Source organism: Helianthus annuus, chromosome 5, assembly GCF_002127325.2.
Source record: "Helianthus annuus cultivar XRQ/B chromosome 5, HanXRQr2.0-SUNRISE, whole genome shotgun sequence".
Taxonomy (NCBI): Eukaryota; Viridiplantae; Streptophyta; class Magnoliopsida; order Asterales; family Asteraceae; genus Helianthus; species Helianthus annuus.
The window spans coordinates 73,368,543-73,440,631 of NC_035437.2; the positions used below are offsets into that span (position 1 = coordinate 73,368,543).

Consider the following 72,089-nt stretch of genomic DNA (forward strand, 5'->3'; position numbering starts at 1 on the left):
GATCCCAATTTTTGTTTCATTGTGTTTTACATTTTTCGTGTTTTGACTTTTGTTCAATTTCAAACTCTACATCGCTTTCTAGAGAGTTATACGTTAAGTAGTGCGTAAACGTACTCAGTTTAATGCGACAAATACTCCGGAACATCAACATATACTCAACGTACCTTAAATAACCTTTACATAACTTAGAAATAAGTTTTGAAGGCTTTGGTATAGCAAAAACAAGTTAATTCGCTTACAGGGACTAAACTTGACAAACTGCGAAAGTATGCCAATTTGAACTGTAACGGACATTCCGGAACATGTCCATAAGTTAAACATACCATAAATATCCTTTACATAGCTTAGAAATAGGCTTTGAGGGGTTTGGTATGCTAAAACAAACTTTTGGATCATTCAGGGACTAAAAGTGTCAAAAAGTGCATAAGTTTGCACTTTCGCGCATAACTTACGTTCTGAATACATCCGGACATCCAAAAATTTATGTAAGCATCCTTATATTATGCCTTAGTGTTTGGCATGAGAAAAATCCATTCGTCGCGTCATTTGGATCGTCTTTCACGCTTATGCGCATTCCGTCGTAATTAAGCGAACATCGCGATCGTACGGCCAAACGAACCGACATCCGACATATTTTTGGGCATGTTTCATGTCCACAATGTTTAGGCATCATTTTGGGGCCTTAAAGATGGCTTTACAGGTCTTAGAAGGGCTGGAAATAGCTTAAACACGCAACAGGGACCAAATGTGTAAATTCTGCAAGTGGTGCAGATCAGAGAGGGCCAGGCGGCCCGCGTGAGTTTTGCCCAAATATGAGGCGGGCCGCGTGGGGATGTCTGACAGAAAGATTTTGCATTTAATGCAGAATCTGGCCTTTCATTCGATCAAAGGGCGATGCCTTTTCACCCAATGAAGAGCCAAGAGTCAAGTTCACTGAACTTATCCACTGGACACATGTACGCACGTGATCAAGGCTCGATATTCGATAAAACGATCCTAACGGTTCCACTTTTCCTATAAATACCCCCCCCCTTTAGTGTAAAAATCACAAAATCAGATCCTAAAGCTCTAAGTTGAAACCATTGTTTCATACTTGAGCTGTTTGGTCTTGATTTGCACTCGGGGACCCTCCGTAAGTCTTCTTTCGCTCTTTTATTCGCTTTTCGAGTCCGAAAGTCAACGTTTAGTTGACTTTCTGCATTGACCAGCTTATGGTCGATGCGAAGTTCATGGAACTTCATAACGTGAGCGTGATCACGATGGTCATGGTCCGTAGTGACCATACCTACTGATTACCCCGTTATCTAGGCTTAGTGACGAGTCGTAGTTTCGGCCAAAATGCGCATTCTTGCGTGTTTTATAACCAAACTATTCGTGGGCATCAAATCCGTTTGTTTTGATGCCAAACCTGTTTTCTAAACTAAGTTAAGCATGTTCTAACATGCTTAGCTCGTCACGTTTAGTATAGTGCTTATATAGGGTCGTAAGGTAAGCGATCTAAACCATCGCTTATGCTTTCGAACCCGACCCATTTTGTTGGTCATTAGGACCTGACCAAACACATTAGGTGACCATAGCTATAACCTTCCGAGGTTATACCTTGTGGTCACGATGTTAGGCGTTCCAGACGCGTTCTACGCGAACGACGCGTAAGGTGGCATAAGCTACCTAAACGGGTCGTGATGGACCATAAGCACTTAGGTTAAGTTTCATTTTAGTATGTAGGCTTTGTTAAACCATATTACACGAGTCTCCATACTCGTTTGGTTTTCGAACCCGCGTACTGTCCGATCCTTCCGATTTGGTCCGGTATATTAACATAAGCTACCTATTAGGTGCCGTTGATATTCCGTAATCTTTAGCATTATCTGGTTATTATACAAGGAACTCAAAGCAATCTCAGGTGAGTACATAGAACCCCTCTTTTACTGTTTTCCAAACTGTTTTGGGGTGAAACACATGTGCCTATCTGTTACTTTCATGCTTTCCATGTTTTCACATCGTATATCTGCTATGCTCATTAGTACATAATAGTACATGATTTCGTTACATTTCATGCTATGTATGCCCATTGTATGCATACTTAGTACATTGATTTACATTACATTTTCTGTTGCATATGTTTACTCAGCATATGGACACATTGATTTACATGAACATTTCTGTTGCATATGTTTACTCAGCATATGGACACATTGATTTACATGAACATTTCTGTTGCATATGTTTACTCAGCATATGGACACATTGATTTACATGAACATTTCTGTTGCATATGTTTACTCAGCGTATGGGCACATGCCTTCATTTTGTTATGACATTTGGTTTGTTTAACATGGGACAATACATTCATTAACATTAGCTACGCCGTTCGTTAGTAGGTAGTGGTACCATAGGAATTGACAACTCCCATTCCTGAAGTCCTGGGTTTGATAGGACTGGAAGGAATGACCGAATTCGATATACATAACTTAGATAAACCTTTAATTTGTTTAAGGGTTTATCGCCGCAGTCTCAAGGCTTGGATGTATGCATAGTTTACAATACCACATAAATGTTAATATCAATAGAGCATGCATTTTTCCACAGAACATAACGTTGATTTAAACCACGTGTTACTTCAACGACTTGTTTTGTGCAGTTTACATATGGTTTAAGTTGATACATTTCGCTTACCTTACATGATTCATTTTGGGATACACATTACATGATTTACATTGAACACAAACACGTTGAGATTGACATACACATTGGTGGTTTACATTTGAACATAAACATTTGACATGGTTTACACAATAACACTTGACATTTGGTTTACACATGAACAATTTACATGGTGGATTGGTTTGGGTAAATGATTTAAGTAACGTGGCGTATGTAATATGATACAAACATGGTGGATACGCCGCTGGTACTTCCTATATATAAATGTTTGTATAATATTACATATCGTGGCGTTATCTAAGTCATTTTAGTTTAGACACATTACATTTTACATAAATAACATATTCTTCACACGACATTATTTTCACAAACAACTTATCTTATTCAACTCATTTTACTTGGTTATTCGTTTAACCTTGCACTTATCTATACATATCGTTTGATGTTATCGTTTTTCAAATGGTTTACAAAGCAAAACAAATTACAAGGTTCATGACTGACTGTTATTAAACATTTCTTTAAGCTCAAGTCATGAATCCCATTTTCACAAAAACTATGTATCTCACAGGCATTTTTATGCTGACGTACCTACTTTCACATGTGTTTTCAGGAGTTGTTCCATAAGACGTTGATCACAGTACTAGGGCGGACCTGTGCCTTAGAGCCTAACATTGAAGATAGGCTAGTATAAATATGTTATGAACTTGGTATTTCTTGTTTTGAAACAATGTACTACTCTTGTTTATAAATAAAATACAACATGTACGCCATGGTTATGAAACAATTTATTTCTGTCCACAACACTCCCCGGCGTTTCCGCCGCGGTTGCATGTTATACGCGGCCGGGGTGTGACATTCTTTGGCTTCAGGACCCTCCAAGCACCTTAAATACGGTCCTGCAAGAGATTTCTTGTATAAAACATTGTTTATAATAGTGAATCGTGATACCTTCATCCTAAATGCCTTAGGATTTTCATCTCCGGGGATATGTCCTTCCTTGAGATATCTCATGATTGGAGTCGTCAAGGATTTAGGATCCTTTTCAGGATACTCCGCTTCAGGATCCTGAATACCTGCTACTTCTTTTTCTTGAGGATTCGTTGCAGGATACAAGATATGTAATATTGGTATTTGGGTTCCTTTAGGTATCCTGATCGATGATCCCAAATTTGCTAAGGCATCCGCTTCAGCATTATCCTCCCTTGGTACCTGTTCAAGTATAAAAACATCGAAATATCCTGCTAATTTTTTGAGAATATCGAGATATTCGATTAATTTCTCACCCTTAACTGCATAGGATCCATTAAAATGGTTAGTAATTAACAAAGAGTCAACATATACTTGCAAATTTTTGATACTCATACTCTTAGCCAATTCTAATCCTGCAATTAAAGCTTCATATTCTGCCTCATTGTTAGTAGCAGGAAATTCACACCTAATAGCCTGGGGTAATATGTCCCCCTGTGGCGATTTTAGTAGTATTCCTAATCCTACTCCTCTTACATTAGATGCACCATCAGTATATAATGTCCAGGATCCTGAGGATTCTCCTAACTGTTGAACTTCTAGGTCTACCTCATCCTGAATGTCACTACTAAAATCAGCCACAAAGTCAGCTAAAGCCTGAGACTTTATGGCATTTCTAGGTTCATATACTAAATCATAAGCACTTAACTTTACTGACCACTTGGCCATCCTGCCCGACATTTCTGGTTTCCTAAGCACATTTTTGACAGGATAATTTGTCTTAACATGTATCCTATGTGTCTCGAAATAATGTCTAAGCTTCGTTGATGCCATGACCAATGCTAGTATTAATTTTTCTAAGTGAGAGTACCTAGTTTCAGCATCTAATAAACTTTTACTAACATAATAAACAGGATATTGCTGACCTTCATGGTCTTTTATAAGAATGGCACTTAGAGAATTCCCTGATACAACAAGGTATAGGGATAGTGGTTCACCATTTTCAGGCTTCATCAATAGAGGTGCGTTTGAGAGATATCGTTTCAAATCCTGCAGGGCTGCTTCATGCTTCTCCCCCCATTCGAATCTTTTGTTCTTCTTCAGGATATCATAAAAGTCTTTGCATTTCTCTGAGGATCTTGAGATAAACCTGTTTAAAGCTGCTACTCGGCCTGTCAATCTTTGTACGTCCTTCATATTTGAGGGTGATTTTATATCCAGGATAGCTTTGATCTGCTCTGGGCTTGCTTCTATCCCCCTTTTTGTCACCATATATCCAAGAAACTTTCCTGCCCCCACTCCGAAATGGCATTTAGCAGGATTTAGCTTCATGTTGTATTGATCCAGGATATCAAATGCTCCCTTGATATCCTGGAGGTGATCCTCAGCCTTTTTAGATTTCACCACCATATCATCGATATATACCTCCATGGTGTCCCCCAGTTTGTCTTTGAACATCATGTTTACCAATCTTTGGTATGTTGCACCTGCATTTTTCAAACCAAAAGGCATAGCTGTATAACAATAAATACATGTTGGTGTCATGAAGGCAGTATCCTCCTGGTCAGAAGGCTCCATTTGGATCTGTTGAAATCCTGAAGATGCGTCCATGAAAGTCAGCATTTCATGCCCGGCAGTGGCATATACCATTGCATCAATGTCGGGAAGAGGAAATGGGTCTTTAGGACAGGCTTTGTTCAAGTCTGTGTAGTCTACACAAACTCTCCATTTCCCATTTTTCTTTTGTACTACAACCACGTTTGCTAGCCATCTTGGGAACTTAACCTCTCTAATCATTCTGGACTTTAATAGTCTTTCAACTTCCTCCTGGATAATAGTGTTCCGCTCAGGAGCAAACTTCCTTCTTTTTTGTTGCACAGGCTTGAATGATTTATCAATTCCAAGCTTGTGAGTGATAATATCTTTGGATATGCCTGTCATATCCTCATGCTTCCATGCAAACGTTGACATCCTGCATTTCAAAAAGTTAATTAATTGTTCTTCAATATCCTGAGGGATATTGGTTCCCACGAGCACCGAAATATTGGGATTATCCTGGTCTAGGATAATTTTCTTCACATCCTGCTCCGGATCCTCCACGATATCCTGGGCCCGTGTCTTTAATTGCTATGCTGCACTAGGTTTGGTTGAGGATTTCATCGAGGATGAGTAGCATTCTTTCGCCTCCTGCTGATCACTATCAACTTTGACAACTCCCCAATGGGTAGGTATCTTGATGCATTGGTGATATGTTGATGGCACGGCCTTCATATCGTGAATCCACGGTCTTCCCAGTATGATGTTATAGCAGGATAGAGAATCCATCACACAGAAACGTTGTATCGAGTTGACTCCTTCAACGTATACTGGCAACTTTATCTCTCCCACTGTGTTTCTAGCCTCTCCACTGAACCCAACAAGCACGGTAGACTTTGAAGTGATATCCATTGGAGATACATTCATTCTCTTCAGAGTTTCTAGTTGGATTATGTTGACGGAGCTGCCATTATCAGTCAGTATCCTGCGTACAAAATGGTTAGCCACATATAACGTTATTACCAGAGCATCATGGTGAGGATCCTGGACAGTATCCCTATCATCTGCATCAAAAGTGATCACTTTGTCAGTTGTGAGGGTAGTCATCCTGACAGGTTTGCCTCCCCTTTCGGCCTTAGCTTCCTTTGCATGTCTCTTTGCTGCCAAATACGAAGTCCCACAAATGTCGGATCCTCCCGAAATGAAGTTGATTATCTTGGCATCCGCGGGGGGTGATGCTGCTCGCTCAGGATCCTTCTCAGTATCCTGACCTTTATTCTTCTTTCTTCCTAAGAGATTTTTCAGATATCCCTTGCTTAGAAGATAGCTTATTTCTTTCCTTAGGGCAATGCAATCCTCAGTTACATGTCCGAAATCTTCGTGGAAAGCACACCATTTTGACTTATCTTTCCAGTCAGCCTTTTGTTGATTCTTTCGAGGCCACCTAGCCTTGTCTCCTAGACCCTGCATGGCATACATCAATTCGGGAATGTTAACAGAAAAGCAATATTCAGACAACTCAGGATACTCTTCAGGATCCTCATCTTCGACAACATTCACTCTCTTGTTTTCATTTCTACCATATGGCTTAGGCCGATATGACTTGAATGAGGATTCTGACTTCCTGTTAGTTGACTCATAAGTGTTAGATGAGTTCATCCTTTCTTGCATCTTCTTGTCATCCTCCAGACGGATATATCTCAAAGCCCTGTTACGAGCTTCGCCGAGATTCCTGCAGGGATTCATTACAAGATCCTGATAAAACTGAGAATCCTTTTGCAATCCCATCTTGAAAGCTTGCACAGCTGTGTGCAACATCAAGATGTGGGATATCCAAGGATTCTCGACTGAATTTGTTCACATAATCCCTCAAGGATTCCTGAGGCCCTTGAGTTATCCTGTAAAGATCACTGGTTAGTTTCTCAAAACTCCGACTACAAGAAAATTGACTGTTAAATAAATTAACCAAATGAGCAAACGAAGTAATTGAGTGAGGAGGAACGTTTAACAGCCATTTTAAGGCTGATCCTGTTAGAGTAGAACCAAATCCCTTGCACAAGCACGCTTCCTTGAGCTCCGGAGGGATAGGGTTAATCTCCATTCTTTCCCTATACTGAGCAATATGCAACTCAGGATCCGTAGTTCCGTCGTAAAGCTTCATGTTGGGGGTTTGAAATCTCTTTGGGATCTCAGCATCACAGATAGGATGTGCAAAACGAGATATCTTATGGCTGTCTTGGGACACTTCCGGGATCGGCTGGACCACCCCAGGTACACTGGGTATCATGTCCTTCAACTTTTGAAGTTCCCTAGTAAGTGCTGATGTCACACCTGTATCCTGCAAAGATCCACTATTGTTAGTAGCATGAGTATTATTATTATTATTTGACACGTTACCCGTTGGAGGATTTTGCCCATATCCTGAGCTCCTCATGGTTGACATCCTGACCGAGGAGGGTATTTCAGGAGTATGATTCTGAGGAAGACTGGGCACAATATTCCCCCTGTTATCTTCAGTATACACAGCTGAACTAAAGTTCAACGCTCTGGGGTGTAATGGAGTGACATTATCCTCAGCAGATCTGCTCTAGCCAGACTTCAGGAGTTGTATTTCCCTTAAAAGCATTTGGTTTGTTTCCTGTTGCTGCCTCATTTGTTCCTGCACACTTCCAAATAAAGTAAGAATTTCATCATTAGAAGCTAGAATGGGAGCAGATTCCTGAACACTGCGGGTAGGGATAATATCCTGAGGTCGTGAAGAGGCTGGCATCCTTGGAGGAGGTGGTGGAAGCACCGAACCAGTAGTAGCAGAAGTCATAGCAGACACAGTAGAGGAACTCTGTTTGATCTTGAGGCCATTATGGACAATGTGGCAAAAAGTTTTGAAAATAGAAAACTGATTAGCGATTTGACAAAAAATTTTAGTAAAGAGAGCACTACTTGCCCCACGGTGGGCGCCAAATTGTTTTGGTCAAAAATTACCGAAGCAATTAAGTGATCAAATTAGTTAAGTGAGGTAGTGTGCTAAGAGAATGTGTTCAAAAATATGTTAATTGAGTTATTTGCAAAAACAGTTTCAGGATACGGCTCAGGATATAGAGTCGTATTTGTGATCAAACAATGAGCAAAAAAGTAAAGTAAATGACACGAGATGTACGAGGAAAGCCCTTGATCAATCTAGATCACCGGCATAAAACCTCGGGAGCTGACAATCGCAGCTGCCTTGTTCTTCTATTGCTTCAAATATCAGGATACAGTGCAGGATGTGGTGCGGATCGACTAAGTGTTACAACGAAATTTGAATACAAGTGTGTTGTTTGCAATGAGCTAGAAAGTGAAAGTATGCGAGAGTGTTAGTGGAAATTGTGTGCCTTAAACTGATCCGCCCCCATCTATTTATAGTAAAGATAAAATAACAAACTATCCTAAACTTCCGGGATCCACCGAATATTCCTTCATCGAACGTTGTAGACCTGGTCTTTCGGGCTCAACGTCTCTCCTTCAACAAACTCGTCCGAGTCCTGAGGAGAAGAAGTCCTCTTGACCGTTAGCAAGTCTCAGCCTTTAACCTGCACGTGGTTAATTAATAAACCTCAGGATATCGCCCAAGATGTTAGCAATATCCTCTTCCAGCATCCTGGTCACAAATAAATAAACAAAGGCAGGATATTGGTCAGGATATGTATGCTTAGAAAATGAGCCATAACAAGTTATATCTTGCCAATGAAACTAAAGATATATGTTCATGTATAACTATCAAGATATATTAATACAATTTGCATTGAACTATGGTACTTCAGGACCAAGGATCTTTGCTTCTTTGATAGAAGATGAAAAAATTCATATTTTTTCTGTATCAGATATTTGGACATCATTAAATGTACTTACACCATAAGCTTTGTCCATATGAAAATGTCCATCATTTTCTAGATTTATTATGATTGATGGATAATAATACAAATTTATGTTTTACATATCCAGTCATAAATCTGAAATATCATATTTCATTTGCAAATTCTTGCTTTAATTGAACTAGTTTTTTTTTCTCTTCATGAGATTCAATAACATCATCAACATATATTGTAACACTTGTAAACTTCATTTTGTTCTTTTAATGAAAACAGATGGACCAACTTCACCATATGTATTTCTTGTTTCTGAGCTCACTAGTGAGTTTATTATACCACATTCGATTCGACTATTTAAGTCCATACATATTTTGTCAACTTCATATAGTACATTCTTGAGGTATTGATATTAATGCTTTTGGCATTATTAATCCATGAGGGAATTCTTTCCGTCTTTTCCAAATATGCATGTGTGTTCACTCTTCAAGAGTTTTGCTACATAAACTTGCTCATTTAACACATAGATTTCTATATCATATGCAAAAATGGCGTCAACACTTGCTTTTATCTTCAAAGTCTATATTGTACCATGTGTATAAACTATTTATCGAGATATCACAATCACTGGGTATAAGTTTTCTATGTATGTTTATTGGTGCACAAAAATTACATCGTTAAGATGTTTCAATTCACCTTTAGGGAACTCAATTGGTTTAGGAAACTCATAAAGAGTTCAATATTATTCAAAAATGAATCTGTATACAATGATCATATTGTTCTCGAGAACTTAAGTTACATAATTTTGATCATTCACATCCTTTAGGGACCTTCATTTACACTTTTAGTATCAAGAGATACATAACATTTATAAGACGTATATTAATTCTCTCTCTCTATTACCAGACGAATAAAGTATTTGGAAAGTCATTGCACCCACCAGTAGAGAATGTGTCTCTTTATAATCAATCATGGATTTTTACGATAATCATCGTGCCACCAATTTTTTCTTATCTCATTTAATTTGATTTTCACATGATTCCCATAAAAGACCCATTTGTATCCAACATACTTTATAAATTCAATTGTATGGACTGTTGGTTCGAAAACTTTCCATTTTATTAGAGAATTCAACTCTGCCTTATTTGCTTCTTTTCACTTTTTGGCCAATCATTTATATGTATTAATCCATAGGCAGATCTTAAATTTTGATCCTCGTCATTTAACCATTTCAAGCGCTACATCACATACAAAAGTATAACGACGTCGATTTTAATTTCGATTCCATACATATCTTAGACATGATACAACTTATCGAGATCTCTTTATTTTTAGGTACCTGAGGTTCTTCTTGAACCTTCATGTCTACTGTCTCTTCAGGAGATCTTATTACTATAACCTCGACTTGACCATCTTAATTACTTGCTCCAATTTTCGAGGCATTTTATTATTGGAATCAACTAGTCTACCACGCTTTAGGCGTGCAATAGACTCATTACAAAAATATGTGGTTGTCCTCTCGTGACATAAATATAACTAGCGCATAAGCAGTTGATTATGTGACTTACTTAATCACTCTATTTAGGTCATTGAACTTGTCTGGTAATTTGTTCTTTAATATTGGTAAATGAATTATACTTTAAACTTCTAGTTCATAGTTTATAGTCCGAGGATCAAGATGACATGATAATTCATTTCACTTTTCACTTTCCAACTGCTTGTTATCTCTCCCTAATGTTGGGAACATTCATTCACTAAAGTGAAAACCAATGAGCCATAAACAAATTTTTCACTAATAGCTTTAAGTATTCAATCATATACGATTATTTATACCCAACATATTCTCAAACTTTTTAGAAGTCCCATCTTTGTGCGGTGTGAGTTTCAATATATGTCGCACAACCAAAATCTTTGATGAGACATCTTTGGTTCCTGACCAAAAACCAACTGTATGGGGAGAACTATAACTTATTGGCTTGATGTGAATTGATGGTACTATATATAAAATTACATGTACCTAAATGAACTTTTGTGTCACACCCCGGCCGCGTATAATATGCAACCGCGGCGGAAACGCCGAGGAGTGTTGAGGAAAGAATTAATTGTTTCATAACCATGGAAATTAATGTTTCATTTTATTTATGAAACACGAGTGTTACATCGTTTCAAAACAAGAAGTACAGAGTTCATAACATAATTAAACTATTCTATCTTCATTTTTAGTCTCTAAGGCACAGGTCCGCCCTAGTGTCACAATCGTCATCCTAAACGATAGCTCCTGAAAACACATGTCAAAGTAGGTACGTCAGCATAAAAATGCCTGTAAGATACATAGGTTTTGTGAAAATGGGATTCATGACTTAAGTTTTAAAAAAACATTTAATAACAGTCAGTCATGAACCTTGTAAATTGTTTTGCTTTGTAAATCTTTTGGAAAACGATAAAATCAGATGATATGTATAGATAAATGTAAGGTTAAACGAATAACCAAGTAAACTGAGTTGAATATGATAAGTTGTTTGTAAAGCAATGCCTTGTAAAAAAATATGTTATTTGTATAAAACGTAATATGTCTAAACTGAAATGATTTAAATAACGCTACGATATGCAATATTATACAAACATTTATATATAGGAAGTACCAGCGGCGTATCCACCATGATTGTATCATATTACATACGCCACGTTACTCAAACCATTTACCCAAACCTGCCACCATGTAAATTGTCCATGTATAAATCATTTGTCAAGTGTTATTGTGTAAGCCATATCGAAATGTCTATGTTCAATGTAAACCACCAAATGTGTATATCAATGTCAAAATGTTTATGTTTAATGTAGATCATGTAATGTGTACTCAAAATATATCATGTATGGTAAGTGAAGTGTATCAACTAAACCATATGTAAAATGCACAAAAACAAGGTGTTGAAGTAAAACATGGTTTAAATCAACGTTATTTTTGTGGAAAAATGCATGCTATACTGATACAAACATTTATGCGGTATTGTGAAAATGCATACATCCAAGCCTTGAGACTGTGGCGATAAACCCTTAAACAAATTAAAGGTTTATCTAAGTTATGTTTATCAAATTCGGTCATTCCTTCCAATCCAAACAAACCCAGGATTTCAGGAACGGGAGTTGTCAATTCCTATGGTACCACTACCTACTAACGAACGGCGTAGCTAATGTTAATGAATGTATTGTTCCATGTTAAACAAACCAAATGTCATACCAAAATGAAGGCATGTGATGTAAGCAATTGTACTAAGTATGCACACAATGGGCATACATAGCATGAAATGTAATATGAAACAATGTACTAAGTACGCACACAATGGGCATACATAGCATGAAATGTAATGTAAAACAATGTACTAAGTACGCACACAATGGGCATACATAGCATGAAATGTAATGTAAAACAATGTACTAAGTACGCACACAATGGGCATACATAGCATGAAATGTAATGAAATCGTGTACTATAATGTACTAACGAACATAGCAGGTATATGATGTGAAAACATGGAAAGCATGAAAGTAACAAGTAGGCACATGTGTTTCACCCCAAAACAGTTTAGAAAACAGTAAAAGATGGGGTTCAATGTACTCGCCTGAGATTGCTTTGAAGTTCTTGTATAACAACGAATAATGCTAGAGATCACGGATATCAAACGGCACCTAATAGGTAGCTATATTAATATACCGGACCAAAATCGGAAGATTGGATAGTATGCGGGTTCGTAAACCAAACGAGTATGGAGACTCGTGTAATTTGGTTTAACAAAGCCTACATACTAAAATGAAACCTAACCTAAGTGCTTACGACCCATTACGACCCGTTTAGGTAGCTTACGCTACCTTAACGCGTCGTTCCCGTAAAACGCGTTTGGAACGCCTAACATCGTGACCATAAGGTATAACCTCGGAAGGTTATTCCCTATACAACTATGGTCACCTAAAGTGTTTGGTCGGATCCTAAAGATCGACCAAATGGGTCGGGTTCGAAAGTGTAAGCGATTGTTTAGATCGCTTACCTTACGACCCTATATAAGCACTAAACTAAAAGTGACGAGCTAAGCATGTTAGAACATGCTTAACTAAGTTTAGAAAACAGGTTTGGCATCAAAACAAACGGCTTTGATGCTCACGAGTAGTTTGGTTACAAAATACGCAAGAATGCGCATTTTGGCCGAAACTACTACTCGTCACTGAGCCTAGATAACGTGGTAATCAGTAGGTATAGTCACTACGGACTATAACCATCGTGATCACGTTCACGTTATGAAGTTCCAATGAACTTCGTGTTGACCATAGGCTGGTCACGCAGAAAGTCAAACAAAACGTTGACTTTCGGACTCGAAAAGCGAATAAAAGAACGAAAGAACACTTACGAAGGGTTCCCGAAAGCTAAACTTGATCCAGGAGCTCAGGTATGAAGCAATAGCATCACCTTAGAGCTCTTTGATCAGTTTTGTGGGTTTTTAACCAAAAGGGGGGGTATTTATAGGAAAAGTAAAGCTGTTAGGATCATTTCTTGAATATCGTGCCACGATCTTATGCGTACACTTGTCAAGATGTTGTGGTGGTTCAAAATGACCCTTAACTCCTGAGATTGTGAAAGGGCATTGCCCTTTGGGGTGTTTGAAAGGCCAAGTTTTGCAAGAAACTCAAGTTTCTGCATCTGTAGGTCTAACGCGGCGCGCGTCAAGGTGTAGGCCAAACTAATGCGGGCCGCCTGGCCCTGTCTGATCTGCACAACTTGCAGAATTTACGGTTTAGTTCCCTGTTGCGTATTTAAGCCATTTTCAGCACTTCTAAGGCCCGTAAAGCCAACTTTAAGGCCCTAAAATGATGCCTAAACATTGAGGACATGAAACATGCTCAAAAATATGTCGGATGTTGGTTCGTTTGGCCGTACGATCGCGATGTTCGCTTAATTACGACGGAATGCGCATAAGCGCGAAAACGATCCAAATGACGCAACGAATGGATTTTTCTCATGCCAAACACTAAGGCATAATATAAGGATGTTTACATAAATTTTTGGATGTCCGGATGTATTCAGAACGTAAGTTATGCGTGAAAGTGCAAACTTGTGCACTTTTTGACACTTTTAGCCCCTTAATGATCCAAAAGTTTGTTTTAGCATACCAAACCCCTCAAAGCCTATTTCTAAGCTATGTAAAGGATATTTATGGTATGTTTAACTTATGGACATGTTCCGGAATGTTTGTTACAGTTCAAATTGGCATACTTTCGCAGTTTGTCAAGTTTAGTCCTTGTAAGCGAATTAACTTGTTTTTGCCATACCAAGGCCTTCAAAACTTATTTCTAAGTTATGTAAAGGTTATTTAAGGTATGTTGAGTATATCTTGATGTTCCGGAGTATTTGTTGCATTAAACTGAGTACGTTTATGCACCAGTTTGCGTATAATTCTCTAGAAGGTGATGTAGAGTTTGAAATTGAACAAAAGTCAAAACATGAAAAATGTAAAACACAACCAAACAAACATTGGGATAAAATAACATTGTTTTATTGATAATTGAACTGTTCATAATGATTTCGAGCACAAATGTTACAGTCTCCCCTACTTGTGGAAATTTCGTCCCGAAATTTATTTAGAGGAAACTCATGGAAAAAGATGCGGATATTTTGCCTTCATTTGATCTTCGCGTTCCCAAGTAAACTCGGGTCCATGTTTTGATTCCCAGCGAACCTTGACCAAAGGAATGCGCTTGCGTTTAAGCCACTTGACTTCACGTTCCATGATTTCCACCGGTTTCTCAACAAATTTCAGTGTTTTATCAACACGAATTTCGTCAAGCGGTATGTGGAGGTTCTCATCAGCTAAACACCTCTTGAGATTGGACACGTGAAACGTTGGATGAACATTTCCAAGTTCAGAAGGTAACTCAAGTCTGTAGGCTACCTTACCGATTCTTTCGACGATCTTGAATGGTCCAACGTATCTAGGTGCAAGTTTTCCTTTCTTTCCGAATCTGATCACACCCTTCCAAGGTGAGACCTTAAGTAATGCACGATCACCGACTTGAAAATCCAAGGGCTTGCGTTTTAGGTCCGCGTAACTCTTTTGACGGCTTCTAGCTGTCTGGAGGTTATCACGAACTTTCTTAACCTTATCTGTGTCTCTAAAATGAGGGCAGGTCCAGTAAGTTGAGCCTCGCCGATCTCATTCCAGCAGACTGGTGAACGACATTTTCGACCATAGAGAGCCTCGAAAGGAGCCATGTTGATGCTAGAGTGATAACTGTTGTTGTAGGAGAATTCAATCAATGGAAGATGTGAATCCCAACTACCACCAAAATCGATCACACAAGATCTAAGCATATCCTCCAGTGTCTGGATTGTTCTTTCAGATTGACCATCCGTTTGCGGATGATAAGCTGTGCTCAGATTAAGTTGGGACCCCATAGCAGATTGCATGGTTCTCCAAAAATGAGAAGTGAAACGAGCATCTCTGTCAGAAATGATGTTCAAAGGAACACCATGTCGAGCTACAATTTCATCCACGTAGATTTGAGCAAGTTTGTCAGCCGAAAAATCCTCACGGATTGGCAAGAAATGCGCTGATTTAGTAAGACGATCAACTACTACCCAGATGGCATCGTGACCTTTCTTTGTGCGCGGGAGTTTAGTAATGAGATCCATAGTAATGTTTTCCCATTTCCAAACTGGGATCTCTGGTTGTTCCATTAAACCGGAAGGACGCTGATGTTCAGCCTTAACCTTAAGACAAGTAAGGCATTTGGATACGTATAAGGCAATGTCTTTCTTCATACCAGGTCACCAATACTGTATACGAAGATCCTTATACATCTTATCTGAGCCAGGATGAATAGAATAACGAGACTTATGGGCTTCATCCGTAAGCAAGGTACGAAGATTATCTTGGCTTGGGACCCACAAACGGTCCATGAAGTAATACGATCCATTGTCCTTCAGTTCTAGAGCAGGAGTTATGTGATAAGGAAATTCCTTATCCATCAAACCTTGTGAAACACAAGCTTGCTGAGCCTGAGAAATCGGGCTTGGATATCGGATTGAGCTTGAATAACAGATTGGACACGAACACAATGAAGCTTAGTACGTTCCTTGTGACTTAAAGCATCGGCTACGACATTCGCCTTACCAGGATGGTAGCGAATTTCGCAGTCATAGTCGTTTAGAAGCTCCACCCAGCGTCGCTGCCTCATGTTGAGTTCTTTCTGATTGAAGATATGCTGAAGACTTTTGTGGTCCGTAAAAACCACACATTTTGTACCGTACAAATAGTGTCTCCAGATCGTAAGAGCGAAGATAACTGCACCCAACTCAAGATCATGAGTGGTGTAGTTCTTCTCATGTATCTTCAACTGCCTCGATGCATATGCTATGACTTTGTTTCTCTGCATTAGGACGCAGCCAAGACCTAATTTAGATGCATCGCAATAAACGACGAAATCATCATTACCCTCAGGCAAGGTTAGGACAGGCGCGTCGCAAAGTTTTTGTTTCAAAGCCAGAAACGCTTCCTCTTTCTTAAATCCCCAATCAAATGGTTTGTTCTTCTGAGTTAGAGCAGTTAGAGGAACTTCAATCTTCGAGAGGTTCTCAATGAAGCGGCGGTAATAACCCGCTAGACCAAGAAAAGAACGAACTTCAGTAGGAGTAGTAGGCGTATCCCAATCCTTAATCGCACTGATCTTGGAGGGATCTACATGAATATCTTGTTCGTTGACAATATGTCCTAAGAATTGAACCTCTTTAAGCCAGAATTCACACTTGGAGAATTTGGCGAAAAGTTGCTCTTTCTTTAGGAGTTCCAAAGTAAGACGAAGATGTTGCTCATGATCAGCTCGCGTCTTAGAATATATCAAAATGTCATCAATGAAAACGATGATGAACTTATCCAAATAAGGCTTGCAGACCCTATTCATCAAGTCCATGAAAACAGTAGGAGCATTAGTCAAACCGAATGGCATGACTGTGAACTCATAATGCCCATAACGAGTGCGGAACGCTGTCTTGGGAATATCTTCTTCATGCACACGGAGTTGATGATATCCAGATCGCAGATCAATCTTTGAAAAATAAGAAGCGCCTTGCAATTGATCAAAGATATCATCAATGCGAAGTAGGGGATATCGATTCTTGATGGTGAGCTTGTTAAGCTCACGATAATCGATATACATCCTAAAAGAACCATCCTTCTTCTTGACAAAAAGAATGGGAGCACCCCAAGGTGAAAAGCTAGGACGGATAAAGCCTTTGTCAGAGAGCTCCTGCAGCTTCTTAGACAACTCTTGCATCTCAGACGGTGCAAGACGATATGGAGCTCTGGCAATGGGATTTGCACCAGGTACGAGATTAATACGGAACTCGACTTGGCGTGCGGGAGGTAGACCAGGTAACTCTTCAGGAAAAACTTCAGAATAATCCCGAACGACAGGAATATCTGAAATAGACTTACCCTTGCCTTTATCTGCTGTAATATGTGCTAAGAAAGCCACATAGTTCTTCCGTAGATACTTCTGTGCTTTAAAACAAGACATGAGTTTGAGACCACCGGCAGGCTTCTCACCACGAACCTGTAGGATCTCGCCTGTCGACAGCGGCACACGAACAATCTTCTCAGAACAAACTATCTCTGCGCGATGCTTAAATAACCAATCCATACCCACTATAACGTCGAAGCTTCCAAGTTGCATAGGCGTGAGGTCAATAGGAAAAAGATGGTTGTTAAGGTTCAACTGGCAGTTGCGGAGAACAGAATCAAGAACAATGGGTTCACCGCTCACCACTTCTACTGTCAATGGTTTACCTAGTTTCGTTCTAGACACTCGAAGCAATGGTTCAAAAGATAATGACACAAAACTCTTATCGGCACCCGAATCAAAAAGAACAGATGCTGGCTGATTATTAATAAAGAACGTACCGTTCACCACATTATCATCTGCTTGTGCCTCTTGTGCATTCATGTTGAAGACTCGACCTCGAGCCTGAGCCTAATTCTGATTGGCATTCTGATTCTGGTTGGCTAGCCTTGGGCACCGATTTTTGTAATGGGTCAGATCCCCACAGTTATAACAAGCACCTGGTGGGTATTGTGGTCGTGCAGCTTGACCCTGTTGCTGAGCAGGAGGCTGAGCAACTTGTTGCGCCGGGTTCTGAACTGCGCGATTTTGAGCAAACCGACAAACATCGGCAAGATGACCTGACTTCCCACAGTTAGTACAGAAACGGCACTGATGTTGCGGCTCATGGTGACTGTTGCATCTATTGCACAAAGGTGCACTTCCTGAATAGGGCTTCTTTGCTAGAGGCTGTGCGGGTTGGTTGGGAGCTGCCTGGTTAGCTTGGGCAGTGACAGCATAGTTTTGGGAAGCCTTACGCTTCTTTGCCCTTTTTGATGAACCAGAATCCTTTCCATTCTTGTTTTGACCTTTCTTGCTATCTTCCTTGTCAGACGACTGTTTCTTGCCCTTGTCACCCTTCCTGTGTAATTTATTCTTTCGAATCTGTGACTCAGTTAGTGTCGCTGATAACTCGATTGCCTGACGGAGTGTGGTAGGGTTGCTACCAGTAATAATGTCTTGTACCGAGTCAGGAAGGCCGTCGATGTACCTTTCGATGGCCTTGTCGAGTGGGGCAACCATAGTCGGGCAAAGCAGACTCAACTCCTCAAACCTATCAGTATATGCCCTGTGCTCGCCACTATCTTGCTTCAAATCATCAGACTCTTTCTCCAACGCTCGTTGCTCATGACGAGGACAAAACTCCCTCATCATAAGAGCTCTAAGTTCAGCCCATGTCTGTGCTAGAGCAACGTCTGCACCACGGTCTCTCATTACCCCATTCCACCATGTAAGAGCCCTCTTTTGAAACACGCTCGAAGAAAACTCTACCTTGCGATTATCCGGACACTGAACGTGGCGAAAAGTATTCTCAATGCTCTCGAACCATTGAAGAAACCCAGTTGCTCCCTCAGAACCACTAAACTTGAGTGGTTTAGCCGGGTTAAAATTCTTGAAATTGCACGTACCATTGTTGTTGTTGTTGGCTTGGTTCCATTGAGCAAAGAGATTTGGGAATTGAACAGCCATCTGCTGTGCAATAATTTCTGCCAGCTCGGCAGTTGCTATCTGGTGTTCGCGTCGAGGAGGCATTCTAAAAGAGGAAAACATGAAAGGAAACGAGTGAGATGATTGGATGAAGAGAATGAGATGAAACAGAATCAACAAAAGCAAAGATGGTGGTGACGCATCGCAAAGCAAACAAGCGACACGAAATGTCTAGTCAAAGTAAGTGGGTCAAAAATAATGTATCGCGAAGACATGTTCGCCTATAAGTGAACACTCACCCCAAGAGTTCCCAGGTAAGAGTGACTGGTCCGATTATGTGGATTTGTACGAACACTCTAGCCTTAGACAGAAAACTCAGGGTACAGGCATTCACTCTTCCAGTTCGCACGTGTTCACACTATTAAAGCCCAAAACTTTGACGAGAGTTTTGAAAATTCAAAAGGGTTCAAAACCATATAACAGAGGGTTCAAAACCTAGTAATCAATCATCCTAGAACAGATGATTAATTTTCAAAGCGGATTCGGAATCGAAATTCTCGTTGTGGTTATCACCTAAGGATAGGTGAAGTGCATGTTTTAAAATCTAAACACAAGATAACTTGTGTTAGGGTCCTAGAAAGTTATAATCTAGGTCAAAGCATTACTAATAACCTAATTCCCTATAACCATTGGCTCTGATTCCAACTCTTCTGTCACACCCCGGCCGCGTATAACATGCAACCGCGGCGGAAACGCCGGGGAGTATTGAGGACAGAATTAATTGTTTCATAACCATGGAAATTAAAGTTTCATTTTATTTATTAAACACGAGTGTTACATCGTTTCAAAACAAGAAGTACAGAGTTCATAACATAATTAAACTATTCTATCTTCATTTTTAGTCTCTAAGGCACAGGTCCGCCCTAGTGTAACAATCGTCATCCTAAGCAATAGCTCCTGAAAACACATGTGAAAGTAGGTACGTCAACATAAAAATGCCTGTGAGATACATAGGTTTCGTGAAAATGGGATTCATGACTTAAGTTTTAAGAAAACATTTAATAACAGTCAGTCATGAACCTTGTAAATTGTTTTGCTTTGTAAATCTTTTGGAAAACGATAAAATCAGATGATATGTATAGATAAATGTAAGGTTAAACGAATAACCAAGTAAACTGAGTTGAATATGATAAGTTGTTTGTAAATCAATGCCTTGCAAAAAAATATGTTATTTGTATAAAACGTAATATGTCTAAACTGAAATGATTTAAATAACGCTACGATATGTAATATTATACAAACATTTATATATAGGAAGTACCAGCGGCATATCCACCATGATTGTATCATATTACATACGCCACGTTACTCAAACCATTTACCCAAACCAACCACCATGTAAATTGTCCATGTATAAATCATTTGTCAAGTGTTATTGTGTAAACCATATCGAAATGTCTATGTTCAATGTAAACCACCAAATGTGTATATCAATGTCAAAATGTTTATGTTTAATGTAGATCATGTAATGTGTACTCAAAATATATCATGTATGGTAAGTGAAGTGTATCAACTAAACCATATGTAAAATGCACAAAAACAAGGTGTTGAAGTAAAACATGGTTTAAATCAACGTTATGTTTTGTGGAAAAATGCATGCTATACTGATACAAACATTTATGCGGTATTGTGAAAATGCATACATCCAAGCCTTGAGACTGTGGCGATAAACCCTTAAACAAATTAAAGGTTTATCTAAGTTATGTATATCGAATTCGGTCATTCCTTCCAATCCAAACAAACCCAGGATTTCAGGAACGGGAGTTGTCAATTCCTATGGTACCACTACCTACTAACGAACGGCGTAGCTAATGTTAATGAATGTATTGTTCCATGTTAAACAAACCAAATGTCATACCAAAATGAAGGCATGTGATGTAAGCAATTGTACTAAGTATGCACACAATGGGCATACATAGCATGAAACGTAATGTGAAACAATGTACTAAGTACGCACACAATGGGCATACATAGCATGAAATGTAATGTAAAACAATGTACTAAGTACACACACAATGGGCATACATAGCATGAAATGTAATGTAAAACAATGTACTAAGTACGCACACAATGGGCATACATAGCATGAAATGTAATGAAATCGTGTACTATAATGTACTAACGAACATAGCAGGTATATGATGTGAAAACATGGAAAGCATGAAAGTAACAAGTAGGCACATGTGTTTCACCCCAAAACAGTTTAGAAAATAGTAAAAGATGGGGTTCAATGTACTCGCCTGAGATTGCTTTGAAGTTCTTGTATAACAACGAATAATGCTAGAGATCACGGATATCAAACGGCACCTAATAGGTAGCTATATTAATATACCGGACCAAAATCGGAAGATTGGATAGTATGCGGGTTCGTAAACCAAACGAGTATGGAGACTCGTGTAATTTGGTTTAACAAAGCCTACATACTAAAATGAAACCTAACCTAAGTGCTTACGACCCATTACGACCCGTTTAGGTAGCTTACGCTACCTTAACGCGTCGTTCCCGTAAAACGCGTTTGGAACGCCTAACATCGTGACCATAAGGTATAACCTCGGAAGGTTATTCCCTATACAACTATGGTCACCTAAAGTGTTTGGTCGGATCCTAAAGATCGACCAAATGGGTCGGGTTCGAAAGTGTAAGCGATTGTTTAGATCGCTTACCTTACGACCCTATATAAGCACTAAACTAAAAGTGAGGAGCTAAGCATGTTAGAACATGCTTAACTAAGTTTAGAAAACAGGTTTGGCATCAAAACAAACGGCTTTGATGCTCACGAGTAGTTTGGTTACAAAATACGCAAGAATGCGCATTTTGGCCGAAACTACGACTCGTCACTGAGCCTAGATAACGTGGTAATCAGTAGGTATAGTCACTACGGACTATAACCATCGTGATCACGCTCACGTTATGAAGTTCCAATGAACTTCGTGTTGACCATAGGCTGGTCACGCAGAAAGTCAAACAAAACGTTGACTTTCGGACTCGAAAAGCGAATAAAAGAACGAAAGAACACTTACGAAGGGTCCTAGAAAGCTAAACTTGATCCAGGAGCTCAGGTATGAAGCAATAGCATCAACTTAGAGCTCTTTGATCAGTTTTGTGGGTTTTTAACCAGGGGGGTATTTATAGGAAAAGTAAAGCCGTTAGGATCGTTTCTTGAATATCGTGCCACGATCTTATGCGTACACTTGTCAAGATGTTGTGGTGGCTCAAAATGACCCTTAACTCCTGAGATTGTGAAAGGGCATTGCCCTTTGGGGTGTTTGAAAGGCCAAGTTTTGCAAGAAACTCAAGTTTCTGCATCTGTAGGTCTGAGGCGGCCCGCGTCAAGGTGCAGGCCAAACTAATGCGGGCCGCCTGGCCCTGTCTGATCTGCACAACTTGCAGAATTTACAGTTTAGGTCCCTGTTGCGTATTTAAGCCATTTTCAGCACTTCTAAGGCCCGTAAAGCCAACTTTAAGGCCCTAAAATGATGCCTAAACATTGAGGACATGAAACATGCTCAAAAATATGTCTGATGTTGGTTCGTTTGGCCGTACGATCGCGATGTTCGCTTAATTACGACGGAATGCGCATAAGCGCGAAAAACGATCCAAATGACGCGACGAATGGATTTTTCTCATGCCAAACACTAAGGCATAATATAAGGATGCTTACAGAAATTTTTGGATTTACGGATGTATTCAGAACGTAAGTTATGCGTGAAAGTGCAAACTTGTGCACTTTTTGACACTTTTAGCCCCTGAATGATCCAAAAGTTTATTTTAGCATACCAAACCCCTCAAAGCCTATTTCTAAGCTATGTAAAGGATATTTATGGTATGTTTAACTTATGGACATGTTCCAGAATGTTTGTTACAGTTCAAATTGGCATACTTTCACAGTTTGTCAAGTTTAGTCCCTGTAAGCGAATTAACTTGTTTTTGCCATACCAAGGCCTTCAAAACTTATTTCTAAGTTATGTAAAGGTTATTTAAGGTATGTTGAGTATATCTTGATGTTCCAGAGTATTTTTCGCATTAAACTGAGTACATTTATGCACCAATTTGCGTATAATTCTCTAGAAGGCGATGTAGAGTTTGAAATTGAACAAAAGTCAAAACATGAAAAATGTAAAACACAACCAAACAAACATTGGGATCAAATAACATTGTTTTATTGATAATTGAACTGTTCATAATGATTTCGAGCACAAATGTTACATTTTGCTCCTCTCATGATCATTGGCTTTGTAACCAATAGTAGACATTTAGTGATCATCTCAACAATAACACTTATTCCAATGATCGTTAATAACTTGGGAATCAAATTCGTTATTATCAAATAAATATAATAATCTTGATTAATATGCTTGCTATCACATTAGCTAAGCCACAATCACACAAGCTTCAGGTTGTGGATTTGATAACCATTTAGACGATGCATCGATTTAAAACATTAATGGTATCATGTTGGGATATGCATATCCTTTAATCGCTTCCAGAATATTTAGGTATACACACCCTCGTTTATTTTGCAAATATATAATTTCCCTTGAGAGCAAACGTTACATGCTAATTATTATCTTGAAGAATCTTCCAGTTCCTTCCAGTTCTTCAATATGTTTCACATCATCAATGACTCGGGATGGTCTGACCGGTTATGCCATTGAATTAAATAATTATGATCCATAAACTTCTTGGTTTATGATGATATATGTTTTATACGCACTTCTACTTTATGACAAAAAAAAATGCAAGAGAATAATGTATAATCTCATTTATCCTTTTCACATACTATTCTCACATATCACTCCCTTATTCTACCACTTCTCGTGGTCAATCTCATTATGACGACCATGATGGTCGCTCTCATTATTACCATGACTCGGTTGTCAATCTCATTATGACAACCTATGATGGTCGTTCTCATTACTACTATGACCATCATAATTTTTTCTTAACTTATGTCTGTGATCATTTCCTTTATTAACGATCAATAGATGGTCGCCTTTACTTTAGGCAATGTAGTAGAACCAAACAAATTTCATGATTTCCTCAAACAGATATACGAAGGTAACTTCACTTCATACCTTACATACAATTAATAATATCGCTACTTTTTGAGCAATTTGAGGTAGGATAAATGGAAACTATTTTATTCTTATTTTATTTATAAATAATCTTCTCTTCTCGTAACCTCAATTGAGAAGTAATAACATGTCCGAGTCATGCGTGATTTATCGGTTTAAAATTGTATGAACTTTAACAAACTAATAATGAGATTTAGGAGCGCCGCATTGGGTTTCATATCAAGGAATGTTTATACACTTTCACGAAAGTGATAATAAACCATAAATTTTGGGCTATCATTTGCTTTATCCAATAATCTCTACATACAAATAACCTATAGCATATAAGATACATATATTTTCAACAAAGTTAAAATATGTAATTTACCTTTGTTAAGGAGAATTACATATTTTTCAATATTATAACATACCATTATAAAACATTATATTTATCGTAATGTCTTTAAACAAAATTGTAATAGTGATAAAAATTTTAATAAAACTATTATACACATCATATTGATATTGATATGATTGCTAATTTTTTCAAAACAACGAACTAAAGAAATTTCTGATGCTCTATATAAAAGGTGCTAACTAATAAAATTGAGCCTAACTAGACGTGATCCAAATAAAAACATTATTAAAGAGGCAGAGAACCCAATGAAAATAATCAAATTAAAATATCGTCACCCTTTCTTTAATCACATATCTAACACAAAAATAATCCTATATCTCATACATATCTAAAACCAAAAATCATATTTCTCATAAAGAAAACCAATATTCCCATAAATATATACTTAAAACCATATTGATCATTTACATTCATGATTCATATAACAAAAACATACCAATTAAACACATACCTATGTACTCCTACAAGAGGACACCATGCCTATTCAACAGTTTACAAGAAAACCCAAAATTTCATACTTAAATTCCTCTTGCTACCATAAACAAAAAGATTAATTCTCAAAAAAATCTAGTTATGTTGTATAGGTTTCTCTATAATCAAAACCCTAAAGATACATGGTTAAGAGTTCCCTTTATCCTTTTATTCAGCAATAGGGATGAATGTCATATTTAATTCTTTATTTTTACAATTATTATATTCTTTTTATTAAGGATTATAGATAACAATGATTTTGAGAAACGATATGATAATAAAAAAAATACTTCCACATAAGTAAGAAATAATTATTACGATTAAAAAACAATCCGTCGAAATATCTAGTTATGAATGCATCCATTACTAGTGACTATCCACATTTCTAACTCCCATGTCACATTTATGTTTGTATTAATGTTATAGCCTATATATAGTGGCTCATGTATTTTGTATGAGATCATCGAAGAAATCCATCTTCCATTCTCTCATTCTTCTCTATACATTGCTAGTAAGTCGTTGTTTCACAACACGTTATCAGCACGAAAGTGCTCTATGTATTTTGCCACCCATGGTCCCTTTTCCTCGCCTTTGATGTACATTATTTTCCAGCCTAAATCAATCTCGCACGCTGAGAAAGCAGCCAAATAATTATCCGAAAAGATGAAAGATGGGTTTCCTATGTGATGGAAAGTTGGAAACGATGGATGCGCAGCCACTACTGACGCTACACAGTCTTTGATTCAATTCTGTTGACTTCCATATTTTGATACAAGGTACCATACTCACCTGTTGTTTTTCTTTATCCTCGTATTTCGTCAAAATTAGAGACATGATACAGTTAATATTCTACGAATATAAAGAGGAATGATAACTGTAGAGTAAAACACAATGACATAAAAAAATCATGGCTAGTGCAATGAAATATAAAATTTTCCTATGTTTCTTTCACTAAAAATGAAACTATTATTTTATATTATCTTTTGCTTTCTGTTACATAGAATACTTCACAACATTTTTCGGATAATAATTTCATAACAATGATTTGTAATATATATCCTTCATCTAGGTTAAATAAGTAGTTAAAAAAACTATATAAGTTATTTGTATTATTTATTTATTTATTTATTTTTGAATGGCTAAATGTTTCACTCTCCAAGTATTGTTAAGTTGTAAGTAAAATTGTTGAATTATTTTGATTTGAGGAAGTTAATTTGCTATCTAGAGAGTATTATAGGGTGCTTTTAGAACTCATGAAAAACAATTAAATTCAATATCACAAAGTATGGAACTCAATATTTATGGACTAGACAGTGCAATTGTATTAGGTATATCTGCTTGTATTGGTGGTAATATATAAATTATGTATGTAATTTTCATTTTGTATAGTTTATAATTTAAATGGATTTAGTGATGCTATAGAATTAAATAATGTGTTATGTATGCATTGATCGTATTTCATAATAACGTTTGGTGGAGATGTATTTGTGTATACAATAGTTGACAGATTATTATACTATGAAAAAGGCTGTTTAGTATTTAATATGTTCATGTACATTCACTTCTGATGTATAATATTTGTATTTGACATATAAATTTTAATGTGATTGTTCGTAACAATTTAACTAGAAATACAATACAATACGATAAGTGTATGTTTATAGTGTTCTTATTTGACATATAAGAATAAGAAATTTGGTGCTTTATATGACATCACATGACATGTTATCATATACTTTAATCCGTTTGATGATAAATTATAGCTATATTTTAGTAGTAAAAAAATCATATAATTATTTACTCATTTTTCTTTATAAATGTTATCATACTATTAATCAAGATGTATGATTTTATTTTGGCTTTTATCATATATCAACTTTGTCCTTTATGGAACACCACGAATTTGAAAACTAACGCACACGATGTCGATAAATTAGAGCATGACCTATAATAATAGGCTTATCACTATTGCAATTTTATGTGTCTTTTATATGCTTTGATTTATTTAGATGCTGTATTAAATAAAAAAAATATATATTTCTTACAAGTGATGAAAAAACCTTATTTCATAAGGTTGTATCATAACCTATTTATTTGGTGACATGTTATATAGTCATGCATTGTAAAATCTAATGTATATATTATGTTACATATGTTAAAATTTGGAAGTGGACATCAAAGGGGACATCAAAGTGATCACAAGCTATAAAAACGATTGAACTGTGGTCATGGTTTATATAAAAAGACACCTGGAGTGTCTAACTTCTCAAAGCTTATTACGAGTTTATCGAAGCTTGTAAGATTTTAAACCGATAAGTATAAATGTCTCGATTATATAACTACATCTCGATTTATATCATGTGATGAGAAAAATATATATCATAATCCATTGAGCAAAACAATTTCCTTCGTCAAATATCATATAAACTATTGAAGTACCAAGACTGTTAAAGAATATATATAAAGTTTGAAACAACAAGCATGAAACTTTTATGGTTCTTATCCATTCCCTGATGTGAATGTGATGATATAATGATCAATTCAAAGGTTATGATCATATACATAACTAAGAAATTGTAATGATGCCACCATGAATGTTGTATGGGTATAATCTATTCCTTGAATAGAATGTGATGATATAATAATTGGTGTAAAGTTCCTGATGATGGTAATTGAGGAAATTGTTATGATGGTCATATGATAAGATCAATCATGTTAATAGTGCAATGACTATATAATGATCGTTATAAAGGTCATGATCATAGTAATAGTAACTGAGGAAATTGTAATAATCCTCATGTTGACAACCATTTTAATATTGAGATCGACCACCAAAAGTGGCAAACTAAGGAATGACCATATAACATGATGGTTTAAACTTTGAAGTTATAATACATTCTCTCATATCTTATATATCATCACATTCTATTCAAGGAATAGGTTATACCCATTATTATATCATCACATTCTATTCAAGGAAATTGTTATGCGATAATAATCCAAAAGTTTATGGATCATAATTATTTAGTTAGTTGGCATGACCGGTTAGACCACACCGAGTCATTAATGATAATGTGAAAAGTATTGTAGAAACAGAAGATTCGTCTTGATAATTATACATGTCTTGTTTGCTCTCAAGTGAAGTTAAGTATTGATCAACAAAAGTAGGGTGTGAATCTCTAAATATTCTGGAAATGATTAATGGAAATAAATATACAAACACGATACCATTGAGTGTTTTAAAATTGATGTATCATCTAAATGGTTATCAAATCCACAACCTGAAGCTTGTGTGATTATGGCTTAGCTAATGTGATAGCAAGCATATTAATCCAGATTACTATTGCTTACAAAGCCAATGATCATGAGGGAGTAAAAGTTCATTTAGGTACATGTAATTTTATATATAGTACCATCAATTCACATCAAGCCAATAAGTTATAGTTCTCCTCAAGATTTTGGTTGTGCGACATATATTGAAATTCATCGACCACACCGCACAAAGATGTGACTTCTAAAAAGTTTGAGAGTATGTTGGGTATAAATAATCGTCTATGATTAAATACTTAAAGCCATTAGTGAGAAATTCGTTTATGGCTCATTGGTTTTCACTTTAGTGAATGAATGTTCCCAACATTAGGGGGGAGATAACAAGTAGTTGGAAAGTGAAAAGTGAAATGAATTATCATGTCATATTGATCCTCAGATTATAAACTATAACTAGAAGTTTATATTATAATTCATTTACCAATATTAAAGAACAAATTACCAGACAAGTTCACTGACCTAAATAGAGTGACTAAGTAAGTCACATAATCTACTACTTATGCTCTAGTTATATTTGTGTCCCAAGAGGACAACCACATATTTTTGTAATGAGTCTATTGCACGCCTAAAGCGTGATAGACTAGTTGATTCCAATAATAAAATTCCTCGAAAATTGGAGCAAGTAATTAAGATGGTCAAGTCGAGGTTATAGTAATAAGATCTCTTGAAGAGACGATAGACATGATGGTTCAAGAAGAAACTCAGGTACCTGAAAATAAAGAGATCTCGATAAGTTGTATCATGTCTAAGATATGTATGGAATCGAAATAAAAATCGACATCGTTATACTTTTGTATATAATGTAGCGCTTAAATTGATTAAATGATGAGGATCAAGATTTAAGATCTGCCTATGAATGAATATTAAGAAATGATTGGCCAAAATAGAAAGACGCAAATAAGGCAGAATTTAGTTCTCTAATGAAATGGAAAGTTTCTGGACCAAAAGTCCATACAACTGAAGTTGTAAAATATGTTTGATACAAAAGTGTCTTTTATGCGAATTATGTGAAAATTAAATTGAGTGATATAAGAAAAAATTGGTGGCACAATAATTTTCGCAAAGAAGTATGATTGATTATGAGGAGATGTTTTCTCCAGTGGTGGATGCATTGACTTTCCAATATTTTATTAGTCTGGTAATATAAAGAGAGAATTGATATGCTTCCTATGAATGTTATGTATCACTTGATACTAAAAGTGTACATAAAGGTCCCTAAAGGATTTGAATGATCAAAATCATGTAAGTTAAGTTCTCGAGAACAATATGATCGTTGTATATAGATTCATTTTTGTTTACGATTGAACTCCTGATGAGTTTTCTAAAGCAATTGAGTTCCCTAAAGGTAAATCAAAACATCTTAATGATGTAATTCTTGTGCACCAATAAACATACATAGAAACTGGTACCAAGTGATTGTGATATCTCAATAAATAGTGTACACACATGGTACAATATGGATTTTGAAGATAAAAGCAAGTGTTCATGACACTTTTGCATATGATATAGATATCTATGTGTTATATGGGTAAGTTTATGTAGTAGAACTCATGAAGAGTGAATGCACATGTATATTTGGATAAGATGGGTAGAATTCCCTCATAGATTGATAATGCCAGAAGCATTGATATAAAAAACCTCAGAACATACTATATGAAGTTGACAAAATACGTATGGGCTAAAATAGTTGGGTCGAGTGTTGTACAACTCGAGATATTCGCATAAAGAGGGATATAAGTTTGATTAAACTAGCCGTGTTCTATGAACATTCTATTTTTAAAAGTTCACTATTATCGAAATTTACAGTAATGATGTCTAGGCATCATTGAGAGAAATTATCGAGCTTTTAGAGGGAGAATTTTTTAATGACCTTGGCACGGTCTAATTATTACTCGAACTTCAGTTCGAGTATATATGTAATTATATTTTACTAATCCCTCAAGTACATCTAGAAGATGATGTTTGGATATTTTAGTATGGACATAGTTGAACCTTAAAGTATGTTAAAGGTTGTTAAGTCATTTGTTATAAGAAATGCCTATTATCATCTCCTACCAAAGTAGAGATTCTCATTGTAGAAGTACCATCGTTAAATACATAAGTGCACTAATATGTTTTGCTAGCTATGTATGGTTATAATATCTTTCACTTGAGCTTATTGTCATAATATAACCTTTGTCAAGCGAAGAGACATTGGAATGAGTTCAAAAAAATATTTCAGGTATAAACGATATTTGATTATACTTTACTAACCCATTAAAACAAGTTTGGTTAGTATTGAAGATGCAGGAATGTAACAAAGCACAGTCATGTACATTAAGGCATCAAGCGACAAATCATTGGCTACAAAAGCTTTGTTCGACTTTCAAGGAAGATGGACACACGTCACTTAAAGGGTACATGTTAAAATGAGGGGGAAACTTATTAAAGTTGCACTCTTTTTCCCTTGACTAAGTTTTGTCCATTGGATTTTCTTAGTAAGGTTTTTAATGAGGTAACATACCTGATCCAGAAGTATTACGGGGAGACAATATGCGTTGCACTCTTTTTCCCTTATCTAAGGTTTTATCCCACTGGGTTTTCCTAGTAAGGTTTTTAACGAGGCAGCATCACCAAGCGTATTAAAGAATAGTATATCATCATGTGGATAGTCAAGGGGGAGTGTTATGAATGCATCCATTACTAGTACTATCCACATTTCTAACTCCCATGTCACATTTATGTTTGTATTAATGTTATAGCCTATATATAGTGGCTCATGTATTTTGTATGAGATCATCAAAGAAATCCATCTTCCATTCTCTCATTCTTCTCTATACATTGCTAGTAGGTTGTTTCACAACACCATTTGCATATAACATAGTTGATAAGTCTAATATTTAACATTAATATTTATAATACACGAGAAATCGTAAGAATTATTATTTTTTCAAATTATTAGGTACTCGAATTTAGAATTTGTATTATCATATTGGTTAATAATTTTGACAAAACAAAGACATATAATTGAGTACCCAAATAAAGTTACGATAAGTAACATGAAATTTCCCTATTACAATTTACTTTGAAAATCTAAAAATAATAAAGATAAAATAGCATGTAACACTGACAATTGCATGAAACTTTTTCTTAATTCACAAACTTTGTAAATCTAAAACTAATAAAGATAAAATAACATGTAACAGTGACAATTGCATGAAACTTTTTCTTAATTCACAAAAGTGTAATTGTATCTATTTATATTCTCTAAAGGAAAAAGTAAATTAAACTGTTTTGAAAACTTCGTGAGGTATCGATACCAATTTTTAAGATTAATTTTTGTGATGTTAATTGTAATGAGATAAATAAGAAGAAAACATACCACTGATCAAATTTTGTGTAGGTTGTGGGTAGTAACCGATGATGCGATCCAACTTCAAAAGCACATCGTGCTGATAAAGTGTTGTGAAACTAGCCTAATAGCAACCAATAGAAGGAGAAAGAAAAGAATAAAAGATGGAGAAAGGATTTAATATTTTATTTAATGACATATTTTACATTGAGATACAATAGGGGTACATATTATGAGAGAAAAATGCCCGGATAGTCCCTGTGGTTTGCCCTTTTTTCACCTTTAGTCACTAACTTGTCACACCCCAACCGATGGCGGAAACATAGGAGTGAGACGAAAACTAGATTGCAAGAGACTTCATAACGCTATTTGTGTCAAGTATTTAATGATTACATTTTACATTGCTTGAACTAGAAGTACCACAAGTTTGAAATAAATAATATACAACAAGTATTCAAGTAAATAAATTTCATTTCATGATATTGGTTTATTACAAGATTGGAAACAAAATACAACAGGTTTGAAAGTAAATTACAATGCCACAGGTATTAAAATTTAAATGCATTTCTAGGCAATCCTACTAGATTCATTGCATCATCAAATCCTGCAACATGTAATAAAAGCATGGATCAGTACAAAAAGTACTGGCGAGCATACAAGTTTGAGTATAAGTATAAGTATAAAAGTTTATCTCAATCCAATGTGGTAATTTATATTCAAGTTGAATCTAGCATACATGAACAACCTAAGCATAACAAAATAGTATGGATATACAAGTTGAAACTAACATGCACGAACAACCTAAGCATAACAATTAGCATGGATATACAAGTTGGAACTAGCATGCCTAAACAACCTAAGCATAACAAATAACGTGCTCGATGGATTGAGTGGTCGATTATGTTTGATTATATAAAGTGGATTTTGTTAGTTGATACGTGTTGCACCAAAAAAATGCGTTAAAGCGTAAAAAGGGTCGAGTATGCTCACATTTTTGTGTATGGTAATGCTAAACCGCGAGCGGGATTGATGAAGTCTCGAGATTACGAGTGGTTGCGTTTGTGACTCCGAACGACTAAGGATGCTGTGAGTTCCGTCGAACTCCGGTCGTCTTCTCCGACGACGTCGGATTCCTCTGGTGAATTGTTTACTTGAATCCGGCGACTTGGTGTTATCGAACAGTGATTCGAACCAACTGTAATCTACCACCACTATTTTTCGTCGTCGTGGCTCCGACGGTGCCGCCGTCGGCTACCACCATCATCGGCAATCATCCTCATCAGCCATCGGTCACCACTGTCATCATCATTAATCACTGGAAAATAAGGAGACTTATGAGTGGGATTTTTTTATCGTTCAGAAATCGAAAAGAAACAAAAATAAGAGTAGATGCTCTTACCGATGAAGTCGCGGCTGCCGGAGGTACCGCCATCGCCGTCAACCACCATCATCGCTGCCCCCCTTCCTCCGATCTATCTCTCTCTAAAACAGAGTATGGGTGAGTATAATGGTGCAAGGAGAGGGGTTCCATGTGTATGAGGGGCTCGTCGGAAAGGCGGCTCCGGTCGTACACAGCTCCGGTTGTCGGAATTTCGAGAGAAAGAAGAGAAATAAAAGGGGGTGTTTGTCAGACCACAACGGCGTCGGTGGTCACCGACCACCGCCGGCTCCACCTCTTGCCGGGATAACTATCTTGTGACAACTGTGCTCTTTAATCGATGAACAATGCGAAACAATGTTAATTATCCATAAAAAAATGTGATTTGGTGTTATTTTATGTGTTTTATGTGTTTGGTGATTTTACGATTCGATCTGATTCGATTTCAAGCTTTAAATCGCTTTCTGGAAAGTTATACGCAAACTGGTATGTGAACGCAATCAGTTAAATGCGACAAACACTCCGGGATAGTAAAATAGGCTTAACATACCTTAAATAACCTTCACATAACTTAGAAATAAGTTTTGGATGGTTTGGTGTGTCGAAAACAAGTCTGTTCGATCGCAGGGACTATTTGTGTCAAACTGCAAAACTATACCGATTCGTATGATGTCGAACAGCCCGGAACTTGGTCATAAGCTAAACATACCATAAATAACCTAAACATAGCTTAGAAATAAGCTTTGAAGGGTTCGGTGTGCGAAAACATGCTTATTTGATCTTTCAGGGACTAAAAGCGTCAAAAACGACGTAAGTTTGCATTTTCGCGCATATCTTACGTTCTGTTCACATCTGGACATCCAAAATTTTTGTCCACACTAAAATATTTTTATTTTAGTGATCGGCAAGCAAAAATTCCATTCGTCGTTCAATTTGGATCGTTTTCGCGCCCGTTACGATTTCCGTCGTAATTAGCCGAACAACGCAACCATACGGCCAAACAAACCAACATCCGGCATATTTTTGAGCATGTTTCATGTTCCCCATACTTTAACTTCATTGTGGAGCTTAAAAATGGGTTTGACGGGTGTTAGAAGTGCCAAAACACGTCAAAACAAGCTCAGGGGCCAAAGCTGTCAATTGCTGAAACTTACTGATCAGATGCAGGGTCCTTACGGACCGTAAGGGACCCTTTGCGGTCTGTAAAGCAGGCCCAGCGACCAGAAAGTTGAAATTGGCTGCTGTTTGATTCTTTAGGGGCTGTTATGGTAACTTCTTTGTGTGATGGGCAAGTTTGTGTGATCACCAAGGCTCCCAATCAGCTCCTAACACTTGTATGGCTAGATTTCATTGCTTAATGGCTAATCAAAACACTTGGAATGATCTTGTGTTCTTCCTACAACTATAAATAGCTAAGCCAACTTCCATTTCATTTGCTCATTCCTTCTTCTTCTCTTCTTCATCTGATTTGGAGAGCTCCCCATAGTGTTTGGAGTTTTCTAATCTTCTTGGGAACTTGGTTTTCTTGTAGAAAAGATAGCAAGGACCCATTGTAAGTATTCCTTCATTCTTTTTATTTCTTTTCTAGTTTGGAAGTCAAACTTAGTTTGACTTTCAGATTTGACCACGAGATGGTCAACGAGAAGTTCGTTTGAACTTCGCAACGTGAGCGTAATCACGTTGGTTATAGTCCTTAGTAACTATACCAATTGATTACCACGTTGACTAGGTGTAGTGACGAGTCAAAGTTTCGGTCAAAATGCGTTTTAGCATGCATTTTGCAATGGGACTACTATTAGGTATCAAAACACTTTGTTTTGATACCAAATCAGTAGGTTAAACATGCTTTGACCTGTTTAACTCGTCACTAATAGTTAGTGCTTGTTTAGAGTCGTAAGTCGAGCGGTCTAAAACACCGCTTAGACTTTCGAACTCGACCCGTTTGGTCGATCTTTAGGATCCGACCAAGCATGGTTAGTGACCATACTTGCATAGGGAATAACCTTCCGAGGTTATACCTTATGGTCACCAAGTTTAAGTAGTTATATGATAGGTAGATTATATGCCTTAGGTAAATTACCAAAATGCCCTTTTCATGCATAATTGGACTTTAAGCATATGTAACCTAACTTTTGTCACCTAAACTGATTATGCAACTTATTTAAACATGTTTAGGCATATAATACTTGTCATAGGACTAGTTAGACGTCTCGAACGCGCGTTTGCGCGCACGAAGCGTTAAAGTAGCGTAAGTTACCTTAATGGGTCGCAATGGGTCGAAAGCACTTAGGTTAGGTTCCGATTTAGAATGTAGGCTTTGTTAAACCATATCACATGAGTTCCTACACTCATTTGGTTTACAAGACCTCATTCTTTCCGATCTTCCGATTTAGGCGTCTTGTGTTTGACTAGTGATCCGATTACTAGGTGCTGCTTGAGTTTCCTTGGTTTGATTGAGCTTATTGAGTTCTCTAGATTGAGGATACTTTGCACTTCAATGTGAGTACATAGTTCCCCTATTTTACTGCTTTCAATTGTTTTGGGGTGATTCATATGTACAAAACGGATTTCAAGGTTTAAACGATAATTTCAAAAACGATGGTTAATGCTAAACTAATAACGATTTCAATAAGGTGAACAAGACTTGTTGGTTGTGATTACATAACGAATGACATTCATTAGCTTTGGCCGAGCCGACCAGTATTAGGTTATGGTACCATAGGATCTGACAAATCCCGTTATCAGACTACACCCATGGTTATGTGTGGGGGTTATGTAGGTAACGACCGAACCTGATGATTGTTAACTTACCCTTTGGTGGTTTGTTAATACGAAACGAGAAACGAGTTGACGAGTCACGAAGGTTTGAATGTTGTTAACGAGACGACCAAAAGTAGTTTCACTATTAAAACGGATACGATTTTGGGACGACTTAAACGATTTGAAACGAGATACACGATTTGAAACAAGTTAAACGAATTAACGATTGGTTTTGGGTAGTGATTAGATAATGGGACGGGTGTAGTATGATAGAATCATGGTAGATACGCCACTGGTACATCTTATATATAAGTGCTTCTATCATATTACACTGCGTGTCATTATTTAGTACACTTGGGAAACGATTTGAAACGATGTCACACAACGAGGTTTTCGAAACGATATAAACCATACGAGTTTTATTAACGAGTTTTTACGAGATGTTTACAAGTTGTTATACTAAAGCAAATGTTTTTGGGTTAAGAGTCATGGCTACAAGATTTTATAAACTATAACCAATTTGATTTAAGTTGGTTATTTATGTTGCAATACACTTTTCAAAACGAGGTTTGTATTTTGACTCTTGTAGTCTAACGAGATACTGCAACATATAAACGAGCCATGAATCCGATACTCCCACAAAACCTATGTACTCGCCAGCATTTCTTTGCTGACTTTATTTTTACATATGTTTCAGGTGGTATTACTTGATGTTGCTTGCTAGGAAGCGAGTTCACTTAGGATCTGGACAAGGCCTTAGTGACTTAAAAACAGTTATAAACAATATGTAGTTTGTTTTGTTTGGTTTTATGACAATAAACATTACTTAATATATCAATAAAAAGAAACATTTGATTACCATGGTTGTGGAACAATAATTCTGTCGCCTCACTCCCCAGCGTTTCCGCCGCGGTTTGTTGTTTTAACACGGCCGGGGTGTGACATATCTCCGGTGACCGGGGATTTTGAGAAGAGAGAACGAAGAGGATCGAGTATGTGTGCGGGTAAATGTGTTTGTGAATAAATGAAGAAAATTAGGGTTTGCCCCTTTTTTATAGTTAGGTTTTTAAGTGGGCTTGGGCCCATGCCCACAAGCCCGTTTTGTGCGGCCCGGTACGTTTTCTGAAGCCCGTTTTTGAACCCGCTTATCGTAAAACGTCGTAAAATATAATGTTAAGTCGAGAATACTCAAAATTACTTCGGGAATTGATATTTGATGCGTATTCTTGTCGGTTGTGTTAAAATGCTTCGGTTTGTCGTTTCCATTCTGTTTTTTTATCCGTTTTCGACTGTGATTCTAAAAATAAAAAGCGAACACGTATTTTCTAAAAATATGGAAATACGAGGCGTTACATAACTTTCTAAAATTACAGCTATAGTCCCCAACTTTTGCAATTTCGTTCCCGGATAGTCCCTAAAGCGGATGGAGGTTAGTTTTTTATGTTAAGTAGGTGTGAAATGAGAATGTTGCCCTTACTAGTAAAATATCAATAAAAATAATATTAATTATCTATTAATAATGGAACCCACTTTTATCCACCCCACTCCACCCCTCTTCTCTCTTTCTTGTTTATGCCTGCACCCATACTACCCACCACCACACCTAAATCTCAACCACCACCACCGTAGCCACCCACCTCCACCTCCACCTCCACCCACACCCCCACCCACCTCCGCCACCTAAACCTAACCCCTACAACCCTTAACCTCCACTCACCCAAACACCTGTGTAGTTACAGTCAACAACTCCGGGAACTGGTAAACCACCCTTGTTCGATGAAACCACCACAACCCCACCCAATCAACTCCTCCAACCATCATTGTGAACCCACCCACAACCACAACCACAACCATCTTCAACCCTTTTCATATGGCCATGGTTTCCGGTAATTGTTATTGTTTTTTACAACCCCACATAGAAAATCATTCATCTTCGAAAACAAAAAAACCCAGAATTGCTTTTCTGGCCATAAATCTGAACTTCCGGTATCATTCATTTGAACATGCAAACGAACATAATCTGAACTTCCAAAAATCATCAATTTATTATAAAACAAAATGACAAAATTAGCTAAGTAACATGTATAATCTCAGAATGAAGGCACTAAAATTTTTGTAATCATACTTAATAATTCATCACGAAAATGCAAATCTAATCATAACTGATTTGCAGATTAAATATATATAATAAAATAAAACAAAATAAATTAAAGATCTGTTGATCTAGGAACAGATCTATAACAAATATACAAAACCTATACACATGCAATCGGTTCTAAAAGTGACGATTTACTGGCAATGGGATAACACTCGTTCTCCGTTTTAAGACACCGCGTACCGGACAGTTTCTCCCCATCTTCCAAAGCACCCACCCGCTGTCATTTGATCAGTTAATGGAATTGTTTGCCACCACCGTCATTTAATCGGAGTATCCCTTATTTGCCACCGCCATCACGTTGTCGGAGGGGAAGAACAGAATTTGGTTAAGTATGCAATTCAAGATCAGTTAATGCTTAAAAGGGACCCACATGGCATTGTCCAGGTATTTGTCGTCATTTTTCCAGCGATGTTTGTGGGTTGGGGTGGGTTTGTCTGGATATGGGTGCAACCACAAACAAGAAATAGAGAAGAGGGGTGGAGTGGGGTGGGCAAAAGTGGGTCCCATTATTAATGGATAATTATATTATTTTATTGATATTTTATTAGTAAGGGCAATCTTGTCATTTCACACCCACTTAACATAAAAAACTAACCTCCATCCGCTTTAGGGACTATCCGGGAACGAAATTGCAAAAGTTGGGGACTATAGCTGTAATTTTAGAAAGTTAGGGACTAAAGGTGAAAAAGTGGCAACCACAGGGACTTTCTGGGCATTTTTCTCTATATATGATTACAAAACTTGAAGAAGAAGCTAATCTATTTTTGATGTTGATAACCATAATAATAATATATTTATAACATATTCCTTTTATTAGCTTGTTAAAACAATCAGTTCAATGATTAGACCATTTTTTTACATTGGGTATAAAAAGAGAAGAATTATAACTAATTGAACAACCTTCAAGAATTTAATTATATATATATTATATTATAATAATACAGTACTACAATGCTCGCGCAATGCAACGAGACCACCAGGGCCGTCTCCGAAAATCACAAATTCTTTTTGGCCCTGTTCGAGATAAAAAATTTGGGCCCTATTAGCAAATCTTCATATAATATAAACTCATCAATCATTCAATCAAATATAAATACAACGATAATTTTTATAAAATTGATAAAACAAATTAACAAAAATAGTGTAGCAAAAATGATCAAAGTATCGAACCTACTTACTTTTTTTTTGAACAACGACGACTATATATAAATATAGCGGCCAGCCAGAAGCTGAAAAATACATCGAACCTACATACTAATTGTGTTTATTAGTCACTTGGGGCTGGGCTTGTTAATTGGGTTTATAAAGTTCTCGTAATAGTTTACGTAAAACTTCTAGAAAAAGCTTCTTGAGAGTTCGAATTCATACGAAATTTGATATGTGTAATTGCCATATATAGTTATACAAATCCCGGGAATGAAATACAAGCTTTCATTGGATTCGTAATTGTAAGAGATTCGTAGAGGCACATACGTCACATATGGCTCAGTTTCAATCTTGGCAACCAAAAAAAATCAGAAAAATTTGAAAAATATGCCAAAGTATTTTTTTTGCTAAGTCAAAGAGCAATAGAAAAACCGATCGTTTACATTTTTTACCCATTTCTCGAATAAAACTTACCAAACTCAAACCACCACCTACCCTTCAAAGTCCTCTTGATACTTATAAGGATTTAACGTCAAAAGGATGAGGTTTGATCGATTGTCAAGCATATGGTAGGAGTAAGTTCCAAATCGGGCACGAACGTTTCACTTAATATTGGCCGAGTGTTGAGTGAATACTTGTGAGGTGTGTAAAATTGTATATAACTAAATAGAATTTTATAAAGGCATATTATGCCCAAAGTAAACAATTTTTCGTAAATTAAGTTTTAAATAAATCATGACAAATAGGATTGTAAATAAGAAAAAAACAAAATAAATTTAGAATTTGGATACCCGACACTCTAAAGATAGGACCCAAAAACCTTCTCTTCTACCTATTCTGTTTGGGTGTGTAAGCCACGTAATAGAGTTTTGCTTGAGGACAAGCAAAGATTCGAGTGTGGGGGTATTTGATGTGATTAAAATACAACATATAAATTATGTCAAATACAGCATAAAAGCAACCCTTTTTTGGTACTAATGTTGGGAAAAGCTCGTGTTTTCGTTCCTTTTATATTTTTAGGGATAAAAGAGGTTAAATTTGCAAAAGGAGCAAAAAGACAGCAAAATCCAACATAAACGTAAAGAAGAAGGAATTGCCGCAGCTCGCCAAGCCCCGATTCACATCCAAACCTCAAAATAACAAGAACGGAAGGCTGACTCGGGGCCGTGTCCACCTAACACGGGCTGTTTCCAAGGTTGGATACTGGGCAAAAGAAAAAGACAACTGCAAAATACAAAAATGGCAGCCAACACGGGGCCGTGCTAAGCCAACACGGGGTGTGGTCAACTCAAAGATTTGCAGAATCTACGATAGTACAACAAGTACTTTGGCCACGGGTCGTGCCGTTGACACACGGGGCCGTGTTAGTACAACATCTAACAAGCAGTTAATGAGGAAGAGAGAGAGAGAGAGAGAGCAATGGGCACGGGGCCATGCCAGCCGGGCACGGGCCATGCTGAAGCTTCTGTTTACAGCTATAAATAGAAGTGCTTGGTTCCACTTCAACTCATCCCTTGGCAAACCACTTTTCTCTCACTTGCCACCACTCCACCACCACTACAAAACCATCATCCACCATCATCATCCACTTTCCATCTTTAGAGTGTGTGTGTAATCTCGGGATCCAAGATTGATAGTAAGAATCTTTATCAAACAAAGGCCATGCTTGGCTAAATTCTTACATCACTTGGTGATGACTTTTCTTTTATGTATTTTCTTTTATGATTTCCAATATTTGGCTACTTTCAAGTTGGGTATGTATTAATGACTTTAATAATTAGTTTTTTATATTGAAGGTTAATTTATTCAAATACTCTTCATATGTTCGTTTACTGACGTGCGTGGGTGAGTTATATAATTTTAGTTATATTTTTAGCTATTTTTACTCACCGATTTCAAGTTTAAAATTTATAAAACACGATATTCTACTATCACTCTGCACACACGCTAGGGCAAGTATACCCATTGCGGACATAGTATAGTGATGGCAAGATACCGAGGTCGTCCAAGGACACAAAAGCTTTTAGTACCGGCTTATCGTCAACGTCTAATCGAACCAACTTTTGAGAAAAGATTTTTAAGCTAATAAAAAGATAAAAACAGAAAATAAAAAATAAAATAAAACATGATAGACAAGAAAGAATCGCTTGGATCCAACTTATCTTTCATGTACCCTTTTGATGATTTCCGCACAATGGGCATTTTAAGAGATTATCTTAGTTATAGTCATAGGCCCCTCTTCCAAGGAGACGTTACCCTCAACCTAGTGGTTTGAGTTACCAAGGATACAATCCCACTAAGTCGGATTATTGAAAAATAATTAAGTAAGTTATTAATGCAAAATGTGGTGGACCCTTATTCCGAGGCAGCGATCACCCTCAACCCGTTGGTCTGAGTCAGCAGGGGATACAGTCCTCACGGGGTTGGTTTAATGTTTAAATAAAAGTTTAAGAATAAGGGATTCAAGCTTTTTGCACCTCTCTCATGGTGGGTAATGCCCGCTCTGACTTGTGAGGTGTTACTGGGCTTGAACCAGGTTCTTGCAGGATCTATACACTGAACGAGACATAGAATTACCCAAACCACCCTTCTAACCCCCTTCCAGGCAATTAACATGCTTTATATAGACCGTAAAGACATGAATAAGTTGAATCAACGAACATGTAAAGAACGATTGAGTAAATTCGCCTTTAGTATAAAAAATTAATTATTAACATCAATAATACATACCCAATTAAAAAGTAGCCAAAGTTTGGAAATCATAAAAGAAATACATAAAAGATATGTCTTCACCAAGATATAAGAATTTAGCCAAGCATGACCTTTGTTTGACAAAGATTCTTACGATCAATCTTGGATCCCGAGACTACACACACACTCTAAAGATGAAAAGATGGATGATGGTGGTGGATGATGGTGTTGTAGTGGTGGCAAGTGAGAGAGAAGTGGTTTGCCAAGGGATGAGTTGAAGTGAAGCCAAGCATCCCTATTTATAGCTGAAAACAGGACATCCAGCACGGCCTGTGCCTGCCTGGCACGGCCCTGTGGTCATCAGTCTTTCTCTTCTACATTAACTGCAATATTAGACTTGTACTAACACGGCCCCGTGTGTCAACGGCACGGCCCGTGGTCAATGTACTTGTTGTACTTTATCAGATTTTGGAAATCCAAGAGTTGACCACGCCCTGTGTTGCTTTAGCACGACCCCGTGTTGAGCTTGAATTTTGTCTTTTGTTGTTGTCTCTTTCTGCTGCAGTGGATTCCCACCGGGCACGGCCCGTGCTAGGTGAGCACGACCCCGTGCCAGAGCTTATGTCTTTGTTATTTCTTGGGTTTGGATGTGGGTGGGGGCTCGGCAAGTTGGTCAATCCTTCTTTATAGACTTTTATGTTGGTTTTTGCTGTCTTTTTGTTTCTTTTGTTCTTTTAAGCTCATTTAACCCTGTTTATTCAAAAGGAACAAAAACACAAACTTTTTCCAACATTAGTACTAGAAAATGGTTGATTTTATGCCTCATTTGACGTAATTTATATGTTGTAATTTGAACATATCATTTACTCAACATGTTCATGTCTTTACGGTCTATATAAAGCCTGTTAATTAACCCGAAAGGGATATTAGAAGGGTGGTTTGGGTAATTCTTTGTCTCGTTCAGTGTATAGATCCTGTGAGAACCTGGTTCAAGCCTATTAACACCTCACGAGTCGGAGCAGGCATTACCCACCACGGGAGAGGTGCAAAAAGCTTGAATCCCTTTTCTTAAACTACTATGAAAACATTAAACCAACCCCGCGAGGTAACAACCCTCCTGAAATTTTTCCAACACCCTAAAATATATTAAAATACCCCAATATGTCCTAAAATACACCCCATATGCGAAAACAGGGCCCGAATACCTTTAATATTATAAAAGTTAATTAAAAACAAGAAAAATGGGGTCCTCGCGGGGCGCGTAGCCTTTGGCTACCGCCTACGCGGGCCGCGACAACATGGGATTAGGGCGACACCCGGTGCCGCCACGTGTCGGGTCATGTGTGGAGTCTACGGTCCGACTCAGCAACCCTAAGGAGCCTCGCGGGCCGCGTAAGCCCTGGAGGAAGGCTACGCGGGGCGCGACAAAACCTAAATGCAGCCCTATAAATTGCACGCATCGACCTTCAGTCGAATTCATCCCAAAATTTCTTTTCTCTCTCAATTTCTACGTAGTTTACGCTATACTCGGGTACAATATCCCCCAAAATAATGAAGTTCTGCTCCGTTGTAAGTATCATAACCCCTGGATACATATTAGATACATTGTCCGATTGATCTAGGGTTCCGTAGCGGCTGTCGTGGTTCTGCCTGACGTAGTCGTTGGAATGCCGTCTCGGGGAGGGTGTTACTAATGTTAAAATGGGTTATTATACTAACACGTGTGCATTTGTGTAAATTATAGATAATTCTCAGGAAATCCTTACAGAAAACCTAAAACAGCAATGTGAGTAATCTCCTTTTTGTAAACAGTTTTTACAAAACCTTAAACATTTTACAATGCAATTTAGCAGTGATTGAGTCTTTGTAATTCTACAATTACTGCCGGTATGTTGGGGTTTTGTATACAAAATGTGAGACACGTTACCATTGGACAAAGAGTTAGCCAATGTGTAATATGACCCACCAGTCAGGATTGACAGTACTGAATGAGTAATTGGGTAGATGTAAACATTATAATCGCTCTCAATACTGTTTAAATTAATAAAATTTTCCTTGATTAAACTGGGATTCACTCACCAGTATTTTCCACTGACAAAATGTTTTTAAACGCGTTTCAGGTAACACAATGTGAAAGCCAAATTAGAAGCCAGCTCGACAGCACTGAAGGCTTGGAAAAGTGGCTATAAAAGTTACCTAAATAAAGAAGGCGTTTTATTTCAATAAAAATGGGATTTATCCCTATAAATCTGTTTGTAAAGAAAACTTAGGTTTTATCCCAAAATATTTATTATACAAAAGATGGTGTTTTACTCTGATAAATTATTTCCTAACTATGGTCCTGATGTAATTTCCGCTGCCAAATTAATAAACACCGATACCACCAACACTGTTGCTCGCGGCCGCCCATTCCCGGGACAGATAGGGGGCGGGGGTTGCGACAGAAGGTGGTATCAGAGCTAAGCCACTGATTCAGCCAAAGAAGTGTTCTGCTGACACCAAAATATTATTCAAAGTGTTAGGAAATAAATTACGGAACTACATGCATAATTGTATTTTATTGTTATGTGTTATTTGACTATTTGTTAGTTTACAGTATGAGCGACCAAGGACCATCCGACGCGTATCGTCAGTTGTCTGGTTCTCCTAGAAGCGAAGGTGCCTCTTCACAGCCTGCCCTCTTAGGGTACTCTGTTGATACTGAAGAAGGAATATTCGTGTTTAATGTCACACCCCCAAAATCCACCTGCGGAGTATCACCGCCTGGGAGCGTGACATGACCAGGATCAAGCCACCAATCATATTGAACATGTAATTAATATCAAGTAGAATAAATGCAAACCAATCATTCAATACGATAGGTGTTCAAAACGTAATTATAGTTTCAAAGTGTAGCGGAAGCATAAGTATGAAAACCCAATGTAAGTAATAAGTTCAAGTGTTATAAAGTTTAACATCACATCCACGATCCATACTCCACAACGACATGCTCCTTCCTGTGCAAGCTCCATAAGTACCTAAGGTCCTGCAAGGCATGCAGCAGAGAGTCAACAACTAGTTGAGCGAGTTCACAGTTAATAGTTCAGTAATTGTAGTAGTATAGTAAGCCCTGTGTTCGTTCCTTAAGTCATGTATCGTATTAGTTCGTATCGCAGCCCTCTAGGCATGTATGCGAAGATTAGGGAAAATTCTCAAGTATTCTAGACTAGGTATGTTTGTATAGCGGCTTAAGAAAGTGACATACACATCTTATCAAGTTCAGCATTATGTAATACACCTTCATGGCCTCCTATTAATCGTACACAGAGTCAGACAGGGCCTTGCCCTTCTCAAAAGAATCAAGAATTGATAAGAATCAAGCAATCAATAAACAATAATCATTTACCTTGTGTTGATTCTAGAGAAATGTGGAATCGAAAGTGATGAATAGCTTGCCAATGATGATGGTGATGATTACCAGAGAGAACCAAAGAAGTGAAAGTACGTGCTTGGATTTTAGTGTGGGGTTTAGTGAATGATTTAGGGTTAAGTATTACTAGGATTTCACTAATTGCCCTCTTCATCCTCAAGTATTAGCTTTTACACAAGTACACCATCTCACAACAATTTAATAGTTTCACCACCAAGTTTATGCATTTAACAAATTTATCACAATTAACACATAACCATGCACAATCACACAATACACTTCATTGTATCAAACGTATACAATCCCATAGCAACTAATTATGCAAATAAACAACTAAACAATGAATGAACGTGCAATAAATGCGAAATAGAATCTTGGAAATTCGAGTTGTCACATTATCCCCAACTTGAAAGAAATTTCGTCCCGAAATTTGGTACGCACTCACTGAGGAAGCTAGGTAAGCTGTATTGTTCACTGGTTTTCCTGGGGTGTCACATCATCCCCCCGTTGATTTGGAATTTCGTCCCGAAATTCCGCAGTAGTAGCTTCAGTCTCAGTAGTGGTTGCATTGGTTCCGAATAACTGGGGGTACTTTTCTGTCATCTGGTCTTCGCGTTCCCAGGTGTACTCTGGGCCACGTTTGGAGTTCCAACGAACTCGGACAAGAGGGATTCTCTTGTGTTTGAGGACCTTAACATCCCGGTCCGTGATTTCTACAGGTTCCTCGACGAACTGCAACCGCTCGTCAATGGTGAGTTCCTTAAAAGGAACTATGAGGGTCTCATCTGACAGGCACTTCTTCAGGTTCGACACGTGGAATACATTGTGAACTGCACCGAGTTCAGCTGGTAGGTTTAGTCTGTAGGCTACTTGGCCTATTCTTTCAGTGATTTCGAACGGTCCAACATACCGTGGATTGAGTTTGCCTCGTTTACCAAATCTAACCACACCCTTCCAGGGTGAAACTTTGAGTAAAACCCGGTCCCCGACCTGAAATTCCAATGGCTTCCTACGCTTATCTGCGTAGCTTTTCTGGCGATCACGAGCTGCCGCCATGCGTTGTCGTATTTGTGCAATTCGTTCAGTAGCATCAATGACCATTTCTAGACCTGTAATCTGACTATCCCCCACCTCTGCCCAACAGAGAGGTGACCGGCATTTACGCCCGTACAATGCCTCGAATGGAGCGGCTTGTATGCTGGTGTGGTAACTGGTATTGTACGAAAACTCCACTAACGGGAGGTGCTTTTCCCAGCTGTTGTCGAAATCGATAACACATGCCCGAAGCATGTCTTCTAAGGTTTGAATAGTGCGTTCAGACTGCCCATCCGTCTGAGGGTGATAAGCTGTGCTCATGTCTAATCGAGAGCCGAAAGCTTTGTGCATTGCTTGCCATAGTTCTGAAGTGAATCGTGCATCCCGATCCGAAATAATAGAGGTGGGCACCCCGTGCCTCGAAACAACTTCCTTCAAGTAGATGTCTGCTAATGTAGAGAACTTATCCGTTTCTTTGATAGCCAAGAAATGAGCAGACTTCGTGAGTCGATCTACGATCACCCAAATAGTATCATTGCCACGCTGAGATCTAGGCAGGCCAGTAACAAAATCCATGGAAATTTCTTCCCATTTCCACTGTGGTATCCTGGGCTGTTGCAGTAGGCCTGAGGGTTTCTGGTACTCTGTCTTGACTCTCGCACAAGTCAAACATTTGCCGACGTAAGTAGCAATGTGGGCCTTCATGCTAGGCCACCAATATGTAGTTTTGATGTCGTGGTACATTTTATCTGAACCTGGGTGTACCGAGTAGCGAGACTTATGAGCTTCATCCATCACAAGTTCTCGTAAACTGCCATACAGTGGAACCCAAATACGCCCTGTTACATAGTAGGCGCCGTCTTCCTTCTGTTCTAATCGTTGCCTTGATCCGCGTAAGGCTTCAGCCTTGACGTTTTCTGTTTTCAATGCTTCAACCTGAGCATTTCGTATCTGTGCAGGAAGATCAGACTGAATAGTGAGCTGCAAAGCTCGTACACGCCTAGGTAGAGTGTCTTTCCGACTGAGAGCGTCAGCCACAACATTGGCTTTACCTGGATGGTACTTGATAGTGCATTCATAATCATTAAGTAACTCGACCCATCGTCGTTGACGCATGTTCAATTCCTTCTGCTTGAAGATATGCTCGAGACTCCTGTGATCGGTGTAAATAGTGCACTTGGTACCGTACAGGTAATGTCGCCATATCTTAAGCGCAAAAACAACAGCTCCCAGCTCTAAATCGTGCGTCGTGTAATTCCGTTCATGAATTTTGAGTTGTCGCGAAGCGTAGGCAATAACTTTATCACGCTGCATCAATACACAACCAAGCCCCTGTATCGATGCGTCACAATAGACCACAAAATCGTCTGTGCCCTCTGGCAGTGAGAGAATAGGCGCGCTGCATGTCACACCCCGACCACGTGGTACAACAAAACGCGGCGGAAACGTCGGGGAGTGTTGTAACAGAATCATTGTTTCATAACACATGGAAATTTAAATATTGTTTTATTGATTAAATGAACTCGTTGTTCTATTACAATCACATAAGTACAACTATGATCTTCCAAGTTTTAAAGTTGCTAAGGCACGAGTCCATCCTAAATGTAGCATGCATCAACAATCATCTCAAGACAGCACCTGAAACATGTGTAAAAATAGGTACGTCAGCATAAAAATGCCTGTGAGATACATAGGTTTTGTGAAAACGGAGTTCATGACTTATGTTTGAGAAAATGTTTAGTCATGAACTTTGTAAATTTGCTTTGTCTTGTAAATCATTTGAAAAACGATAGGATCAGATGATATGTATAAATAAGAGAATAATGTAGGGTTAACTGAATAACCATGTAAAATGAGTTTGTATAAGTTAAGTTGTTTGAAAAACAATGTTTTAATAAAACGTTTATGGTATATATAGAATATACCTTGGTTTTAAGAAAGTTGAATAAGTAATATATTAAAATATATTTCAGTTCCAATATTGTTAACTCAAGTGTGCTAAATAACGCCACGGTATGTAATGCAATGAAAACACTTATATATAAGAAGTACCAGCGGCGTATCTACCATGTTTTCATCACATTACACTCGTTCCGTTATCTAAACACTAACCAAAACCAAATCGTTTGATAGTTAGTATATTAAATATACTTTAGTTGTTCAAAATAATAGTTTTCAGTAGTATATTACGAGTATACCTTGGATTTATAGATAACACATTAAACTATGTTTTAGTTTTGTAAGTAACATATCAGAATATGTTTTGGTTGTGATAAATAACATATTAAACTATGTCTTGGTTTGTAAATAACATATCAAAATATGCTTTGGATGATTACAAAATATATGTTGGTTCTGTACAACACCACACATGAGAGTATATCAAACTATACTTTTTGGGAGTATATCAAAATATACTTTAAAGGTGCGATTTAAGAATTCATTCAGACCTGATGCATCAAACTACACCTTTGAGACTATAGGGATACCACAAAGGAAATCCCTATTTGGATGGAGAAACGAATTGGTTTCAGACATTCCATGACAACAGGAATGGGGTGTCTAGTCCTATAGCGCTATATCATACTACCAATCGGTCTGGTGAACAAAATAAGTACTATTCCAACAATTACTTTTGTAGCCCTTGAGAAATCAGTGTTTAAACCATAGATAGTCATTTTGTTTGTCAAAAGATAAATACTAACATGTATAATCAATTATACTTTGAAATCATGAAAATAACAGATAGGTACACATGCTTCACCCCAAAACAGTTGAAAACAGTAAAAGAGGGGAACTATGTACTCACCTGAGATTGCTTTGGATTCCTTATATAATAACCGGATAATGCTAAAAATCACGGAATATCAACGGCACCTAATAGGTAGCTTATGTTAATATACCGGACCAAATCAGAAGGATCGGACAGTACGCGGGTTCGTAAACCAAACGAGTATGGAGACTCGTGTAATATGGCTTAGCAAAGCCTACATACTAAAATGAAACCTAATCTAAGTGCTTACGGTCCATCACGACCCGTTTAGGTAGCTTATGCTACCCTAACGCGTCGTTCGCGTAGAACGCGTTCGAAACGCCTAACATTGCGACCACACGGTATAACCTCGGAAGGTTATAGCTATGGTCACCAAATGTGTTTGGTCGGGTCCTAATGACCGACCAAATGGGTCGGGTTCGAAAGTATAAGCGATGGTTTAAATCGCTTACCTTACGACCCTATATAAGCACTAAACTAAAAGTGACGAGCTAAGCATGTTAGAACATGTTTAACTAAGTTTAGAAACAGGTTTGGCATCAAAACAAACGGCTTTGATGCCCACGAGTAGTTTGGTTACAAAATACGCAAGAATGCGCATTTTGGCCGAAACTACGACTCGTCACTGAGCCTAGATAACGTGGTAATCAGTAGGTATGGTCACTATGGACCATAACCATCGTGATCACGCTCACGTTATGAAGTTCCATGAACTTCGCATCGACCATAAGCTGGTCAATGCAGAAAGTCAACAAAACGTTGACTTTCGGACTCGAAAAGCGAATAAAAGAGCGAAAGAAGACTTACGGAGGGTCCCCGAGTGCTAATCAAGATCCAATAGCTCAGGTATGAAGCATAAGCATCAACTTAGAGCATTTAGATCTGATTTGTGGGTTTTTACACAAAAGGGGGGGGGGTATTTATAGGAAAGGCGGAACCGTTAGGATCGTTTTATCGAATAACGTGCCTTGATCTCGTGCGTACACGTGTCCCTGAATTAAATACACTGAATCTGACCCTTGGCCCTTCATTTGGGTGAAAAGGCATTGCCCTTTGATCGTTCGAAAGGCCAGATTCTGCATTTATTGCAAAATCTTTCTGTCAGACATGTTCACGCGCCCCGCGTAAGGATTTGGCAAATCCTTACGCGCCCCGCCTAAGGTTCCCAGACCAGAATTTTCAATTTTGGTCCCTTCACTTCAGAAACACGTATTTTGGCCCATTTTTGGCACGTTTAAGCCCCGTTAACCTCATTTCAAGGCTCTAAGATGAAGTTAAAGTGTAGGGGACTTGAAATATGCTCAAAAATATTCCGGATGTCGGTTCGTTTGGCCGTACGATCGCGATGTTCGCTTAATTACGACGGAATGCGCATAAGCGCGAACGATGATCCAAATGACGCGACGAATGGATTTTTCTCATGCCAAACACTAAGGCATAATATTATAATGCTTACATAAATTTTTGGATGTCCGGATGTATTCAGAACGTAGGTTATGCGCGAAAGTGCAAACTTGTGCACTTTTTGACACTTATAGCCCCTGAATGATCCAAAAGTTTGTTTTTGCCATACCAAAGCCTTCAAAACTTATTTCTAAGTTAGGTAAAGGTTATTTAAGGTATGTTAAGTGTATGATGGTCTCCCGGAGTATTTGTCGCATTAAACTGAGTACGTTTATGCACCAGTTTGCGTATAATTCTCCAGAAAGCGTTGTGGAGTATGAAATTGAACAAGAATTGATATGTGCAAAGCATACACATATTTATACAAATCCCAAGTATGAAATACAATATTTCCTTGGTTTGGCATTTGTTTGATGGTTGAAGTGACACAGGTGTCACAGTCTCCCCTACTTTAGGAAATTTCGTCCCGAAATTTAATTCTAGAGGAAACTCGTGAGGACAGCTGTGAAGGTTTCGCCTTATAATAGATCCATTGAACCCTTAGGAAAAACCCTGGGCCATGTTAGGATTCTTAGCGAATTTGTTAACCCTCAGAGTGAATTCCTTGAAATAGTAAAACATGAAATTTTGAACTACTGATTGACGAACGTTTCTTATGAAGGCTTTTCATAGGAAAACTTGGTGTGTGATTGAGATCAGAATTGGGGGAGTGTGAGAATAAATGACATTGGTCGAGGTCCGAGACTTCTCCCGTATCATTATTCTTGTCACTAGGTCTTAACACATGATGAAACTTCCTGTGGCTCCTGTGCACTGAATTCCATAATTATGTAGGCCTCCATAATTACGTAATTCCTTGCACAGTCCGCACAGTCCATTTCATAATCCGTAGGAAAAATTACTTGAATAAATATGAAGCGATTTGACTAGACCACCAAAGGATCCTTTTAATTCGATCAACGAACGATCTTTTTAACTAGATCAACACATGATCTTCTTAACTAGACCGTCGTATGATCTCTTTAAATAGACCGCTTAAGGGATCATTTTTATATCATCACATGATATTTCTAATCAGATTTTCAAAATCAATCTGTTTAAGCAGACCTTTCAAGAGGTCCAATTATAGAATAATACTTTATAACCCGAGGGACTTAACTACACTGTTGAAATCCATTAAGGGTTTAAGATAGTATCTTTGGATATTCCATTATGAATCTCTCGTATGAAGATATGAAAGATTCTATGAGGATTTGGATGGATCACATACAACCACAAAACATGTAAGAAAATACATAAGCACAAATTTAGTTAACTTGATTCTTTATTTTGTTATCCTTAGGTATGGATATTAAGGCACACTAGGAATCCAACCTATGGATTTCATTTGGCACTTTAACGATTTATGAAGATCTATCTATAAAGATAGAGGGATTCTCAATAAGTGTTTGACTTTGTTTCTTAAAAGAAACGAGAGTTTAAGGTTCTTGGGGAGATCACAAGTGATCATAATATGACAGATCCATACGAGTAGTTTGTCTTTGGGTTGACATCATAAAGTTGCATCAAGCCTTCACACAAACGCATAAATTTTGCAGAAATAAAAACAACAAATCTTTATTTATGTAACAACGGAATTGTCTTGAAGTGTCAAAAGATAGCAACTAAGGTAATACAAAACACTAATTGTTCACTGCTGCATCATTGTTCATGTTTGCCTCATTGATGTTGAACACTCGTCCATGCGCTGGAGGTATGTTAACAAGCCTTGGGCAATTGTTCCTGTAGTGGGTAAGGTCACCACAGTTATAACATGACCCTGGAGGGAACCGTGCTTGAACAGCAGCAGGGTTTGCAGCAGATTGATTTGCATAACGACAAACATTGATCAAATGTCCCAACCGCCCACAGTGGGTACATTTGTGACACTGCTCTTGCTCTAGATGATGACGGTTGCATTTGTTGCACAACGGTGCAGTACCAACATAGTTTTGTCTTTTACGAGGTTGTGCTGGCTGGTTTGGTGCAACTTGTTTGTCTTGAGCAGTTACAGCGTAGCTTTGAGAGGCTTTGCGCTTTTTCTTCTTGGACACCTCAGCACTTTCTTCCTTTGGTTCCACATGAGCAGTCTTGTCAGATGGTTTTAAGTCGCCCTTCCGAAACAGCTTGTGCTTCCTGATTTGGGATTCAGTCAGAGTGGCAGCCAATTCAATGGCTTGTCTGACAGTAGTAGGGTTGCTGCCAGTAACGATGTCCTGAACTACGTCAGGAAGCCCATCAATGTATTTCTCAATCGCCTTATCCAGAGGCGTAACCATAGTAGGGCATAACAAGCTCAATTCCTCATAGCGATCAGTATAGGCTCGATGTTCCCCACTGTCTTGCTTTAAATCATCAAATTCCCTTTCTAGAGCCCTAAGCTCATGACGAGGACAGAACTCCTTCATCATAAGAGCCCTAAGCTCGGCCCAAGTCTGTGCTAATGCAACCTCTGCACCGCGGTCTCTCATAACCCCATTCCACCATGTAAGAGCCCTCTTCTGAAACACACTCGAAGAAAACTCGACCTTGCGATTTTCAGGACACTGAACGTGACGGAAAGTGTTCTCAATGCTCTCGAACCATTGAAGAAGACCAGTTGCTCCCTCAGAACCATTGAACTTGAGCGGTTTAGCTGAGTTAAAAATCTTGAAATTGCATGGAGCATTGTTGTTGTTGATGGCTTGAGTTATTTGAGCATAAAGAATTGGGAAGGCAGCAGCCATTTGTTGCGCGATGATTTCCGCCAGTTCGGCATTCGCCATCTGATTGTCGCGTCGAGGAGGCATTCTAAAAGAGGAAACATGAGAGGAAACGAGTGAGAGAATTAGACGAAAAGAATGAGATGGGACAAATCTGATGAAAGCAAGGATAGTGGCCGTCTGTCTGTTACTACAAAGCAACACACGACCTGGGGATTAATCAAAGCAAATAGGTCAAAAATAATGTATCGCGAAGACATGCTCGCCTATAAGTGGACACTCACCCCAAGAGTTCCCAGGTAAGAGTGACTGGTCCGATTATGTGGATTTGTACGAACACTCTAGCCTTAGACAGAAAACTCAGGGTACAGGCACCCACCCTTCCAGTTTGCATGTGTTCACAATATTTAGACCAACTTTGACGAGAGTTTTGAAAATTCAAAGGGGTTCAAAACCTTATAACAGAGGGTTCAAAACCTAGTAATCAATCATCCTAGAACAGATGATTAGTTTTCAAAGCGGTTTTGAAATTTATGTTCTTGTTGCGGTCGTCGCCTAAGGATAGGTGACGGTGTTGTTTTATGACTAAACGCAAGTAAACTCGCGTTAGGGTCCTAGGAAGGTTATAGACTAGGTCAAAGCATTACTAATAACCTAATTCCCTATAACCATGAGCTCTGATACCAACTTTTCTGTCACACCCCGACCACGTGGTACAACAAAACGCGGCGGAAACGTCGGGGAGTGTTGTAACAGAATCATTGTTTCATAACACATGGAAATTTAAATATTGTTTTATTGATTAAATGAACTCGTTGTTCTATTACAATCACATAAGTACAACTATGATCTTCCAAGTTTTAAAGTTGCTAAGGCACGAGTCCATCCTAAATGTAGCATGCATCAACAATCATCTCAAGACAGCACCTGAAACATGTGTAAAAATAGGTACGTCAGCATAAAAATGCCTGTGAGATACATAGGTTTTGTGAAAACGGAGTTCATGACTTATGTTTGAGAAAATGTTTAGTCATGAACTTTGTAAATTTGCTTTGTCTTGTAAATCATTTGAAAAACGATAGGATCAGATGATATGTATAAATAAGAGAATAATGTAGGGTTAACTGAATAACCATGTAAAATGAGTTTGTATAAGTTAAGTTGTTTGAAAAACAATGTTTTAATAAAACGTTTATGGTATATATAGAATATACCTTGGTTTTAAGAAAGTTGAATAAGTAATATATTAAAATATATTTCAGTTCCAATATTGTTAACTCAAGTGTGCTAAATAACGCCACGGTATGTAATGCAATGAAAACACTTATATATAAGAAGTACCAGCGGCGTATCTACCATGTTTTCATCACATTACACTCGTTCCGTTATCTAAACACTAACCAAAACCAAATCGTTTGATAGTTAGTATATTAAATATACTTTAGTTGTTCAAAATAATAGTTTTCAGTAGTATATTACGAGTATACCTTGGATTTATAGATAACACATTAAACTATGTTTTAGTTTTGTAAGTAACATATCAGAATATGTTTTGGTTGTGATAAATAACATATTAAACTATGTCTTGGTTTGTAAATAACATATCAAAATATGCTTTGGATGATTACAAAATATATGTTGGTTCTGTACAACACCACACATGAGAGTATATCAAACTATACTTTTTGGGAGTATATCAAAATATACTTTAAAGGTGCGATTTAAGAATTCATTCAGACCTGATGCATCAAACTACACCTTTGAGACTATAGGGATACCACAAAGGAAATCCCTATTTGGATGGAGAAACGAATTGGTTTCAGACATTCCATGACAACAGGAATGGGGTGTCTAGTCCTATAGCGCTATATCATACTACCAATCGGTCTGGTGAACAAAATAAGTACTATTCCAACAATTACTTTTGTAGCCCTTGAGAAATCAGTGTTTAAACCATAGATAGTCATTTTGTTTGTCAAAAGATAAATACTAACATGTATAATCAATTATACTTTGAAATCATGAAAATAACAGATAGGTACACATGCTTCACCCCAAAACAGTTGAAAACAGTAAAAGAGGGGAACTATGTACTCACCTGAGATTGCTTTGGATTCCTTATATAATAACCGGATAATGCTAAAAATCACGGAATATCAACGGCACCTAATAGGTAGCTTATGTTAATATACCGGACCAAATCAGAAGGATCGGACAGTACGCGGGTTCGTAAACCAAACGAGTATGGAGACTCGTGTAATATGGCTTAGCAAAGCCTACATACTAAAATGAAACCTAATCTAAGTGCTTACGGTCCATCACGACCCGTTTAGGTAGCTTATGCTACCCTAACGCGTCGTTCGCGTAGAACGCGTTCGAAACGCCTAACATTGCGACCACACGGTATAACCTCGGAAGGTTATAGCTATGGTCACCAAATGTGTTTGGTCGGGTCCTAATGACCGACCAAATGGGTCGGGTTCGAAAGTATAAGCGATGGTTTAAATCGCTTACCTTACGACCCTATATAAGCACTAAACTAAAAGTGACGAGCTAAGCATGTTAGAACATGTTTAACTAAGTTTAGAAACAGGTTTGGCATCAAAACAAACGGCTTTGATGCCCACGAGTAGTTTGGTTACAAAATACGCAAGAATGCGCATTTTGGCCGAAACTACGACTCGTCACTGAGCCTAGATAACGTGGTAATCAGTAGGTATGGTCACTATGGACCATAACCATCGTGATCACGCTCACGTTATGAAGTTCCATGAACTTCGCATCGACCATAAGCTGGTCAATGCAGAAAGTCAACAAAACGTTGACTTTCGGACTCGAAAAGCGAATAAAAGAGCGAAAGAAGACTTACGGAGGGTCCCCGAGTGCTAATCAAGATCCAATAGCTCAGGTATGAAGCATAAGCATCAACTTAGAGCATTTAGATCTGATTTGTGGGTTTTTACACAAAAAGGGGGGGGGGTATTTATAGGAAAGGCGGAACCGTTAGGATCGTTTTATCGAATAACGTGCCTTGATCTCGTGCGTACACGTGTCCCTGAATTAAATACACTGAATCTGACCCTTGGCCCTTCATTTGGGTGAAAAGGCATTGCCCTTTGATCGTTCGAAAGGCCAGATTCTGCATTTATTGCAAAATCTTTCTGTCAGACATGTTCACGCGCCCCGCGTAAGGATTTGGCAAATCCTTACGCGCCCCGCCTAAGGTTCCCAGACCAGAATTTTCAATTTTGGTCCCTGCACTTCAGAAACACGTATTTTGGCCCATTTTTGGCACGTTTAAGCCCCGTTAACCTCATTTCAAGGCTCTAAGATGAAGTTAAAGTGTAGGGGACTTGAAATATGCTCAAAAATATTCCGGATGTCGGTTCGTTTGGCCGTACGATCGCGATGTTCGCTTAATTACGATGGAATGCGCATAAGCGCGAACGATGATCCAAATGACGCGACGAATGGATTTTTCTCATGCCAAACACTAAGGCATAATATTATAATGCTTACATAAATTTTTGGATGTCCGGATGTATTCAGAACGTAGGTTATGCGCGAAAGTGCAAACTTGTGCACTTTTTGACACTTATAGCCCCTGAATGATCCAAAAGTTTGTTTTTGCCATACCAAAGCCTTCAAAACTTATTTCTAAGTTAGGTAAAGGTTATTTAAGGTATGTTAAGTGTATGATGGTCTCCCGGAGTATTTGTCGCATTAAACTGAGTACGTTTATGCACCAGTTTGCGTATAATTCTCCAGAAAGCGTTGTGGAGTATGAAATTGAACAAGAATTGATATGTGCAAAGCATACACATATTTATACAAATCCCAAGTATGAAATAGAATATTTCCTTGGTTTGGCATTTGTTTGATGGTTGAAGTGACACAGGTGTCACACTGCAAAGCCTATCCTTTAAGTACTGAAAAGCGGTTTCCTGTGAATCTCCCCAACGTTAGGTGACACCTTTCTGTGTCAGCATAGTAAGTGGCTGTGCGATCTTCGAAAAGTCTTTAATGAATCGTCTGTAATACCCCGCCAAACCCAAGAATTGGCATATTTCCGTTGGTGTACGCGGTGCAGGCCAGTTCCTGATCGAATCTACTTTGGATGGATCGACATGAATCTTATCCCTGTTCACCACATGGCCTAAGAAGTGGACTTCACGAAGCCAGAAGTCGCATTTAGAAAACTTGGCGTACAATTGTTCCTTTCGAAGAAGTTCCAAGATAAGACGTAAGTGCTGCTCGTGTTCCTCCTGACTCTTGGAGTAGATCAGAATGTCGTCGATGAAGACAATGACGAACTTGTCAAGATAGGGTTTGCACACCCTGTTCATAAGATCCATGAAAACTGCAGGCGCGTTCGTAAGCCCAAATGGCATGACTAGAAACTCGTAATGACCGTAGCGAGTTCTGAATGCTGTCTTGGAGGCGTCCTCATCCCGGACTCTCAGCTGATGATAACCTGACCTTAGATCAATCTTGGAGTAGTAACTCGACCCTTACAACTGGTCGAATAAGTCGTCAATACGAGGAAGAGGATAGCGGTTCTTCACTGTGACCTTGTTCAGTTCGCGGTAATCGATGCACATCCTGAAAGTGCCATCCTTCTTTTTCACAAATAGTACTGGAGCTCCCCAAGGCGAAGAGCTTGGACGAATGAAGCCCTTATCCAAGAGCTCTTGTAGTTGCTTTGAAAGTTCTTCCAATTCAGTTGGAGCTAAACGATACGGTGCGCGAGCTATAGGTGCTGCTCCTGGAGCGAGCTCGATCTGAAATTCGACTTGATGATGAGGCGGTAAACCGGGTAAATCTTCAGGAAACACCTGAGGAAATTCGCGTACAACTGGAATATCCTCTATTCTCTTCTCTTTCGTCGATGCATCTATAACTAATGCCAGAATAGCAGTGTGCCCCTTTCGTAAACATTTCTGTGCCTTCAAGAAAGAGATGATGCCAACCACAGCACCACTCTTGTCGCCCTGAACTTCGAGAGGTTCTTGACCAGAATGGGGAATACAAACAATCTTGCTCTTTGCATAGGATCTCCGTTTGCTGTTGGGATAACCAATCCATCCCAATGACGATGTCGAAACTACCCAAGACTAGGGAATGAGGTTGATGGAGAGTGTCTGACCAACTAAGACGAGGTTACAACCCTTGACTACCAGAAGATTGCTGACCAGTGCTCTGATAGTCATCAATCTTTCGCTGCCGTGCCTGAGACTGAACTGAAGTTGAACCCTTGCTGAAGGTTCCATCCCACCTTCTCTTGTTGTCATTGGGAATAGCAGAAGTAGTAGTAGTAGCACCAATGCGTCTAGGCAGCTTGTTCTGTTCCACTGCCTGATCTGTGAGGCGATGAGCAAGATGAGTAACATCCTGGATAGTAGCAAGGTTGGCCGATGTCACATAACTTTGAATCTCCGAGGCTAGACCCTTGAGGTACAATTCGATACGCTTGATCGGAGGGTCCACCATGGTTGGACACAAGATGGCCAGTTCGTTCGACCGTTTCGTATAAGCTTCAATCTCTGACCCCGTCATCTTCAAATGATAAAGCTCCACTTCCAACTTGTGGATGTCATCGCGTGTGCAGTATTCTCGTTTGATCAGTTCCTTGAAATCTTCCCAAGGTGTGGCGTTAGCAGCTGCCAACCCTAGGATCTGTACTTGCACGTTCCACATAGTTAGCGATATTCCTTCGAGAGTGCCAGTGGCGTACTTCACCCGGCGAGCCTCAGGGCATTCACACATTTCGAATACTGACTCGAGCTTCTCAACCCAATGGAGTAGTCCCACTGCTCCTTCCGTGCCACTGATCGTGCTTGATCGACAGTCCATGAAGTTCTTGAATGTGCACACAGGTTGCTGTGCATTCTGACCCGTTGCGCGAGAAAGATAGGTCAAGGTTAAGCGCGAGAGTTGGGTCACGAGAGTAGGATCTAACATCCTAGGATAGGTCTGGAATAGCAGGTTATACCTCCTGCTTGTGCGGCTGCATACGCCGCAGCAACTTGTTCGTTAATGAGAGCCGTCAACTGGGCTTGAGTCATGTTAACACGTCCAGACATGATCGAGCAGTAAAGGTAGCATAAGTATGAATGGTTCACGAGTAGTGCGATGACAAAAAAGTGTAAGCAAGTAGGTGTTCTCAAGCAATAACAAGTAATGAGCAAAGTAATCTAAGCATACTACGAGCAAAATTCTATGCAATTCTAGCATGTAGGCAATAACCATAAACCTTATTACCTAGGATGTTGAGTCTTGCACGTGGAGCGAAGCGTCGTTGTGGATCGTTGAGAGCACTGTTCTGGTTATAGTCCGGTTTTAATAAAAACGTTTTCCCATATTAAAACCAAGTTCTCTATAACCAATGGCTCTGATACCAATCTGTCACACCCCCAAAATCCACCTGCGGAGTATCACCGCCTGGGAGCGTGACATGACCAGGATCAAGCCACCAATCATATTGAACATGTAATTAATATCAAGTAGAATAAATGCAAACCAATCATTCAATACGATAGGTGTTCAAAACGTAATTATAGTTTCAAAGTGTAGCGGAAGCATAAGTATGAAAACCCAATGTAAGTAATAAGTTCAAGTGTTATAAAGTTTAACATCACATCCACGATCCATACTCCACAACGACATGCTCCTTCCTGTGCAAGCTCCATAAGTACCTAAGGTCCTGCAAGGCATGCAGCAGAGAGTCAACAACTAGTTGAGCGAGTTCACAGTTAATAGTTCAGTAATTGTAGTAGTATAGTAAGCCCTGTGTTCGTTCCTTAAGTCATGTATCGTATTAGTTCGTATCGCAGCCCTCTAGGCATGTATGCGAAGATTAGGGAAAATTCTCAAGTATTCTAGACTAGGTATTTTGTATCGCGGCCACCCGGCACCTGTGCGAAGTTTTAGTGTATAGTTCACAGCCTTCCTAGGCATGTGTGCGAAGATTAGTCATATTATCGCAGCCAACCCTGGCATGTGTAGATCAGTCATATTATCGCAGCCAACCCTGGCATGTGTGCGAAGATCAGTCATATTATCGCAGCCAACCCTAACATGTGTGCGAAGATCAGTCATATTATCGCAGCCAACCCTGGCATGTGTGCGAAGATCAGTCATATTATCGCAGCCAATCCCGGCGTGTGTGCGAAGATCAGTTCTATAAGCATCACTAGTCTAGTAGTATCTTAACCAATCACCTTCCTCACCCGAGGATCATATCATTACGTTCCATTATCTAGAGAAGTACAAGTAAATAAATCAATCCCATTCCCACCCTGGGAACCCCATGCCTTGGCTGTGTGAACTCACCTTGGTTTGCTCGGTATGCTATGCTCTAGGGTTTATCAAATGTCTAAGTCCGTTACACACGACCTAGGATATGTTGCACATGATACGATGTAAATGTTTGCATCAAATTAGGGTTTGCAAATCATTGACATTCAAGCAGCTGTGTCTTGTGTGTTTATTGTGTACATGATGATATCACATAGAATGTTCACGCATGCAGAATCATACAGTTGCATTCAGTATCATACGATTATACACATATAGAATCATACATCATGTAATCAGTTCATCGTATTCACATAATTCATGCGTTACGTCTTTGCTTTCACATTCCAGTCTAACATGGAGGTTAACATATTTGTCACTGTTAACATACTTCGTACATTCATCGGCGTTGATAAACTTAACAATTTAACTGAGTTAGCGGCTTAAGAAAGTGACATACACATCTTATCAAGTTCAGCATTATGTAATACACATTCATGGCCTCCTATTAATCGTACACAGAGTCAGACAGGGCCTTGCCCTTCTCAAAAGCTCAGACAAGTGTGGGGGTGTGGGGGGTTAAAAGGTCGGACTAAGTGAACAAGGGTTAAAAACTCGGACCACATACCACCATACAAAACTCGGATCTTATAACTCCATGTAAAAGGTCGGACCACTATGTTTAAAGAAAAGTCGGACTGGATAACCCATGAAACTCGGACCTATTTGCTTCTTATAAAACTCGGACAATCATGTCCTTTATAAAGTTCGGACAAATGTGATTTCAATAAAAATCGGACCATTCACTTAAAACTCGGACCCCCCCTTTGCTAGGGTTTTAAAAGTCGGACAACATCTACTGTTACACAAACTCAGACAATCATCTTAGGCTAAAATTCGGACCTTTCATAGTGTTGTAAAACTCAGACAAGCATGTACGTTCACAAAACTCTGAGTAACATATCAATCACTCGATCTTTGAAATTAAAGCAGTTACGTTTCTTGGTTTCTAACCCTAATTTCATACATATTGACGGCAGAATCATAATCAATCAACCTATGCTTAACAACAACAATCATCACAAGAATAATCTATCGAGCATGCAACTAATCATCATCATAATCACAATTATCCAGAATCAAATCAAAATCACAGAATATTATATGAGGAACTAGGGTTTTCATGAACACATAATCAAGAATCAAGAATTGATAAGAATCAAGCAATCAATAAACAATAATCATTTACCTTTTGTTGATTCTAGAGAAATGTGGAATCGAAAGTGATGAATAGCTTGCCAATGATGATGGTGATGATTCCCAGAGAGAACCAAAGAAGTGAAAGTACGTGCTTGGATTTTAGTGTGGGGTTTAGTGAATGATTTAGGGTTAAGTATTACTAGGATTTCACTAATTGCCCTCTTCATCCTCAAGTATTAGCTTTTACACAAGTACACCATCTCACAACAATTTAATAGTTTCACCACCAAGTTTTTGCATTTAACAAATTTATCACAATTAACACATAACCATGCACAATCACACAATACACTTCATTGTATCAAACGTATACAATCCCATAGCAACTAATTATGCAAATAAACAACTAAACAATGAATGAACGTGCAATAAATGCGAAATAGAATCTTGGAAATTCGAGTTGTCACATTATCCCCAACTTGAAAGAAATTTCGTCCCGAAATTTGGTACGCACTCACTGAGGAAGCTAGGTAAGGTGTATTGTTCACTGGTTTTCCTGGGGTGTCACATTTAAGGCTCAGTCTGAAGAGCCATTCCCTCGGAAAAAGAGAGGATGGTTCAGTAAGGGAGCACATGAGCGTAGGAAACAAATGAAAAAGTTACAAGAACAGAGAGCACTAGCAGCCGCCAAAAGAGAGACAGATGCCCATGCCCAAGACATGATTAATAGGTGTTTAGCCAATTTCCATATCCTAGCAACCACTGCAGCCGACCCTAACCTGGAACAACTGATAGCACCCCAACCACAACCACCATTTCCCAACCAACCCATGGAGATAGAAAACCCTAAAAATCAAGTTGAAATGCATGATTTTAACCCGGAGGAGATACCTAGGGTACCAGCACCCAATCCCTTAGACCCAAATTACGACCCGTGGTGGGACGATAATAGGGACTATGTGCAACGTTACCCGATTCCAGAAGACATTCCCATGCCGAATCTAGGAGCATACCCAGGTTTAGACCCTCTAAATCCCCATAGTGATCAATACATTAGACCCTCTAAATCCCTACTACAATAGTGATCAATACATTAGGGAGATCTTAGAGAATCCTTACCCGTACCAGGAACTCGCACCCCAGATTCCAAACCAGTCCTAGAACCTGCACCCCCAATGAGTGCAGAAAATGTTCAAGAACTCAGGACATTCGGTGAGGAAATTTTAGAGAGTAGTGAGAGGATGAGACAGGTGGGAGAGCGATTCGTCTGGAAGTACGACGAGCGCAATATGGATTTCTGGATGAATCCATATCCGTAGAGATGACGGTGGAGATGGTAATAATAATAATAATAATAATAATAATAATAATAATAATAATAATAATAATAAATAATAATAATAATATAATATGTGTGTATGAAAAAAAAACCTACGGATGCCTACTACTATTAGTGTAATTTTATTTCAATAGGTATTGTAATTTTAATTTTCAGTATCGGTGTGTGCTAGATGCATATTATATTATAAGAAAAAGTAAGTAGCAATGATCGACATTTTTGATCAACCTGCGTGTTGTGTGATTGGTTGTATTAAATATTATTTTGTGATATTAATACGTGGTAAATGTTTAAAATTCAGATGGACAACGAAGTGAATCAGGAAAACCAGAATGATAATAACCAGAATGACAATAACCCGATTAATGAGAATCCAAACAATAATAACAATGGAAACCAAGTGGATAACAACGCCATCCAACACATACTGGCACAAGGAATCATAGATGCAATGCCATTTATTTTTCAAACTATTAAGGAAGCTGATAATAAAAGTAAGCATAGCAGTAAGCGACCAACTGAACCGGAACACATCGTGAACAATGGACCTGTACTTCAAGCGCCCATTCCTAAAAGAAGAAGAACCATGCCTTATGGTTGTTCTTATAAAGAATTCTGGTCCTGCAGACCAATAGAATTCTTGGGCGGTGAGGGACCCATTGCAACTCTACGCTGGATAGAAAAGACTGAGGTTGTTCTAAAAATAAGCAAGTGTGCTGAAGAGGATAAGATAATGTTTGCTTCCAATCTGTTTAAGAACTCAGCCTTAGAATGGTGGAACACTATCCTCCAGTCTAGAGGAAGTGATAGAGTTTACAATATGGAATGGGAGGAATTTATGGTAGAAAGGAAATTCTGTCCTCCCAATGAAAAAGAACAGATAACGAATAAATTCCTAAACCTTAGGATGACTGGAGTAGATAGTAAGGGTTATACTACCACATTCTTTGAATATGCTAGAATAGTACCAACCCTTGCATCACCAGAACCAGTATTAATCTCCCGCTACATCTGGGGATTAATCAGGGAAATTAGACATGTAGTCAAGGCAGCTAGACCTCAAACTATAGAAGAAGCCGTAGAACTAGCAAATACCTTGACAGATGAGTTAGTGCGTACACGGGAAGAGGATCAAAGGAGGAACCTATCTCAAAGGCTTACCCAGGAATTCCATTCTGGAAATACCAACCATGGGAAAAAAATAGGCTCTACATCTGCACCATATTGTAAGTATTGCAAAAGGAAGCATTCTGGAAGATGCTCAATATATTGCAATTTTTGCAAAATATCTGGACATAAGGAAGAAGACTGGAGGAAGAAAGCTAACAACAGGATATGCTACAACTGCGGAGAACAAGGCCACTTCAAGCCCAACTGTCCGAAATTAGCGCCAGCCACAAACAACAAGAACACTAAAAATGCTAGAGCATTTGTTCTAACTGCAGATGAAGCCAAGATGATTCCAGGCGTGATAGCCGGTACATTTTTAGTTAATGATGTATTTGCCAAAGTATTATTTGACTCTGGTGCAAACCAAAGTTTTATTAATACTTTGTTTTGCAAACTTCTTAATCAATCATTAACTAAACTCCCACAAGAATGTCTAGTAGAAACAGCAAATGGGGAAACCGTTAGGATTTCTGAAATCTTGCAGGGAGTAAGAATAGAATTTTTAAACCAGAAGTTTATTGCAAACCTTTACCCAATGAATCTAGCAGGATTTGATGTTGTATTAGGAATGGATTGGTTAATAGCCAATAAAGCCAGTATTTTATGTGATCAAAAGTCAATCCAAGTGTCACACCCCGACCACGTGGAACAACCAAACGTGGCGGAAACGTCGGGGAGTGTTGTAACAGAATCATTGTTTCATAACACATGGAAATTGAAATATTGTTTTATTGATTAAATGAACTCATTGTTCTAATACAATCAAATAAGTACAACTATGATCTTCCAAGTTTTAAAGTTGCTAAGGCATGAGTCCATCCTAAATGTAGCATGTATCAACAATCATCTCAAGACAGCACCTGAAACATGTGTAAAAATAGGTACGTCAGCATAAAAATGCCTGTGAGATACATAGGTTTTGTGAAAATGGGATTCATGACTTGAGTTTAAAGAAAACGTTTAATAACAGTCAGTCATGAACCTTGTAATTTGCTTTGTCTTGTAAATCATTTGAAAAACGATAAGATCAGATGATATGTATAATTAAATGTAAGGTTAAATGGATAACCTAGTAAAAATGAGTTTGTATAAGATAAGTTGTTGTAAAACAATGTCTTATAAAAAGTATGTTATTTGTATAAAGTGTTATATGACTTAAATTGAAATGATTCAAATAACGCTACGATATGTAATACCATACAAAAACTTATATATAGGAAGTACCAGCGGCGTATCCACCAATCTTGTATCATATTACACACGCCTCGTTACTTAAGTCACTTACGCAAACCAAACCACCAATATAGAATGTTCATGTTTAAACCAATAGTCCAAGGTTATTGTATAACTCAAGTTAAATGTAAACCATGTAATGTATAAACAAAAGTTATGTATGGTAAGTGAAATGAGATTTCTTAAACCACAAGTAAAAATGTACAAAACAAAGTGTTTGAATAAATCAAAAGTTATGCTTTGTAAAATAATGTAAGGTTAAACGAATAACCTTATAGTAGCATATTAACAGTATACTTTGGATTTGTAAATAACATATTAAAAATATGTTTTCGTTTGTTGATAAAATATATATGTTGGTTCTGTACAATTACCACACATGAGAGTATATCAAACTGTACTTTTGGGAGTATATCAAAATATACTTTAAAGGTGCGATTTAAGAATTCATTCAGACCTAGTGCATCAAACTACACCTTTGAGACTATAAGGATACCATAAAGGAAATCCCTATTTGGATGGAGAAACAAATTGGTTTCAGACATTCCATGACAACAGGAATGGGGTGTCTAGTCCTATAGCGCTATATCATACTACCAATCGGTCTGGTGAACAAAATAAGTACTATTCCAACAAATAATTTTGTAATCTTTGAGAAATCAGTGTTTAAACCATAGATAATCAATTAGTTTGTTAAGAGATATGTATAATCAATTATACTTTGAAATCATGAAAATAACAGATAGGTACACATGCTTCACCCCAAAACAGTTGAAAACAGTAGAAGAGGAGAACTATGTACTCACCTGAGATTGCTTTGAATTCCTTGTGTAATAATCACACAATGCTAGAGATCACGGGATATCAAACGGCACCTAATAGGTAGCTATATTAATATACCGGACCAAAATCGGAAGGATCGGATAGTATGCGGGTTCGTAAACCAAACGAGTATGGAGACTCGTGTAATATGGTTTAACAAAGCCTACATACTAAAATGAAACCTAACCTAAGTGCTTGCGACCCATTACGACCCGTTTAGGTAGCTTATGCTACCTTAACGCGTCGTTCGCGTAAAACGCGTTTGGAACGCCTAACATTGTGACCATAAGGTATAACCTCGGAAGGTTACAGCTATGGTCACCTAATGTGTTTGGTCGGATCCTAATGATCGACCAAATGGGTCGGGTTCGAAAGTATAAGCGATTGTTTAGATCGCTTACCTTACGACCCTATATAAGCACTAAACTAAAAGTGACGAGCTAAGCATGATAGAACATGCTTAACTGTTGGTACATTGTGTCTAAAGCCTATGTCTTAAGTCTAGGGTCTAAATATGTCAAGTTTATATAGTTTAGGGGTCAAATATGTAAAGTTTTGATAAGTTTATAGGGGTTCCGTTTGAAACAAGCTTGATATGTTTCAAACGGAAGGGTTTGTATGTTGTCCGTTTGAAAGTGTATGTGTTACTTTCAAACGGTCAGGTAAGGCCTATATATAGGTTAGTGGCTTCTCATTTTCAAACGGTTAGGTTTGTCATGTAATGTTACTCTGCCAAAATTTCAAGTGAAAGTGAATGAGAAGCAAGTAGTTAAAGTATCTGCAAAGTATCTTCATCAATTTTCTACTCTTTCTATCTGATTCTACTCTGATTGAGTGTTTCCGCCACTCAATCAGTGTGTATTGCTCAAATTGACTCGTTTCAGAGGTCATACTGATCCTACAATTGGTATCAGAGCCAGTTGTGAGTGATTACACTTGAATCAGTTGGGTATTTCAGCTCAGAAAAGGATTTCAGAACATTTGGCCGGTTAAATTGGACTGAATTTTTGACAGAGTGTGTAAAACAGTATACTTACCAATCGTTGAGAATATCAGATCTTGATTCAACCTGAAAGTGAGAAAAATGGACTAAAAACAACCTTCCGTTTGAACGAAGATTTGGAGTCCGTTTGAAAGGTGTGTCCTATCGTTTGAAAATCAGGTTCCATCGTTTGAAACTAGCTTCCATCGTTTGAAACTGAACCTATCGTTTGAAACTCACCGTTTGAACATGAGTCTATCGTTTGAAACTGTTCCCATCGTTTGAACTATTAGACTACCGTTTGAAACTGATTCCGTCGTTTGAAAAGTGTCATACCGTTTGAAACCATCGTTTGAACTACAATCTGCCGTTTGAACCTGGTCCCATCGTTTGAACATCGGCATTCCGTTTGAACCCATAGTTAATCCTATCGTTTGAAACTTATACCTTTCGTTTGAAGAAGTGTCTCATTTGAAATGGATAATCAGGATTTTTACAACATGTTTTCGGGAGTTGGTACGGTTCAAAGTCCGGCGAGCATCATGCAAAACGTCAACTTAGAAAATGAACTGGGAACCATGCAGAAGCCACCAAAGTTGATGAGTCTAGACGAGTATTCGGGATGGTCCGGGAGATTCAAGAACTGGGTGCAGGCCAATCATCTAGAATGCTGGATGAAAATCGAACGCAAATATGTTCCTCAGATGGATAGGTTGAATATGTTGAAAACTATCGCAAGTCTTACAGATGCGGAGCAGATAAAGTTTAAAGCAGAGAAGAAGATGGTTAGTATTCTGCAGCAAGCGATCAAGGAAGATATTCTAGTTCTGCTACAGCACGATGAGAGTGCACAATCGATATGGCAAGCTTTGGAACAAAAGTTTAAAGGCAGTGCGTCGATGATAAAGAGTAAGAAAGCGCTGATAAAGAAAGAATTTGATAACTTCACTGGAATTAAAGGCGAGTCGACAAAGCAACTGATAGAGAGATATTGTCATTTGGTTGTCGAAATGAGAAGGTTGAATATCGAGAAAACGAATGAGGAGTGGATCGACAAGCTATGTGATGCGCTTCCCTATGAAGAATGGGGAACGTATTTGATGATGTTGAAAAATAGTTCAGATTTTGTGAATTACAGTTTGAGTGTGTTTATCGAGAAAATAGAAGCTCATGAGCTGGAGCTGGTAAAGATAAAGAAGATGAACTCAGCAAATATGCCGCAAGATGTGTCATTGTATTATAAAAATAGTCCTGCAGCAACAAATGTTCAAAGTCCGAAGATTCAGACCGGGTTTAGTGCTAACAACACCTCCAATGTTGCATCCAATGCTTACCAGTCAAGTCAGTCTACTCCATTTGCCAACTTTGAGCCAAACATCAAAGTTCCAGAACAGAATTCACCTCAAAGTTCTACAGGTTCAAACCAGCAGGCATTTGTTTCTGGCGTGCAATGTAACATGGCTGTCAACATCAAGAATGGAAATAAGATAACCGAGAATGCTGCCAAGCAACACATTGCTTTACTAGCATCAGTTCTGGAAGCTTATGAAGGTTTGGTGGCGGGAAGGATCGGTAATCCTGATATGACAAAAGAGGATTACGACCAGATCGATCCTGAAAAACTTGAATTGATAGATATAAAGTGGTGCATGGCGAGTCTGGTACGTAGAGCTCAACGCTTTATGGAGATTACTGGTCGAAGCAGTTTGTCAGGCCCTGATCAAAAATTAGGGTTTGATAAGTCGAAGGTTACATGTTTTAAGTGTAAAGAACGTGGTTACTTCAAACGTGAATGTCCCAACCGTGAAGTGAATAATCATAAAAACCCGTTCACAAACGACTACTACAGACAGGCAATCTATCACAGACCAAATCAACAGCCAGCTGTTCAGAGGCCTCAGATCGAGAATAAACCAGAGAAGGCGCTTATTGTAAACCAAGATGATGAAAAAGTCGCTTCTGGGTTTAGTTGGGATAAGTTTATTCCAAGAAAGGATGATCAGGCAATGATGGTTGAGGTAGTTGAGATTACCGAGACAGTTGCAGAGTTGAAGGTTATCGATGAGGTGGTTACTGAGATTGCTGATGAGGTAGTTCCTGAGATTGTTTGTGAGGTGGCTCCTGAGGTGGTTGATGAAGTGGTTACTGAGGTAGTTGATGAGGTGATTCCTGAGGTTGTTGAAAAGGTTTCTAAGGAAGGTGCTGCAGAAGTTGAGGAATCAGTGACTGAAGTTCTCAACTTTCAATCCGGCAGGAGGAATTTGTTTATACATGAAATCTATTCTGCCTCCTAACGTTTTTGATTCTTTTGCAGATTTCTTTGAAGAACCGAGAATTGGAACTTGCCCCAGATTTGAAGAAGAGAAAGAAACAGTCGAGGAGGTGATCGATGTTTCCAAAGAGATGACCGGGGAGGTTCTAAAGGAGATCGCAGACAAAGCGTTGATGAGCAAGTTGAAAGAGGTAGACACAGATTTCCAGGAGTCAGTCGATAAGATGTCAGTTCTAGGAGAGGAAAGTGGAGTTCTAGAGGTCAAAGTTGTCAAATCGTCTGAGTCAGAGTCAAATCAAGTTGGTAAAGTTGTGTGTGAGGATAAGATTGTTGTTGAAAATGTTTCAATCCCCGAAACACCATGTCAAAGTTGTTCACAACCTTGCATGGAGTGTCTTGAAAAAGACACTAAGTATCAGGAATTGAAACAACATCCTGATTTGATGAAGTTTGATCTAGAACAGGTAAAAGAGGCATATGATACGTTATCTAGGTCAATCAAAATGATTCAAAAAGAGAGTATTGAAAATGATAAAGCAACAAACTTGGCTCAATTCACATTGTTTGATAAACAAAGAGAAGTTAATTTTCATCTTGACACGATCGCATCTTTAAGAAAAGAACTTGAGTTGGTTAAAATTGAAAATGACAGAATTGATCAAAAGTTGATGAGTTATGTGGCTTCATCTTATGTGTTAGGACAAATTGTACCTCAATAGCCACATGCTTCACCTGCCTTCAAAAGCGTTCCACCCCCAATGTGGAATCACTATACTCAGAAGTATCCAGATGGGGTGGAAGCTGCATTAAACCTTAAGTTGAAAACTATTGAAAGTGATTTACCTGATAATATTGACATCACTTTCACTGCATCTGACACTGATAACGAATCCCAGGTTATCAAAACTGTTATTGATCAGGTGTTGGATGATGAAAGTGAAAAATCTGAGAAGGCTAAGTTGGTGGAGTCTGTTAGTGATTCTGAGGAGGATGGGAATTTCTTAGATTGTTATTTGTCGAACACGGATAAAAGTGCGAATGATGATCCGATCATGGTGGTTTATACTATGATTGGAACTGACAAACTTTATTCTGACATTGAATTTCCGATTCAGAATGTCAAGTTCGAGAATGTTGAGAAAGTTTTCAAATTGGTTGAAATGAGTGTTAACGAAATCAAGAAAACTGATTTCTTTTCGAAACTGAAAAAGTCATTTGATACTTCACGACCCAATAGTTCAGAAAAGATAGATGGGGTGGGTAAAGGTCGAAACAAGAAAAATCAGTTTAAAAACCAAGGTATTGGGTTTGAGAAGAAGATGGCTAAACAGGTTGTCAAGCCAAAAGATAGGATAGATGATGTGTTTATTGCTGGTCCTAACACTAAGAATGAAAAAGAATATATCTTTAGTCTAAAAGCTGTTGACGATTTCAATGCAGCGCAGAAGCTGAAAGTGGAAACTGTTAGTAACACTTTTGTCGAGTATGACAAACGTGTGTGCTATCGTTGCAATGAAATCGGACATATGGCTAAATAATGTCAGAAAGTTTTTAAGAAACCGGTTGTTGAAAAATCTGTTCAAAAACAAGTGGTTGAGAAACCAAAAGTTGAAAAACCTAAGGTTCAAAACAAAAGTGTTTCAAAACAAATCGTTCAAAAATCTCGACCAAAATCACCGGTTGTTGCAAAGGGTAAACAAGAAATGGTTTATCCGATCCGAATTCTTAAAAGAGGTGAAAAGTTGAAGTCGGAGGATAAGCCGAAATCGATTTTCGAGATTGTCGAATCTTCTAAGTCTCACAAGACTTCAAAGTTTTACCCCAAAGCAAAAGTTTTTGAAAATCAATCGTGGATCGTGAAATCTAAACCGACAGTTGAAATCAAGAAAATGGAAAGTGTTTTGAAAAATGAGTCAAATCTTGTTAAGGATGATGTTGTTGAGTTTGAGACTGAGCTTGATAAGTTTTTGTCAGAATTTCCCACAATTAACAACAAAATAAAACAAGATGTCAAAGAAAAAGCTTCAAATGTCACATTTAACTTTCCTAAAACAAATGAGAAGTGCGATGTAGTGTTTGGATCCGTGTCAGAAGTCAAGAAATCGTGGGCATCATTGTTTGAGTAATGTGTTTGTATGTTGGTTGCAGGGGCTGCCCAAGTCTGTTCTTTCGAGGTGGATAATGGACAGTGGAGCATCACGCCACATGACTGGGTCATTAGCTCTCTTGTATGATGTCAAGGCTATAAATGGAAGCTACGTGGGGTTTGCTGGAAACCAAGGTGGCAGAATTGTCGGCCAGGGAAAGCTTACCAACGGCATGATATCTTTTGACAAAGTGAACTACATTGTAGAGTTGACAAACAATTTTTTAAGCATATCATAAATATGTGAAAAGGATTTTAGTGTTCATTTTACAAAATCAGAGTGTTTGGTTTTAAAGCCAGGGTTTAAAGTCCCTGATGAGTTGGTGCTGTTGCGCGCTCCAAGGGTTAACGATCTTTACATTCTAGATATGAGCGCTGCAACGCCAAGAAC

The 72,089-nt window shown here is 38.2% G+C and overlaps 1 protein-coding gene across 1 annotated transcript; it reads left to right on the forward strand.

The window, feature by feature from the left end:
- The first annotated feature begins 71,255 nt into the window (after window positions 1-71,255).
- LOC118492114 lies at window positions 71,256-71,937 on the forward strand. The gene is made up of 2 exons (XM_035989906.1): window positions 71,256-71,582; window positions 71,701-71,937. Exons 1-2 carry the CDS (start codon window positions 71,256-71,258, stop codon window positions 71,935-71,937), a joined length of 564 nt encoding a protein of 187 aa, XP_035845799.1.
- The last annotated feature ends 152 nt before the right edge of the window (window positions 71,938-72,089 follow it).

What these genes read in the sequence shown, in the direction of transcription:
- LOC118492114 (XM_035989906.1), top strand. Translation starts at nt 71,256, where the DNA reads ATGGTTTATCCGATCCGAATTCTTAAAAGAGGTGAAAAGTTGAAGTCG. An exon ending in TCAAAGAAAAAGCTTCAAAT is followed by an intron (nt 71,583 to 71,700) that starts GTCACATTTAAC and finishes TGTTGGTTGCAG; the next exon opens with GGGCTGCCCAAGTCTGTTCT.